Raw genomic sequence first — 72,089 nt, 5'->3', positions numbered from 1 at the left:
GTTAAAGTGATGTCCAAATCCATTAATACATTTTCAAATCAAATCAAATCAAATGTTATTTGCCACATGCGCCGAATACAACAGGTGTAGACATTATCTTGAAATGCTTACTTACAGCCCTTAACCAACAATGAATTTATTTTTTAATAAAAAAGTAAAATAAAACAACAACAACAAAAAAGTGTTGAGAAAAAAAGAGCAGAAGTAAAATAAAATAACTATAGCGAGGCTATATACAGGGGGGTACCGGTGTAGAGTCAATGTGCGAGGGCACCAGCTAGTTGTGGTAGTTGAGGTAGTTGAGGTAATATGTACATGTGGCTAGAGTTAAAGTGACTATGCATAAATAATTAACAGAGTAGCAGCAGCGTAAAAATATGGGGGGGGGGGGTGGGTAGGCAGTGCAAATAGTCCGGGTAGCCATGATTAGCTGTTCAGGAGTCTTATGGCTTGGGGGTAGAAGCTGTTGAGAAGCATTTTGGACCTAGACTCCGCTCTTGGCGCTCCGGTACCGCTTGCCGTGCGGTAGCAGAGAGAACAGTCTATGACTAGGGTGGCTGGAGTCTTTGACAATTTTGAGGGCCTTCCTCTGACACCGCCTGGTATAGAGGTCCTGGATGGCAGGAAGCTTGGCCGCAGTGATGTACTGGGCCGTATGCACTACCCTCTGTAGTGCCTTGCGGTCAGAGGCCGAGCAGTTGCCATACCAGGCGGTGATGCAACCAGTCAGGATGCTCTCGATGGTGCAGCTGTATAACTTTTTCAGGATCTGAGGACCCATGCCAAATCTTTTCAGTCTCCTGAGGGGGAATAGGCTTTGTTGTGCCCTGTCTTGGTGTGTTTGGACCATGATAGTTTGTTGGTGATGTGGACACCAAGGAACTTGAAGCGCTCAACCTGTTCCACTACAGCCCCGTCGATGAGAATGGGGGCGTGCTCAGTCCTCCTTTTTTTTCCTGTAGTCCACAATCATCTCCTTTGTCTTGGTCACGTTGAGGGAGAGGTTGTTATCCTGGCACCACACGGCCAGGTCTCTGACCTCCTCCCTATAGGCTGTCTCATCGTTGTCGGTGATCAGGCCTACCACTGTTGCGTCGTCGGCAAACTTAATGATGGTGTTGGAGTCGTGCCTGGCCATGCAGTCATGGGTGAACAGGGAGTACAGGAGGGGACTGAGCACGCACCCCTGAGGGGCCCCTGTGTTGAGGATCAGCGTGGCAGATGTGTTGTCTGGGGTGGCCGTCAGGAAGTCCAGGATCCAGTTGCAGAGGGAGGTGTTTAGTCCCAGGATCCTTAGCTTAGTGATGAGCTTTGAGGGCACTATGGTGTTGAACGCTGAGCTGTAGTCAATGAATAGCATTCTCACATAGGTGTTCCTCTTATCCAGGTGGGAAAGGGCAGTGTGGAGTGCAATAGAGATTGCATCATCTGTGGATCTGTTGGGGCTGTATGCAAATTGGAGTGGGTCTAGGGTTTCTGGGATAATGGGGTTGATGTGAGCCATGACCAGCCTTTCAAAGCACTTCATGACTACAGACCTCAGTGCTATGGGTCGGTGGGCACAGGGACTATGGTGGTCTGCTTGAAACATGTTGGTATTACAGACTCAGTCAGGGACATGTTGAAAATGTCAGTGAAGACACTTGCCAGTTGGTCAGCACATGCTCAGAGTACACGTCCTGATAATCCGTCTGGCCCTGCGGCCTTGTGAATGTTGACCTGCTTAAAACTCTTACTCACATTGGCTACGGAGAGCATGATCACATAGCCATCCGGAACAGCTGGTGCTCTCATGCATGCTTCAGTGTTGCTTGCCTCGAAGCGAGCATAGAAGTGGTTTAGCTCGTCTGGTAGGCTTGTGTCACTGGGCAGCTCGCGGCTGTGCTTCCCTCTGTAGTCTGTAATAGTTTGCAAGCCCTGCCACATCCGACGAGCGTCAGAGCCGGTGTAGTACGATTCAATCTTAGTCCTGTATTGACTCTTTGCCTGTTTGATGGTTCGTCGGAGGGCATAGCGGGATTTCTTATAAGCGTCCGGGTTAGAGTTCCGCTCCTTGAAAGCGGCAGCTCTACCCTTTAGCTCAGTGCGGATGTTGCCTGTAATCCATGGCTTCTGGTTGGGGTATGTACATACGGTCACTGTGGGGACGACGTCATCGATGCACTTATTGATGAAGCCAGTTGACTGATGTGGTGTACTCCTCAATGCTATCTGAAGAATCCCGGAACATGTTTCAGTCTGTGCTAGCAAAACAGTCCTATAGCTTAGCATCTACGTCATCTGACCACTTTTTTATTAACCAGTCATTGTTTCTAGCACTAAAGGTCGAGGGCAATTGTGTGGGTGTGTGTGTGTGTCCCTAAGTGCGTTTGTGTATGCGTCGAGTGTGTGCACCGTGTGCATGTGTGTGTGTGTGTGTGTGTGTGTGTGTGTGAGAGAGAGAGTGTTGTTTAGGCTATGCCAGGTCATCACATAATTCCATAATACGGACAACACCAGTGAAGTGGAAGTGCTCATTAACTTAAAGGGCTTAAATAGTGAGGTCCTTAGGCTGCGTTTACACAGGGATCCCCATTCTGATTCTTTTTGCATTAAGAATTGGGCTGCCTGTGTAAACGCAGCCTTAGTAGTGTCATCTATCGTCTGTATACACAGAATACATCAGAATACATCAGTCCTGCACTGACACCTAGTGGAGAAAAATCGTTATTGCATCACTCTGCTGCATGTCAGAAAGTTCGGGGTCAGGTCCTTAGTGTACAAGAGCAAGTAGTGCACTATGTTTTCCTTTTTTTATTTTTTGTTTTTCACTCTCAAAATTACAATTGGATTGGATGTTCTGAGTCCATGTCAATGGTCAAATAAATCACATCAGAAGGCCTTTTTGGGGTGGTCTGGAGGAAAACTAACAAATAGATTTTTGATTGTAATTCCCCTTTAACTGCACATCTTGTGAGGGAGGAATGTGCCATCTAATGTTGGTTCTGTTCGCTGCTGCTCATTTCATGACAAAGTTTGCAAACAACAAATAATAGATACAAATGATATACTTACTCATGATTAACTTCTGCCAGGTAAGCCTACTTTGCAGTTAACATTTCATTGAGAAGGTTTTGGGGAAAGTATTTCTGTCAACCCACAAGATGGTTATCACATCAACTGGCTACACACAGAGTGGTTGACAAATGCGCTCACCACACAGACAGACAGAGGCATTATTGCTGAAAATGAAGAGGCAGATATTGTGTTAGGTTGGCTTTTTAAGCCAATAGTGGCTAACCAGGGGTGGGATCATGTCAATGTTGCGTTGATTATAGTAGCTGGGAGCTTGCGGTGTTGGATACTTGTGAGATTTGTTTATGACAGTTTGTGATGGAACACATGAAAAATTGCATATACTTTCAGAATTGTTTGGCGAGCTACTCATAGGTGGGCTGCAAGCTACTGGTAGCTCGCCATCTACAGATCCTGTTGGAGACCCCTGCACTAGAAGATGCTGTGGAACCAACTCTCTCTATAGTCAGACAACAGCACCTGCAATACACTATACTTAAGTATAACACTAACCCTTTATTGTGTTCTTCATTGTTCCACCAAATAGAATTAGGAATGGATCCAATTTGAATCTAATTTAAACAGCAGCTGAGTAACATTAGCTACTGTACAGTATATTCTCAGAAGACATAATTTTGCTGTACCTTTTCAATATTTAATGATATTTCATAATATTGCCAGACCAGATAAGTTAACTACAGTATCTTTTCAACAGAACTTGTCAGTAATATGGCCATACCAGATGTAGATGATGAATCTTGGGGGCGAAAACCACCCTGCTAGATGATCTGTTCTGCAGACACAAACATACCCCAGGGGAGAATGCAGAGGGGTGCAGATAGAAATATACATGTCAGAGAGGACATGGCTCTCAATTCTTCATTAATTGATGTACATTCTGTTTAATCTTTATCTGTGATGTGCCTCATTTAAATTATAATACAATACAACTTTATTAATCTCCTGGGGGTAGTGTTCTGTTATTTCATCCTGGTCCTGTAAACTCACACAGGGTGTGCAGGCTTTTGTACCAGCCCTGCACTAACAAACCTGATTCAGACAGCCTCCACACCCTAGCACTTGGCTGGAACAAAAGTCTCCAGTGCACACCCTGTGGGTCCCCAGGACCAGAATTGAAGAATACGGCCTTAGAAATGTTTCTTTCAGGGTAGGAGCATCTGTAACAGCCACATAGCTATGCACAGATACTTGCAACAACATTGGCTGCATTTGCACAGGCAGCTTAATTCAGATATTTTTCAATTATTTGCACATGTGAACCTATCTGATCTTTTCCCTAATGTGTAAACAGCGAAAAACCCATGGAATCTGATCTTTTGACTTCCGATTTATACCACCACCATATGTGGATCTGAATCCTGATACAAACCTGATCCTCCATATGTGACCTCTGTCTGGACGCTCAGATCGTTTTTTTCTTGTTGCACATGACCTGCCATTACCATGACAACCACCCCAAAAGGAACAGTGACAGGAAGTGAGCGTTGCATCTGTGTGCTACTTCAGAGGCTACATCAGTGTGAATTCGCAAATCTGATAAAGCCCTAGGTCCCATTTTAAAACTGAGTGTGGACAGTCAGAAAAAAAGATTGGATATAGAAAGAAAATCAGATTTGGGTTCTTAGGGTGGCTGTGTAAACACAGACCGTGTGTCTATGCCTGAGTTGCAGTGGGTTTTTGAACCCAATCAACCCAATAAGATTTGTTAATGATTATTACAATGAGAACACATCCAACCTAGTGTACCAAAACACAACAATAACTAAATCAGATGTAGAACAAATCACCTGCAGAGAAAATACTAAAAACAAGGCACTATAAAAACATGGTTCACACGTGTTCCTCATATGCCGTCCTTTAATTGGAAATAAATAGTGCTATTGTAGATCCAAACTATGCATTGTTGTTTTTGAAAGTGTTGTTTTAATTGACGATTTGGAAAGAGAGAAGGATAAAAGCATAATTGGTCGAGGTTTACAATTGTTCTACCTGGCTCACTGGCTACATTGAACTGGTTTACCCTTCAATAGGTTCCCACAGTGCACACACTGGTTGAATCAACATTGTTTCCACGTCACTTCAATGAAATTACATTAAACCAACGTGGAATAGACGTTGAATTGACATCTGTGCCCAGTGGGTTGTTCCCTACATGTTCTCCAAAATTCCCATAAATGCTATATAATTCATTAGTTGGAGTCGATCCAACTAAGTTTGGCTTGTTAGGAGATGAAGTCTATATGCTATAAGTGGTTTCTATAGAATGGTATGTATCCTTAAAGAGGGTGCATTTGGGGGAAGGTGTGGGAGGGGGAGGGGGGGGGAGGGGGGGAAGGAAACTTGTAATGGCGGGTTGGAGGATAGGTGGCGGGTAGGGGTGGTTGGTGGATAGGGGTGAGGGAGGGTGAGTGGTGGGGAGGACAGCCAGGAGCGATCTCACTATCTTCCTGGCGGGTGGAAGCTGGAGGGGGCAGGGTTTGGATGGGAAGGAAAGGGGTTCTCATGGTCTTCCACAACGTTTTTATTTTTCACACATGCTATGATTAAATTGTACCATTTGTAACACAAAACAATGTACCAAACTCTGCCTTTGTATACTCTGATGTTTCTCATGATTGGTATCAATAAAACATTTAAACACAAAAGAGGGTGCATATGATTTACTGAGGTAAAGATACAGTATATCTTTCAAACATAAGCTGTCAGACTTTTATTATATTATTATATGCAACTTGTATATTTCTCCCTTGGCGAACATGGAATTGTGTGTCTGCCAAGACATTCCTCAATGTATAGGCTATTCTTTTTGGTTTTGCTGATGGAATTGAGAGATATTTGCCAGAGGGGGGACATTATCATCAAGCAAGTGGTATTTACAGTGGGAGAAAAAAGTATTTAGTCAGCCACCAATTGTGCAAGTTCTCCCACTTAAAAAGATGAGAGAGGCCTGTAATTTTCATCATAGGTACACGTCAACTATGACAGACGAATTGAGAGAAAAGAAATCCAGAAAATCACATTGTAGGATTTTTAATGAATTTATTAGCATATTATGGTGGAAAATAAGTATTTGGTCACCTACAAACAAACAAGATTTCTGGCTCTCACAGACCTGTAACTTCTTCTTTAAGAGGCTCCTCTGTCCGCCACTCGTTACCTGTATTAATGGCATCTGTTTGAACTTGTTATCAGTATAAAAGACACCTGTCCACAACCTCAAACAGTCACACTCCAAACTCCACTATGGCCAAGATCAAAGAGCTGTCAAAGGACACCAGAAACAAAATTGTAGACCTGCACCAGGCTGGGAAGACTGAATCTGCAATAGGTAAGCAGCTTGGTTTGAAGAAATCAACTGTGGGAGCAATTATTAGGAAATGGAAGACATACAAGACCACTGATAATCTCCCTCGATCTGGGGCTCCACACAAGATCTCACCCCGTGGGGTCAAAATGATCACAAGAACAGTGAGCAAAAATCCCAGAACCACACAGGGGGACCTAGTGAATGACCTGCAGAGAGCTGGGACCAAAGTAACAAAGCCTACCATCAGTAACACACTACGCCGACAGGGACTCAAATCCTGCAGTGCCACACGTGTCCCCCTGCTTAAGCCAGTACATGTCCAGGCCCGTCTGAAGTTTGCTAGAGTGCATTTGGATGATCCAGAAGAGGATTGGGAGAATGTCATATGGTCAGATGAAACCAAAATATAACTTTTTGGTAAAAACTCAACTCGTCGTGTTTGGAGGACAAAGAATGCTGAGTTGCATCCAAAGAACACCATACCTACTGTGAAGCATGGGGGTGGAAACATCATGCTTTGGGGCTGTTTTTCTGCAAAGGGACCAGGACGACTGATCCGTGTAAAGGAAAGAATGAATGGGGCCATGTATCGTGAGATTTTGAGTGAAAACCTCCTTCCATCAGCAAGGGCATTGAAGATGAAACGTGGCTGGGTCTTTCAGCATGACAATGATCCCAAACACACCGCCCGGGCAACGAAGGAGTGGCTTCGTGAGAAGCATTTCAAGGTCCTGGAGTGGCCTAGCCAGTCTCCAGATCTCAACCCCATAGAAAATCTTTCGAGGGAGTTGAAAGTCCGTGTTGCCCAGCGACAGCCCCAAAACATCACTGCTCTAGAGGAGATCTGCATGGAGGAATGGGCCAAAATACCAGCAACAGTGTGTGAAAACCTTGTGAAGACTTACAGAAAACGTTTGACCTGTGTCATTGCCAACAAAGGGTATATAACAAAGTATTGAGAAACTTTTGTTATTGACCAAATACTTATTTTCCACCATAATTTGCAAATAAATTCATTAAAAATCCTACAATGTGATTTTCAGGATTTTTTTTCCTCATTTTGTCTGTCATAGTTGACGTGTACCTATGACGTAAATTACAGGCCTCTCTCATCTTTTTAAGTGGGAGAACTTGCACAATTGGTGGCTGACTAAATACTTTTTTTCCCCACTGTATATTGTCATCTAGATCCAGGTGCTTCTGTAAACTGTGTTTTCAGTGCTACTGTAGCATCCCTATATGGCCCCACACAGATTGGTTGTGAAATTCGGATTTACATGCATTGTAATACCAACGCATATCCCAACGGTGGTGAGAGGTTGAGAGAAGACACTTTATTCTCAACATCCGTTGTAATAAGTCCACACACACACACACATAGTTTGTTAGGGCAACAGGTAGCCTAGTGCAGTGTTTCCCAACTCCGGTCCTCGAGTACCCTCAACAGTACATATTTTTTTTGTGGCCCCTGACAAGCACACCTGATTCTACTTGTCAACTAATCATCAAGCCCTTGACCAATTGAATCAGGTGTTTTTGTCGCTAAAACAAAAATGTGTGCTGTTGGGGGTATTCGAGAACCGGAGTTGGGAAACACTGGCCTAGCGGTTAGAGCGTTGGGCCAGTAACCGAAAGGTCGCTTGTTCAAATTCCTAAGCTGAAAAGGTGAAAATCTGTAGATGTGCCCTTGAGCAAGGAACTGAGCTCTGTACAGAAAGCTGCCGTCTGTCACTACAGAGTACCGACTCGCTCTTGAGGAAATGCTGGCTAATTACTGTGAGCTCCAAAAGTATGGGGACAGTGACACATTTTTTGTTGTTTGGGCTCTGTACTCCAGCACTTTGGATTTGAAATGATACAAAAAGTGCAGACTGCCAGACTGTCAGCTTTAATTTGAGGGTATTTTTATCCATATCGGGTGAACCGTTTATAAATTACACCACTTTTTGTACATAGTCCCCCCATTTTAGGGGACCAAAAGTATTGGGACAAATTCACTTACGTGTATTAAAGTAGTCAAAAGTTTAGTATTTGGTCCCATATTCCTAGCACACAATGATTACATCAAGTTTGTGACTCTACAAACTTGTTGGATGCATTTGTTATTTGTTTTGGTTGTGTTTCAGATTATTTTGTGCCCAATAGAAATGGATGGGAAATACTGTATTGTGTCCTTTTGGAGTCACTCTTATTGTAAATAAGAATAGAATATGTTTCTAAACACTTCTACATTCATGTGGATGCTACCATGATTACGGATAGTCCTGAATGAATCGTGAATAATGATGAGTGAAAAGGTTACAGAGGCACACTGTATATCACAACATATACAAGCTCAGTCAAGCGTGAATTTCACACACACGCACGCACACACAAAAATCAATAAGCAAATGTTAATGTTTCTTTGTGACATTTTGAAAAATAGTTTAATTTAGTTTCGCTAGAACCATTGCACAACTGTTTTTGAGCAAACACACTCATCAAAAACATTGGTTGCCCAGTTCTGTCAAAATTGTGGTAAATCCGAATTCCAACAGCAATGCGTACAGACTGGGTCTATGTAAGTCTACTACAGCCTTTGTAGAGAGGTCTGGACCTTTATGGCACAGAACATCAGGAAATATGCTTGTCCTGCAATGCTGCTGGTTCAATCCCATCTCTTTGAGTGGGCTGTGAATAGTGTGCAGAACAATTACAGAAGGAACCACAATACAGCTCAAATAATATCAATGTTTTACTATGTCAATGGTGAGAATGAAAGAAAGCAACAGGTAATATATCCTGCATTATCTTCCTGACAGATAGCTCTAAAGCTCACCTTCTACTTGTCCTTCTCTAAACAAACAAAAGCAGTTCCACGGTAGGCCTGAGGTCCCAAGTGGTTCAGCCTGTAATGGAGCACCATACCTGGGGTTATCTACTGCTTCCCTCCCTCCCTGGGCTCAGAGCTGAGATGGGAGAACCAGAGGCAGGCAGCAGTGGAGGAACACCCTTGTCGAACCCCAGGCCCAGAACAGGCTTCTGGCAGACCTTGAAAGGCATAACTCCTGAATGGGAGGGGACCTGAGGTTTACGGCTTAGCTGCTCTACCCAATTACACAGGAATTGGAGAGGCAAAACAAAACACGGTGGAGTTTTTACTATGCCACTGGGGGCTGTGTGTGTGTTTGAGGGGGGAGGGTGGGAGTCAAGGAAAGAGGGGAGAAAGAGGGGCGAAGGAGAGGAGCGAGGAGAGAGAGGGGGGCGACCAGGGTGGGCTGGGGACACGCTATTCCCCTCTCTCTTTCATCACTCCTGTCAGACAAACCACCCAGGTACAGCACTTTTACTAGATATAGATGCACGTATGGTCTCTGTTACTTTACAGTCTGCGTGGCTCATCGAGGTGGAGAAGAAACAACTAGAGAAATGCTGTACCAGGGTCTTACTGCTACCTCCTTTCACCTTTACAATGTATGCATGTGGCGGTATATACAGTACCTGTCAAAAGTTTGGACACCTACTCATTCAAGGGTTTTTCTTTATTTTCACTATTTTCTACATTGTAGAATAATAGTGAAGACATCAAAACTATGAAATAACACATATCGAATCATGTAGTAACCAAAAAAGTGTGAAACAAATAAAAATATATTTTATATTTGAGATTCTTCAAATAGCCACCCTTTGCCTTGATGACAGCTTTGCACACTCTTGGTATTCTCTCAACCAGCGTCACCTGGAATGCTTTTCCAACAGTCTTGAAGGAGTTCCCACATATGCTGAGCACTTGTTGGCTGCTTTTTCTTCACTCTGCCGTCCGACTCATTCCAAACCATCTCAATTGGGTTGAGGTCAGGGGATTGTGGAGGCCAGGTCATCTGATGCAGCACTCCATCACTCTCCTTCTTGGTAAAATAGCCCTTACACAGCCTGGAGGTGTGTTGGGTCATTGTCCTGTTGAAAAACAAATGATAGTCCCACTAAGCCCAAACCAGATGGGATGGCTTTTCGCTGTAGAATGCTGTTGTATTCATGCTGGTTAAGTGTGCCTTGAATTCTAAATAAATCACAGACAGTGTCACCAGCAAAGCACCCCCACACCATAACACCTCTTCCTCCATGCTTTACGGTGGGAACTACACATGCAGAGATCATCCATTCACCCACAACGCGTCTCACAAAGACACGGCGGTTGGAACCAAAAATCTCCAATTTGGACTCCAGACCAAAGGACACATTTCCACCGGTCTAATGTCTATTGCTCGTGTTTCTTGGCCCAAACAGGTCTCTTATTATTATTGGTGTCCTTTAGTAGTGGTTTCTTTGCAGCAATTCGACCATGAAGGCCTGATTCACACAGTCCCCTCTGAACAGTTGATGTTGAGATGTGTCTGTGACTTGAACTCTGTGAAGCATTTATTTGGGCTGCAATCTGAGGCTGGTAACTCCAATGAACTTATCCTCTGCAGCAGAGGTAACTCTGGGTCTTCCATTCCTGTGGCGGTCCTCATGAGAGCCAGTTTCATCATAGCGCTTGATGGTTTTTGCGACTGCACTTGAAGAAACGTTCAAAGTTCTTGAAATGTAGCTTATTGACTGACCTTCATGTCTTAAAGTAATGATGGACTGTCGTTTCTCTTTGCTTATTTGAGCTGTTCTTGCCATAATATGGGCTTGGTCTTTTACCAAATAGGGCTACCTTGTCACAACACAACTGATTGGCTCAAACGCATTAAGAAGGAAAGAAATTCCACAAATTAACTTTTAAGAAGGCACACCTGTTAATTGAAATGTATTCCAGGTGACTACCTCATGAAGCTGGTTGAGAGAATGCCAAGAGTATGCAAAGCTGTCATCAAGGCAAATGGTGGCCACTGAAGAATCTCAAACATAAAATATATTTTGATTTGTTTAATAATTTTTCTTTTACTACATGATTGTATATGTGTTATTTCATAGTTTTGATGTCTTCACTATTATTCTACAATGTAAAAAATAGTAAAAATAAAGAAAAACCCTTGAATGAGTAGGTGTGTCCAAAGTTTTGACTGGTAGTGTATATATACTGAACAAAAGTATAAACGCAACATGCAACAATTTAAACGATTTTACTGAGTCAAAGTTAATGGAATCAGTCAATTGAAATAAATTCATTAGGCCCTAATCTATGGATTTCACATGACTGGGCAGGGGCACAGCCTTGGGTGGGCCTGGGAGGGCATAGGCCCACCCACTGGGGAGCCAGGCCCAGCCAATCAGAATGAGTTTTTCCCCACAAAAGGGCTTTATTACAGACAGAAATGGCATTGTGTTGTGTGACAAAACTGCACATTTTAGAGTGGCCTTTTATTGTCCCCAGCACAAGGTCCACCTGTGTAATGATCATGCTGTTTAATCAGCTTCTTGATATGCCACACCTGTCAGGTGGATGGATTATCTTGGCAAAGGAGAAATGCTTACTAACAGGGATGTAAACAAATTTGTGCACAACATTTGAGAGAAATAAGCTTTTTGTGCATATGGACAATTTCGGGGATCTTTTATTTCAGCTCATGAAACATGGGACCAACACTTTACATGTTGCGTTTATATTTTTGTTCAGTGTAGTTATAGCTGAAATGTGTGACGGTATTTCCTCATACTCTCCTGTAATATTCCTCTTTACTTCCTGCGGTATATTCCAGTAATTTCTTTATTTTTATGAAACAGTTGTTGACAAACTAAAATATCAAAGTATATTTTATTATAAATTTACATTACAACTCAGGGATATGGATATCCCTGTTTGAACTTATACAAGATATCATAAAATATTACACAAAAGACAAACAAGGAACATATGTTCCAACAAGAAAACAAATGAAGATAATGTGCTTTGGGAATAAGTATAAAAGCAAGTCAACAGCAGAGCAAAAAGCTTATGGTACAATAAATAGCAACATATCAAAAGGAAGCATTAACATGCTTTATTGTTAATAGATCATTCTGATTTTTGGAAAATGTAGCAATCAACCATTGAGAGAATATATTACAACTTGTCCAAGTGCACTGACAAAACTTAATCATACAGTATATTACACAGACATACTGTCATCGGTTCTACCAGAGAGGTAAGGAAAAAGCTTTATCATCCACAGTGAAATATCAATAACATAAAAACAAACATAAAAAATAAAAAAATAAAAAAATCTTGAAGTAAATTATATACACAAACATCAGAACATTTTGTTTCTGTGCAGTGCTTCAAAAGAGCAAAGTCTGCTTGGTCGATTTCTAGATGCACAAGGAGAGGCAGAGGGGGAAAAGTCATGAGTCTAGAGGGAATTAGACAACTAGAGGGTTTGATGAATGTCTCCTCTGTCCTGATACATGGTTTTTCAATTAGAAGCCAACAGTCAGACCACAACAGAGAGCATTGGGCAAAATAGACAGGTTGGCAGGGTGCTTTAAGAACGTTTTGTTCAAGTGAAACTCTCCAAGCAAGGTACATTATGTACAGAGCTGTGTTACATTTTTCGGTTTTTATTTACTTTCTGCTTTGAACTTTGACATCTTCTGTTGAATGCATTGAATGCAATCTTTTGGGTAGGAAAAAGGATAAATAAAAAAAATTGTGTGCATGTGTGTGTGCAGACTGTCACCAAAGCGTCCCCATCCCTCTCCCCCTGGTCTACTGAATGGCGGGGAACTCTTTGAGAATGTCACAGGTGTTCTGAGTGATGACCTCTCTGAGCTTCCGTACCCGGCGTGAGCTCGACGCTCCCACGTAGCTGTCCGGCTGCAGCACGGCCATGCCGTCCCTCACGTCTCCCATGACGATGACCTGACCTTCGCTGATGTTGGGACATGGGCAGTTCCAGTCCATGTTGATGAAGGTCACCTCCAGAGGCTCCTTGCCGAAGAACCGGAGGCCCATCTTCTCATCCTTCAGGATCTCCTCCACTGTGACTAGGGCTTGGCCCGAGTCCCTCTCCTCCATCAGTCCAGACAACCTCCCCAGGATCACAAAGTCACTCTTACAGAAGCTGGTCACCATCTTGCCTCTGGGTTTGCAGGTTTTACAGTGGTGGTTCTTAGGGAAGGGGCACATCTCCTCACAGGCCTCTCTGGACTCAAAGTTGTTGTCGTTGCCACTGCAGCCTCCGTAGATGAAGGACTGGCACTGCCTCAGGCTGCTGCTGTAGGCCCAGCGGGGCTCATAGGCCTTACAGGGACCCTGCAGGCTGGGCAGGCCACAGGGGGCAGACACCTCCGGACCACAGCACAACATACACGCCTCATACGTCTCAAATGGTTTCCTGTTGCTGTTACAGCTGCCGTGTGTGAAGGAGAAGCAGCTGTTCCTTTTGGGCTCGTAGTACCAGCTCACCCTCTCCTTCCCGCCACACTCCTCCACCGTGTCAGGGGGCCTCTGGCACTCCTCGGCCGGGCAGCGGGTCATGTTCCTGGGCTCTTCTCTCCTCAGGGGATCCCTGGGCACCACAGTGAGGGCATGGTGGGCATAGGCCGAGCCAGAGGGGTTGTTTGCAGTACAGGTGTAGACACCAGAGTCCTGAGGCTGGGCGTTGTAGATCACCAGCTGGCCAATGTTGGTGACCACCACATTCCCCCTCACGTGATTGGGCCTCATTACAACCCTCTCCCTTCCGTCTCCCTCCACCTGCTGCTTTTGCCAGCTAATCTCAGGCCGCGGGCGCCCCGTGACGTCACACAGGAAGCTGGCTGTGTCTCCCACGATAACCAACTGTTGTGATGAGCTGCTGGCCATGACTGGTGGCTGGGGTTCTGTCGGGAGTGGGGGCTTCTCCTGGAGGGGGGCTGTGGTTGGCCGAAGGGTGGTCTCCAGGGGCAACGGGGGGCTGGTGTTGGGCCAGGTGAGGTGGAAGCGACAGGTGACCACAGAGAGGGAGATGCCCTTGGAGCAGGCCTCAGCATCCATGTAGCATTTGTTGTAGTAGGTCATGCCGTCGGAGGCGCAGGTGAAGTGAGGTTCTCTCTCACAGCGGTCCCTGCACTTACACACAGGCTGGCCTTCCCATATGTCACACTGAGAGCCCTGCTGGGTGCACATGAAGCTGGCACAGGAAGCTTCTTTGGGCATGCCCACTGGACCCTTTTTCCCATTAACGTCCATGTAGCGTGCCGCCACACAGCTCTGGTTCCCACATACGTTGGGACAACACTTCTCAAACGTCTCACACTCCTGTAGGGAGAGGGATTAAAAGGATTGGTTACTCTAGAATATTTCAACATGTTAGAGAAGCAATTGTAAAAATATTTTTATTAAAATAATAATAATAATAATAATAATAATGTTTATCTTCTCATTTAATAGAAAAGCAGGTGTTGAGTGACAAATTGCAATGTACTTTTTGAATTATATATCCTATAAAATTACAAATTACTCATATTCCATCATGAATTAATTATTTTTAAACCTATAATTTAATAACTTGAATTAAAACAATCATATATGTTATTTCTCACTGAGTAGAGTAGGAGGTGATGACAGGGAACACTCACCTGGTCAGATTCGCACTCCCGCATGCAGGTACTCATTGCGTCTACCCAAAGGTTGGGGTTCATCTCGTTGGGGCAGATGCCGGCATGGGAGTAGGCTACCCCGGCTACAGACATGGCCCTGACCCGCTGGTCCAGCCACAGAACCAGGCACTGCCCCACCAAGAACCAGATCCACCGGGGAAACAGCATCCACCACATCGCCAGCGTGTACCGGTTTCAACGAAAATGTAGAGAGAAAAATGGATGTAGCCTATTTATTGATCCAAAAATATTGATTTTTCAATGTCTGCGCCGATTATTGAGGTTTGAACTAAATACAAAGTTCAAAATATTTAAAATAAACGCGTCTCCAGTAGCCTACAAGTTCAATTGAGTGAAACCAATCGGTCGAGTTTCTGTTCGATCAGGTATCTGAAGTCTTGAGAGATGAAGATGCTCTATTTATACTTCAGAACTTTGCTCCAAAATATCCAATCGGCTTCTTCCCCGGCGATCTCCTGACCACATACCTCGCCCTTGCTCGCAAGTGACAGTTATGAATTGCTTGTGAGATGTTGAAAGAGTGGTAAAGCTGGGCTGGGACTGGCGGGGTACCTGTCTGTTAGAAGGCTTGAGCTGGTATCCCCATTTAACCCAGTACGCGCCTTGTATGCACCGGGATACAGACTTGCGCACTGGAGGACAAAAGACGCACGAGGCACTTGGAGAGACTGAAACTGTAGGCCTACTTCTATAATCTTAACAAAAATCCACTCTGTGAAAAATTCATTTTCTCAAATTTGTTGTTAAGTTTTGTGGACTATTTGTTCCTTGCGTGTGACAGCTTTTGATGAGTTTTGATAACAGTTAGCCTAGGTCTACATGGAACTACGGTTATCACCCTCTGACCGTTAATGCCAATACTTCTGAGAAAGTAAGTTATTTGAATAGTCAATTATTTTGTATACAATTATTAGGCGAACAAATTCTGTCAATGCGCAATTATGACCTTTGTGTAAATTATTTGGCTAACAAATACTGTCAATGCGCAATTATGACCTTTGTGTAAATTACCCATTTATATTCAGAACGAATGGAAAAACTTATTTAATGCATTTTAATGCATCGACTAGGCCTACTGTGATTTATTTTGGTGAGAGAAAAGGGACTACTAGTGCTTGTCATTTATTTATATGAGGAGCCTGAGTGCTTTTCACAGTCATCTCCAAGCCCAGTAGTATGAGGCTGGTGGACACCAGCACTCAAAGGTGTATGGATCAGTATAACACTAGGAGCTGGAATTAGCACTGCCACACACACACACACACACACACACACACACACACACACACACACACACACACACACACACACACACACACACACACACACACACACACACACACACACACACACAAACCTAAAATGTATTTCCATTCAAAATTTCCCTAACCCCTAAACCAACCCTAACCTTAACCCTAATTCTAACCCTAAAATAGACTTTATCCTTGTGGGGACCTGGGTAATGTCCCCATGAGGGATAATTTTCCTTACTTATAATTGTTACTATCCTTCTGGGGACTAATGGAGTTTTCTGGTGCCTTCAACGATAGTAATACAAGCCAGCTGGAGGAATACAGACAAAGTTCTGCTGAGGACACTGGATGGTGCCCATACTTGTTACTCATTGAGATTTTTTGACTCTCCTTTTGAAAGGGATTACATGTGCTTTGTCTGTCCTGTCTGTTGCTTTATTGATGGATTGTTTATGTTATCCAATCTATGACCTTATAAGGTAATATTGAATGTTGTGTAACTGATGTTTAGCCATGCAAATGATTATGTCCTCCTACAACCTTGAGATGTCTTAAGTGTCTTATATGCAAATAGAATGAATTATCATGATCATTTGAGGGGTTTAACTGGAGATGCGGCTGTGTAAGGTTAAATACTCTGTGGGTGATAGAAAAATACTATACTGGGCTCAAGTACTGTGTTGTGGGTTTACAGTGTCTGCACCAGATCGTACGTGACTCTCGTTGCCTAGCCATTTGAGATTAAACTCCCTCAAGAACATTTAGCTCCCTCCAACTTACAGTACACATACAATACATCCTACAAAACCTGCCTTTGTGCCGTGGATTAGTTGTGCTTCTAAATAACACCATACATCCCTGTTACAGCGGTTCGTGGAACATTACTTGTCCTCAAACACCTTTCTGAAAAACAGCTGACTGTACTTCTCAGAGAGAAAAGAGAAACTTCTGATCTGTGATGCTCAGAGTTGACACATGGACAGTGACAACACAATAACAACAGAGGTGTTACTATAATCCAATCAGGCAGTCTCGTGTCTGCACAATACAGATGATCATTCATACTGTCGGAGCGTAGGTAGTATAGCACTTTGGTAATGTGATTGCCATCAGGTGAGGCTGGAAATATGATGGACTACATGCTGAGTTGGATGAACGTCTTTCGCCAGGACAGCTTGATTTACGAACAGAATGAAGAGGTGATACGGGGACAATGTTTCTGTCTCTTTCAGGGGAGGAAGTCACAACACAGATGTAGATGAACCACAAACCAACAAATGCTTGTCACCAACAATGGCATTGACGTAAAATAAATGTTATAGGAATGCACATTCAATTCCCTTAAAAGTATTAACTATTCTGGCTGAATTCCTAAAAAGTCATGCTAATAAGGATACAGAGGCCACGAGTGCATTTTACTGCAACAAAAGTAGACCTTCCTGTGTATTTAATCAAGCCTTAGCTGCGTGCCAGTATGAAAAATTATAGTAGGTCTAACCATTGTAATCCTCTCAGACGGATTGTAGTGTTTACAATATGTTTTCAACCAACAAACAATTCACAAACACGGCTCCTTTCATATGTTATTAAAGCTTTACAGCTGTAACCATCCATCTTTTGTTTTTACAAATTCAGCAATTACCAATTATAATCTACAGTCTGATATTCTGAATATGAGAAATCTTGGCTGGTCACATATAATTTCAATGAGTTTGGCCACAGGTACTGTCTAGTCACTAGAGAACCTAACATCTAGCACTGCAGGTTCAAGTTCAGGCCAGAATGGCCTAAAGCAGTGATATGGCACATTTCTGAAGCAAGAGGGTGTGTGTGTGTGTGTATGTGTGTTTGGATGGGAGGGAATAGATGTGCAGAAACACCCACTTTCACCAGCCAAAGCAACTCAAAGTGTGATTAATGGATAAAGAGGAAGCAACAACATAGTACAATCTGTCACGTACCCCACATAGGAGAGATCTCTTACCTTACATGCCCTCCTCTACTCCATCTGTCATTGATAAATGCAATGTTTCATTTGGAGCCGAAATTAATAAACTCCTGTCATACAGGTGAGGATGGATGGATCTTGAGGCTACAAACAGGTATATAATAATAGGGTGATTATTTTTAAGACATGAAAAAGTCAACACAGGCAGCTTTAAATGGAATGAAACTCTACATAGAATAAAATCATTAGACATCGCGATAGCAGCTATAAGAGGTTATTTAAGGTGCTCAGAAAAAAACATACACTCACTTCCATTTGGACAGTGAGGCTAAACTTAGAAATGTGGCTCTATATTCCAGTATTTTGGATTTGAGATCAAATGTTTCATATGAGGTGACAGTACAGAATGTCACCTTTTATTTGAAGGTATTTTCATACATATCTGTTCTACCGTTTAGAAATGAAAACATTTCATGTGTCTAGTCACCCTATTTTGAAGAAGTCATAAGTATTTGAAAAAATTAACTTATAGTGTATTAAAGTAGTCAAAAGTGTAGTATTTGGTCCCATATTCCTTGCACGCAATGACTACATCAAGCTTGTGACCCTACAAACTTGTTGGATGCATTTGCAGTTTGTTTTGGATTATATTTGTGGTCCTCTGTAGCTCAATTGGTAGAGCATGGCGCTTGTAATGCCAGGGTAGTGGGTTCGAACCCCGGGACCACCCATACGTAAAAATGTATGCACACATGACTGTAAGTAGCTTTGGATAAAAGCGTCTGCTAAATGGCATATTATTCTATTTTGCCCAATAGGAATTGAATGTTGAATAATGTATTGTCATTTTGGAGTCACTTTTATTGTACAGTACCAGTCAAAGGTTTGGAAACACCTACTCATTCAAGGGTTTTTCTTTATTTTTACTATTTTCTACATTGTAGAATAGTAGTCAAGACATCAAAACTATGAAATAACCCATATGGAATCATGTAGTAACCAAAAAAGCACTTGTTTGCTGCTTTTCCTTCACTCTGCCGTCCGACTCATCCCAAACCATCTCAATTGGGTTGAGGTCGGGGGATTATGGAGGCCAGGTCATCTGATGCAGCACTCCATCACTCTCCTTCTTGGTAAAATAGCCCTTACACAGCCTGGAGGTGTGTTGGGTCATTGTCCTGTTGAAAAACAAATGATAGTCCCACTAAGCCCAAACCAGATGGGATGGCGTATCGCTGCAGAATGCTGTGGTAGCCATGCGGGTTAAGTGTGCCTTGAATTCTAAATAAATCACAGACAGTGTCACCAGCAAAGCACCCACACACCATAACACCTCCCCCTCCATGCTTTACGGTGGGAACTACATTTACATTTACATTTTAGTCATTTAGCAGACGCTCTTATCCAGAGCGACTTACAGTTAGTGAATACCTTTTTTTTTTCTTTTTCATACTGGTCCCCCGTGGGAATCGAACCCACAACCCTGGCGTTGCAAACGCCATGCTCTATCAACTGAGCTACATCCCTGCCGGCCATTCCCTCCCCTACCCTGGGTAACGCTAGGCCAATTGTGCGCTGCCCATGAGTCTCCCGGTCGCGGCCGGCTGCGACAGAGCCTGGAATCGAACCAGGATCTCTAGTGGCACAGCTAGCACTGCGATGCAGTGCCCTAGACCACTGCGTCACTCAGGAGATCTACACATGCAGATATCATCCGTTCACCCACACCGCGTCTCACAAAGACAGTGGTTGGAACCAAAAATCTCACATTTGGACTCCAGACCAAAGGACACATTTCCACCGGTCTAATGTCCATGGTTCGTGTTTCTTGGCCCAAGCAGGTCCCTTCTTATTATTGGTGTCCTTTAGTAGTGGTTTCTTTGCAGTAATTCGACCATGAAGGCCTGATTCACACAGTTGATGTTGATATGTGTCTATTTGCATTTATTTGGGCTGCAATTTCTGAGGCTGGTAACTCTAATTAACTTATCCTCTGCAGCAGAGGTAACTCTGGGTCTTCCATTCCTGTGGCGGGCCTCATGAGAGCCAGTTTCATAATAGCATTTATGGTTTTTGCGACTGCACTTGAAGAAACACAACCAAAATAAACTGCAAATACATCCAACAAGTTTGTAGAGTCACAAGCTTGATGAAGTCATTGCATGCTAGGAATATTGGACCAAAAACTACACTTTTGCCTATACACTATAGATAGGCATAGGTGAATTTGTCCAAATACTTAGCACTTTTTCAAATGGGGAGACAAGATGCATAAAGTGTTTTTATTTCAAAAATGGTAAAACAGATATGTTTGAAAATATGACATTCTGTACTGTTGCCTCATATGAAACATTGGATTTCAAATCCGAAATGCTGGAGTATAGAGCCAAATTAAACGTTTTAGCTTTACTGTCCAAATAAAGTGAGGGAAAAAAGTATTTGATCCCCTGCTGATTTTGTACATTTGTCCACTGACAAAGAAATGATCAGTCTATAATTTTAATGGTAGGTTTATTTGAACAGTGAGACAGAATAACAACAAAAAAATCCAGAAAAACGCATGTCAAAAATGTTATAAATTGATTTGCATTTTAATGAGGGAAATAAGTATTTGACCCCCTCTCAATCAGAAAGATTTTTGGCTCCCAGGTGTCTTTTATATAGGTAACGAGCTGAGATTAGGAGCACACTCTTAAAGGGAGTGCTCCTAATCTCAGCTTGTTACCTGTATAAAAGACACCTGTCCACAGAAGCAATCAATCAATCAGATTCCAAACTCTCCACCATGGCCAAGACCAAAGAGCTCTCCAAGGATGTCAGGGACAAGATTGTAGACCTACACAAGGCTGGAATGGGCTACAAGACCATCGCCAAGCAGCTTGGTGAGAAGGTGACAACAGTTGGTGCGATTATTCGCAAATGGAAGAAACACAAAATAACTGTCAATCTCCCTCGGCCTGGGGCTCCATGCAAGATCTCACCTCGTGGAGTTGCAATGATCATGAGAACGGTGAGGAATCAGCCCAGAACTACACGGGAGGATCTTGTCAATGATCTCAAGGCAGCTGGGACCATAGTCACCAAGAAAACAATTGGTAACACACTACGCCGTGAAGGACTGAAATCCTGCAGTGCCCGCAAGGTCCCCCTGCTCAAGAAAGCACATATACATGCCCGTCTGAAGTTTGCCAATGAACATCTGAATGATTCAGAGGAGAACTGGGTGAAAGTGTTGTGGTCAGATGAGACCAAAATGGAGCTCTTTGGCATCAAGGAGGAGGAATGCTGCCTATGACCCCAAGAACACCATCCCCACCATCAAACATGGAGGTGGAAACATTATGCTTTGGGGGTGTTTTTCTGCTAAGGGGACAGGACAACTTCACCGCATCAAAGGGACGATGGACGGGGCCATGTACCGTCAAATCTTGGGTGAGAACCTCCTTCCCTCAGCCAGCGCATTGAAAATGGGTCGTGGATGGGTATTCCAGCATGACAATGACCCAAAACACGGCCAAGGCAACAAAGGAGTGGCTCAAGAAGAAGCACATTAAGGTCCTGGAGTGGCCTAGCCAATCTCCAGACCTTAATTTCATAGAAAATCTGTGGAGGGATCTGAAGGTTCGAGTTGCCAAACGTCTGCCTCGAAACCTTAATGACTTGGAGAAGATCTGAAAAGAGGAGTGGGACAAAATCCCTCCTGAGATGTGTGCAAACCTGGTGGCCAACTACAAGAAACGTCTGACCTCTGATTGCCAACAAGGGTTTTGCCACCAAGTACTAAGTTATGTTTTGCAGCGGGGTCAAATACTTATTTCCCTCATTAAAATGCAAATCAATTTATAACATTTTTGACGTGTTTTTCTGGATTTTTTTGTTGTTGATTGATGAATGACAGATTGCCTAGACTAGAGCGTGCATATACCTGGTTTACTAAGTCTCTCAATAAAAGAAAATATCAAAATCCAGACACTGACTGCGTCCCTTGACAGCCGGGGTTCTACACAGTACACGTGTGATCTATACTTGGAACACCTGATTAAGTTATCACAGACAATGGTGCACAATTCACTCAATTGTCAAGCGTCTGATAAATACATTAATCCATCAACTTCCCCTGTGGCAATCCTATCAATATCAGATCCTGCTAAAGCAATATGTCTGCAACTGTCAGTGTCTTCACACCACCACCCCCACCTGAGAGGCATTCAGAAAGCAGCTCTTTGATCCAAAAGCAGCCCAGAAAATATATACCGTGCCAAAAGCTGACATATTGGCATTTCTCTGCTACCACAGACATCCTATATTGGGCAATACACTGACAAAGCAGAGAAATCAAGGCCTTAGAAAAACAAGCTTGGCTTTGTTCGATCCCAGATAAACTTCTTGCTTTGTCACCACTTCACTTGAGTTGTTTTCAATCTTGATCTCACTTCTGACTCTAGTGCCTGAGGTGTAAACTCTGTGGTGGGTAGTGGGGAGTGGAGCTCCAAACCAGCCTGTCTCTCATGTGGTTTTGCCCTATAGGCTGAGACGTTACTCAGCATCCTGATTCCTGGCACCCTGAGCTCATCCATCGTCAGCTAAACCAATCACCTGTCAGCGTTTGGTGGGGCTTTTCTGCCCTTAGGCACAGATCTAGGATCAGTTTACTCTCCCCAAATCTTTAGCATAACGATTAGGGGGGGGGGGAAGCTCTGGGAGCAACTTCATCCTGAGTGACCACATCAACCACTATCACACTGCAGCAGTCATGACTAAGCTTAATTATAAAAGAGTAAAAATAGCAGCTGAGTTCTCAGGATGATTGTGGGACAGATTCACTTTCATTGTGCAAATAGACTTAATGAAATGCTTAACATTTCAAATGACTGTTTGTGTTATTGGGTTATTTTCCCTGAAGGAAAGGTGCGATGTCAATCAGTGTCAGGGTGGCTTTAGTGTGCTTGTTTACCTCATTCAAGACAATACTGCTGCAGAGTCTTTAAAGGGTAAATGTGGTCCTTTGTGGCTCAGTTGGTAAGCACGTGGCACTAGCAACGCCAAGGGGGGAACACACTCAGACAACACCGGCTCCCATCACTACTGAAGCATGAGTCTGTGAGGAATGATGCAGCGTGATTAAAGAGCCCCCTCTAGTGCTTAGATGCAGTAACTTTAGCATGCATGTATTTACCTCACTGGTCACCAACCCTGGTTCCCTAGAGTTACAAGGGGAGAAGGCTTGGGTAATACCTTTTGATGCTCAAATTAAGCAAACTGTCAATTACGATGGTGGTTTTGGCACCACTACCTCACCTTTGAGTGACAACAGCCTCTAACTTTGCTTGTAACAAGGAGTCCATTGTTCCAGTCAGTGAGACATTCCATGCAGAAGGCTTATAGCTTCGCAAATATTTAAATGTTAATCTAAGTCAGGGTTATTCAACTGGCAGCCCGTGGGCCAGATCTGGCCCGTTTATTAATTTAGACTGGCCCTTTGATCAATTCTGAACATTCATAAAATATCTGGAAAAGCATCCCCACCTAAAGCACACTAAAGCACTATGGTGGTTGTCTATACTATAGCTTGGTGTTTTCCGGTTTCTAGCGCCCATGTGGCATGTTGATTCTTTTTTCTTCATATGAATTTGACTCTAGCATTTGAACGGTTAAAGCTACTAATTTTATTATGACCCTATTTCTGAAAGCTATGACTCTCAGGAACATGTATAAGCCTTCTGTTTCCCTCTCTGATGCTCACAAAGACTCGATAGAAGGGAGGATGACAAAAAATGCACCTAATGACCGGGGGAAATTAAATCAAAGCATACTTCCTTCAGACTGGAATTTGGCATTACCTGATTTGACATATTTTTGTTATTTATTGAGATGCTTCGTTTTCAGGTGATTTTAAAATGACCTAATTACTGTTAAGAAGCTTTTAATAGTTGTTGAAATAAAAATAAATAATAATGCAAGCGTTGCGCCTTTTCTTTTTCAATTATGATCAAACTAATTGGTTGCACCTCGACTCACATTGGTTGAATGCCCTCCACCTATTTCCTTAAAAACTTAAAGCAACATTTAATTTGAAGAAAAGTGCTTTATTGGTGTGTGTGTGTGTGTGTGTTACTTTCTTATACAGTTCAAAATAATAATAATATTAATAATAATAATAATCTCTGGCCCACGTAAGAATATAGTTGAATAGATCTAGGCCATATGTTCCATGTATGTACAGTGGGGAAAAAAGTATTTAGTCAGCCACCAATTGTGCAAGTTCTCCCACTTAAAAAGATGAGAGAGGCCTGTAATTTTCATCATAGGTACACGTCAACTATGACAGACAAAATGAGGAAAAAAAATCCAGAAAATCACATTGTAGGATTTTTTATGAATTTATTTGCAAATTATGGTGGAAAATAAGTATTTGGTCACCTACAAATAAGCAAGATTTCTGGCTCTCACAGACCTGTAACTTCTTCTTTAAGAGGCTCCTCTGTCCTCCACTCGTTACCTGTATTAATGGCACCTGTTTGAACTTGTTATCAGTATAAAAGACACCTGTCCACAACCTCAAACAGTCACACTCCAAACTCCACTATGGCCAAGAACAAAGAGCTGTCAAAGGACACCAGAAACAAAATTGTAGACCTGCACCAGGCTGGGAAGACTGAATCTGCAATAGGAAGCAGCTTGGTTTGAAGAAATCAACTGTGGGAGCAATTATTAGGAAATGGAAGACATACAAGACCACTGATAATCTCCCTCGATCTGGGGCTCCACGCAAGATCTCACCCCGTGGGGTCAAAATGATCACAAGAACGGTGAGCAAAAATCCCAGAACCACACGGGGGGATCTAGTGAATGACCTGCAGAGAGCTGGGACCAAAGTAACAAAGCCTACCATCAGTAACACACTACGCCGCCAGGGACTCAAATCCTGCAGTGCCAGACGTGTCCCCCTGCTTAAGCAAGTACATGTCCAGGCCCGTCTGAAGTTTGCTAGAGTGCATTTGGATGATCCAGAAGAGGATTGGGAGAATGTCATATGGTCAGATGAAACCAAAATAGAACTTTTTGGTAAAAACTCAACTCGTCGTGTTTGGAGGACAAAGAATGCTGAGTTGCATCCAAAGAACACCATACCTATTGTGACGCATGGGGGTGGAAACATCATGCTTTGGGGCTGTTTTTCTGCAAAGGGACCAGGACGACTGATCCGTGTAAAGGAAAGAATGAATGGGGCCATGTATCGTGAGATTTTGAGTGAAAACCTCCTTCCATCAACAAGGGCATTGAAGAAGAAACGTGGCTGGGTCTTTCAGCATGACAATGATCCCAAACACACCGCCCGGGCAACGAAGGAGTGGCTTCGTAAGAAGCATTTCAAGGTCCTGGAGTGGCCTAGCCAGTCTCCAGATCTCAACCCCATAGAAAATCTTTGGAGGGAGTTGAAAGTCCGTGTTGTCCAGCGACAGCCCCAAAACATCACTGCTCTAGAGGAGATCTGCATGGAAGAATGGGCCAAAATACCAGCAACAGTGTGTGAAAACCTTGTGAAGACTTACAGAAAACGTTTGACCTGTGTCATTGCCAACAAAGGGTATATAACAAAGTATTGAGAAACTTTTGTTATTGACCAAATACTTATTTTCCACCATAATTTGCAAATAAATTCATTAAAAATCCTATAATGTGATTTTCTGGATTTTCTTTCCTCATTTTGTCTGTCATAGTTGACGTGTACCTATGATGAAAATTACAGGCCTCTCTCATGTTTTTAAGTGGGAGAACTTGCACAATTGGTGGCTGACTAAAAACTTTTTTTCCCCCACTGTATGCTCTGTGTTGTGTTGACAGGCCATATGTATCAAACCTTAATCCACACCACATGAGTCCTGTTAATTCCTATATTTCAGCTAAACGTTCTACATACTTAATATTGGTTGCCTCCTACATTGTTAACAATGTTGAGGTTGTAGCGTAGGCTATACCAGAGTAGTTAACATGTATTATGATCATAAATGTATATAAAAATGAAATGCTTCACAAAAACATCTACAAGGCAGTCTTAATGTTTTTCTTTTTTTAATAAAGGCATTACCATCTCTCATATTTTGGTAGTACAGAATTCAAGTTTTTACAGATTTGGTTCACAAAGGAATCACACATTGAACGGAGCAAACTTCCCAATCAGACAACTTTTAATAATAAAAAGTATAGCTTAAATAATAAAAACGATACAGTACAAAAAATAGCTGAATTCATCCTGAAACTCACTCGTGGAAATTACAGTGACACAGTTTTTCTGTCTTTTATTTTTTAGAAAAAGTAACATTAAAAAAATCTAACGTTTTTTATCCTGGTTTTGCAGCAGACTGCAGAGTATAAAATGAGACATTCACTGGCACTCTGTGTTCTGACACAAGGCACTATAGGTTTTATGTAGGTAGAGGAGAGGCAGTGCTATTGTGCCAGTCCTGCATCTTTAGCCATACCATAGAAGATTCCTCTCTGGAATAAGAGGTTTGTAGGAGTGTCAAATTCAGCTATCTGTCCCTTGTCCAAGACCAGCACTCTGCAAAGAGGTGAAGAGGGATTAGTAGAATATTTCATAACTGTTTTAGGTTTCTGGAGAGAATATGACCTAACACAATAACATGTAATCTTAGATCAAAATAAGTATTTGTGTGTGTATGTCTGTCTGTTTATGCGTGTGCGCATGTGTAATGTATTGCACATTACCTAGTATAGTCCATGACGGTGTTGAGTCTGTGAGCAATGGTGAAGACGGTGCAGTCCTCAAACTGTGTCCTGATGGTTGACTGGATGAGGTCGTCGGTCTCTAGGTCGATGGCGGCTGTAGCTTCATCCAGGATCAGGATCCTCGTCTTCCTCAGTAGAGCCCTGGCTAAACACACCAGCTGCCTCTGGCCCACACTGAACACACACAAAGGCATTACATTATTTTTGAGAAGAGTAAAATATGAAAGGTATAAAAAGCTAAAAGAAAGATTCAGAGAAGGAATACGTTCTTAAGAGAAAATCCTAATAAAGACATGTTTGTATTCCACATGTTCTTAGTTTTGTTTTCGGTGTTTAATTCCCACCTGAATATACAGGTAAAGGCCTTGTACAGGTGCAAACATGTGTGAATGCAAATGGGTATCAAAGCATGCAGTTGTTAAGTGGTTACGATTAAGTTACCTGAGGTTCTCTCCTCCTTCTGAACACTCCAGCTGCAGTTTATTCGGCTGGTTGCTGACAAACTTGTTGAGGTGGGATAGTTCCAGAGCCTTCCATACCTCACCGTCACTGTACTTTTCAAAGGGGTCCAAGTTCATCCTAAGACTGCCAGAGAACAACACTGGCTCCTGGGGAGGGAGAGAGGGTAGTGAAGGTGGAGGTGAGGACAGTGTAGGGTGTGTGTGTGTGTGTGTGTGTGTGTGTGTGTGTGTGTGTGTGTGTGTGTATGTACCTGTGGTATAATGGTGAGTTTAGATCTCAGGTCATGCAGTCCTATCTCTGATATCTTGACCCCGTCGATGGTGATCTCTCCTCCAGCCGCCTCCAGAAGCCGAAACAGGCACAGTGTCATAGAGGACTTACCAGCCCCAGTACGACCCACGATACCTATCTGGAACACATACACAAGCCAACTGTTAAATGGCTAATAACTACTGCTCCCACTCACACCTATGCTGCTGCTATAATGACTATTGATTAGATGTATTACTACCACTACGCTGCTGTTCATTGATTATTGATTGCCATTACCATTAGTATCTATCTACAGTGGCTTGCGAAAGTTTTCAACCCCCCTTGGCATTTTTCCTATTTTGTTGCCTAACAACCTGGAATTAAAATGGATTTTTGGGTGGGTTTGTATCATTTGATTTACACAACATGCCTACCACTTTGAAGATGCAAAATATATTTTATTGTGAAACAAACAAGAAATAAGACAAAAAATCAGAAAACTTGAATGTGCATAACTATTCACCCCCCCCCCCCCCCAAAGTCAATACTTTGTAGAGCCACCTTTTGCAGCAATTACAGCTGCAAGTCTCTTGGGGTATGTCTCTATAAGCTTGGCACATCTAGCCACTATAATTTCTGCCCATTCTTCAAGGCAAAACTGTCCAGCTCCTTCAAGTTGGATGGGTTCCGCTGGTGTACAGCAATCTTCAAGTCGTACCACAGATTCTCAATTGGATTGAGGTCTGGGCTTTGACTAGGCCATTCAAATACATTTAAATGTTCCCCCTTAAACCACTCGAGTGTTGCTTTAGCACTATGCTTAGGGTCATTGTCCTGCTGGAAGGTGAACCTCCGTCCCAGTCTCAAATCTCTGGAAGACTGAAACAGGTTTCCATCAAGAATTCCCCTGTATTTAGCGCCAGCCATCATTCCTTCAATTCTGACCAGTTTCCCAGTCCCTGCTGATGAAAAACATCCCCACAGCATGATGCTGCCACCAACATGCTTCACTGTGGGGATGGTGTTCTCGGGGTGATGAGAGGTGTTGGGTTTGCGCCAGACATAGCCTTTTCCTTGATGGCCAAAAAGCTAAATTTTTGTCTCATCTGACCAGAGTACCTTCTTCCATATGTTTGGGGAGTCTCCCACATGGCTTTTGGCGAACACCAAACGCGTTTGCTTATTTTTTTCTTTAAGTAATGGCTTTTTTCTGGCCACTCTTCCGTAAAGCCCAGCTCTGTGGAGTGTACAGCTTAAAGTGGTCCTATGGACAGATACTCCAATCTCCGCTGTGGAGCTTTGCAGCTCCTTCAGGGTTATCTTTGGTCTCTTTGTTGCCTCTCTGATTAATGCCCTACTTGCCTGGTCCGTGAGTTTTGGTGGGCGGTGCTCTCTTGGCAGGTTTGTTGTGGTGCCATATTCTTTCCATTTTTTAAATAATGGATTTAAATGGTGCTCCATGGGATGTTCAAAGTGTCGGATATTTTTTTATAACCCAACCCTAATCTGTACTTCTCCACAACTTTGTCCCTGACCTGTTTGAAGAGCTTCTTGGTCTTCATGGTGCTGCTTGCTTGATGGTTCCCCTTGCGTAGTGGTGTTGCAGACTCTGGGGCCTTTCAGAACAGGTGTATATACAGTCGTGGTCAAAAGTTTTGAGAATGACAAGTATTGGTCTTCACAAAGTTCGCTGCTTCAGTGTTTTTTGTCAGATGTTACTATGGTATACTGAAATATAATTACAAGCATTCCATAAGTGTCAAATGCTTTTATTGACAATTACATTAAGTTTATGCAAAGAGTCAATATTTGCAGTGTTGACCCTTCTTTTTCAAGACCTCTGCAAGCCACCCTGGCATGCTGTCAATTAACTTCTGGGCCACATCCTGACTGATGGCAGGCCATTCTTGCATAATCAATGCTTGGAGTTTGTGGGTTTTTGTTTGTCCACCCGCCTCTTGAGGATTGACCACAAGTTCTCAATGGGATTAAGTTCTGGGGAGTTTCCTGGCCATGGACCCCAAATGTTGATGTTTTGTTCCCCGTGCCACTTAGTTATCACTTTTGCCTTATGGCAAGGTGCTCCATCATGCTGAAAAAGGCATTGTTCGTCACCAAACTGTTTTTGGATGGTTGGGAGAAGTTGCTCTCGGAGGATGTGTTGTAACCATTCTTTATTCATGTTTGTGTTCTTAGGCAAAATTGTGAGTGAGCCCACTCCCTTGGCTGAGAAGCAACCCCACACATGAATGGTCTCAGGATGCTTTACTGTTGGCATGACACAGGACTGATGGTAGCGCTCACCTTGTCTTCTCCGGACAAGGAGTTTTCCGGATGCCCCAAACAATCGGAAAGGAGATTCATCAGAGAAAATGACTTTACCCTAGTCATTTACATTTTAGTCATTTAGCAGACGCTCTTATCCAGAGCGACTTACAGGAGCAATTAGGGTTAAGTGCCTTGCTCAAGGGCACATCGGCAGATTTTTCACCTAGTCGGCTCGGGGATTAGAACCAGCGACCTTTCGGTTACGCTCTTAACCACCAAGCTACCTACCACCCTCCTTTTAAAGCTTCCAGTCTGTTATTCTAACTCAATCAGCATGACAGAGTGATCTCCAGCCTTGTCCTCGTCAACACTCTCACCTGTGTTAATGAGAGAATCACTGACATGATGTCAGCTGGTCCTTTTGTGGCAGGGCTGAAATGCAGTGGAAATGTTGTTTGGGGATTAAGTTCATTTTCATGGCAAAGAGGGACTTTGCAATTAATTGCAATTGATCTGATCACTCTTCATAACATTCTGGAGTATATGCAAATTGCCATCATAAAAACTGAGGCAGCAGACTTCGTGAAAATTAATATTTGTGTCATTCTCAAAACGTTTGACCATGACTGTATACTCAGATCATGTGACACTTAGATTGCACACAAGTGGATTTATTTAACTAATTATGTGACTTCTGAAGGTAATTGGTTGCAAAGGGGCTGAATACATATGCATGCACCACTTTTCCGTTATTAATTTTTTTAGAATTTTTTGAAACAAGTTATTTTTTTCATTTCACTTCACCAATTTGGACTATTTTGTGTATGTCCATTACATGAAATCCAAATAAAAATCTATTTAAATTACAGGTTGTAATGCAACAAAATAGGAAAAACGCCAAGGGGGATGAATACTTTAGCAAGGGACTGTATTTATCCTGCTACTGGTCAATGTTACACCTGTTTAAATGTATACAGTGCTTTCGTAAAGTATTATCAATCAATTTTTCAATCAATTTTATTTTATATAGCCCTTCTTACATCAGCTAATATCTCGAAGTGCTGTACAGAAACCCAGCCTAAAACCCCAAACAGCTAGTAATGCAGGTGTAGAAGCACGGTGGCTAGGAAAAACTCCCTAGAAAGGCAAAACCTAGGAAGAAACCTAGAGAGGAACCAGGCTATGAGGGGTGGCCAGTCCTCTTCTGGCTGTGCCGGGTGGAGATTATAACAGAACCATGCCAAGATGTTCAAAAATGTTCATAAGTGACAAGCATGGTCAAATAATAATCAGGAATAAATCTCAGTTGGCTTTTCATAGCCGATCATTAGAGTTTAAAACAGCAGGTCTGGGACAGGTAGGGGTTCCATAACCGCAGGCAGAACAGTTTAAACTGGAATAGCAGCAAGGCCAGGCGGACTGGGGATAGCAAGGAGTCACCACGGCCGGTAGTCCCGACGTATGGTCCTAGGGCTCAGGTCTCTCAGTTGGCTTTTCATAGCCGATCATTTAGAGTTGAAAACAGCAGGTCTGGGACAGGTAGGGGTTTCGTAGCCGCAGGCAGAACAGTTGAAACTGGAATAGCAGCAAGGCCAGGCGGACTGGGGGCAGCAGGGTGTCATCATGCCCGGTAGTCCTGACGTATGGTCCTAGGGCTCAGGTTCTCAGAGAGAAAGAGAGAACGAGAGAATTAGAGAGAGCATACTTAAATTCACACAGGACACTGGATAAGACAGGAGAAGTACTCCAGGTATAACCAACTAACCCCAGCCCCCCGACACATAAACTACTGCAGCATAAATACTGGAGGCTGAGACAGGAGCGGTCCGGAGACACTGTGGCCCCATCCGAAGAAACCCCCGGACAGGGCCAAACAGGAAGGATATAACCCCACCCACTCCGCCAAAGCACAGCCCCCGCACCACTAGAGGGATATCCCCAACCACCAACTTACAATCCTGAGACAAGGCCGAGTATAGCCCACAGAGGTCTCCACCACAGCACAAACCAAGGGGGGGGGGGTCGCCAACCCAGACAGGAAGATCACGTCAGTAACTCAACCCACTCAATTGACGTACCCCTCCCAGGGACGGCATGAAAGAGCACCAGCAGGCCAGTGACTCAGCCCCTGCAACAGGGTTAGAGGCAGAGAACCCCAGTGGAGAGGGGAACCGGCCTGGCAGAGACAGCAAGGGCTGTTCGTTGCTCCAGCCTTTCCGTTCACCTTCACACTCCTGGGCCAGACTACACTCAATCATATGACCTACTGAAGAGATAAGTCTTCAGTAAAGACTTAAAGGTTGAGACCGAGTCTGCGTCTCTCACATGGGTAGGCAGACTGTTCCATAAAAATGGAGATCTATAGGAGAAAGCCCTGCCTCCCGCTGTTTGCTTAGAAATTCTAGGGACAATTAGGAGGCCTGCGTCTTGTGACCGTAGCGTACGTATTGGTATGTACGGCAGGACCAACTCGGAAAGATAGGTAGGAGCAAGCCCATGTAACGCTTTATAGGTTAACAGTAAAACCTTGAAATCAGCCCTTGCCTTAACAGGAAGCCAGTGTAGGGAAGCTAGCACTGGAGTAATATGATCAAATTTCTTGGTTCTAGTCAGGATTCTAGCAGCCGTATTTAGCACTAACTGAAGTTTATTTAGTGCTTTATCCGGGTAGCCGGAAAATAGAGCATTGCAGTAGTCTAATCTAGAAGTAACAAATGCATGGATTAATTTTTCTGCATCATTTTTGGACAGAAAATTTCTGATTTTTGCAATGTTACGTAGATGGAAAAAAGCTGTCCTTGAAACAGTCTTGATATGTTCGTCAAAAGAGAGATCAGGGTCAAGAGTAACGCCTAGGTCCTTCACAGTTTTATTTGAGACGACTTTACAACCATCAAGATGAATTGTCAGATTTAACAGAAGATCTCTTTGTTTCTTGGGACCTAGAACAAGCATCTCTGTTTTGTCCGAGTTTAAAAGTAAAAAGTTTTCAGCCATCCACTTCCTTATGTCTGAAACACAGGCTTCTAGCGAGGGCAATTTTGGGGCTTCACCATGCTTCATTGAAATGTACAGCTGTGTGTCATCCGCATAGCAGTGAAAGTTAACATTATGTTTTCGAATAACATCCCCAAGAGGTAAAATATATAGTGAAAACAATAGTGGTCCTAAAACGGAACCTTGAGGAACACCGAAATGTACAGTTGATTTGTCGGAGGACAGACCATTCACAGAGACAAACTGATATCTTTCCGACAGGTAGGATCTAAACCAGGCCAGAACTTGTCCGTGTAGACCAATTTGGGTTTCCAGTCTCTCCAAAAGAATGTGGTGATCGATGGTGTCAAAGGCAGCACTAAGGTCTAGTAGCACGAGGACAGATGCAGAGCCTCGGTCTGACGCCATTAAAAGGTCATTTACCACCTTCACAAGTGCAGTCTCAGTGCTATGATGGGGTCTAAAACCAGACTGAAGCATTTCGTATACATTGTTTGTCTTCAGAAAGGCAGTGAGTTGCTGCGCAACAGCTTTTTCTAAAATTTTTGAGAGGAATGGAAGATTCGATATTGGCCGATAGTTTTTTATATTTTCCGGGTCAAGGTTTGGCTTTTTCAAGAGAGGCTTTATCACTGCCACTTTTAGTGAGTTTGGTACACATCCGGTGGATAGAGAGCTGTTTATTATGTTCAACATAGGAGGGCCAAGCACAGGAAGCAGCTCCTTCAGCAGTTTAGTAGGAATAGGATCCAGTATGCAGCTTGAAGGTTTAGAGGCCATGATTATTTTCATCATTGTGTCAAGAGATATAGTACTAAAACACTTAAGTGTCTCTCCCGATCCCAGGCCCTCGCAGAGCTGTGCAGATCCAGGACAGCTAAGCCCTGGAGGAATACGCAGATTCAAAGAGGAGTCCGTAATTTGCTTTCTAATGGTCATGATCTTTTCCTCAAAGAAGTTCATGAATTTATCACTGCTGAAGTGAAAACCATCCTCTCTTGGGGAATGCTGCTTTTTAGTTAGCTTTGCAACAGTATCAAAAAGAAATTTTGGATTGTTCTTATTTTCCTCGATTAATTTGGAAAAGTAGGATGATCGAGCAGCAGTGAGGGCTCTTCGGTACTGCACGGTACTGTCTTTCCAAGCTAGTCGGAAGACTTCCAGTTTGGTGTGGCGCCATTTCCGTTCCAATTTCCTGGAAGCTTGCTTCAAAGCTCGGGTATTTTCTGTATACCAGGGAGCTAGTTTCTTATGACAAATGTTTTTCGTTTTTAGGGGTGCAACTGCATCTAGGGTATTGTGCAAGGTTAAATTTAGTTCCTCAGTTAAGTGGTTAACTGATTTTTGTCCTCTGACGTCCTTGGGTAGGCAGAAGGGGTCTGGAAGGGCATCAATGAATTTTTGTGTTGTCTGAGAATTTATAGCACGACTTTTGATGCTCCTTGGTTGGGGTCTGAGCAGATTATTTGTTGCGATTGCAAACGTAATAAAATGGTGGTCCGATAGTCCAGGATTTTGTGGAAAAACATTAAGATCTACAACATTTATTCCATGGGACAAAACTAGGTCCAGAGTATGACTGTGGCAGTGAGTAGGTCCAGAGACATGTTGGACAAAACCCACTGAGTCGATAATGGCTCCGAAGGACTTTTGGAGTGGGTCTGTGGACTTCTCCATGTGAATATTAAAATCACCAAAAATTAGAATATGATCTGCTATGACTACAAGGTCTGATAGGAATTCAGGAAACTCAGAGAGGAACGCTGTATATGGCCCAGGAGGCCTGTAAACAGTAGCTATAAAAAGTGATTGAGTAGGCTGCATAGATTTCATGACTAGAAGCTCGAAAGATGAAAACGTCATTTTTTTTTTTGTAAATTGAAATTTGCTATCGTAAATGTTAGCAACACCTCCGCCTTTGCGGGATGCACGGGGAATATGGTCACTAGTGTAACCAGGAGGTGAGGCCTCATTTAACACAGCAAATTCATCAGGCTTAAGCCATGTTTCAGTCAGGCCAATCACATCAAGATTATGATCAGTGATTAGTTCATTGACTATGACTGCCTTTGAAGTGAGGGATCTAACATTAAGTAACCCTATTTTGAGATGTGAGGTATCACGATCTCTTTCAATAATGGCAGGAATGGAGGAGGTCTTTATCCTAATAAGATTGCTAGGGTGGACACCACCATGTTTAGTTTTGCCCAACCTAGGTCGAGGCACAGACACAGTCTCAATGGGTATGGCTGAGCTGACTACACTGACTATACTATTGGCAGACTCCACTAAGCTGGCAGGTTGGCTAACAGCCTGCTGCCTGGCCTGCACCCTATTTCACTGTGGGGCTAAAGGAGTTAGAGCCCTATCTATGTTGGTAGATAAGAGGAGAGCACCCCTCCAGCTAGGATGGAGTCCGTCACTCCTCAGCAGGTCAGGCTTGATCCTGTTTGTGGGTGAGTCCCAGAAAGAGGGCCAATTATCCACAAATGTTATCTTTTGGGAGGGGCAGAAAACAGTTTTCAACCAGCGATTAAGTGCTGAGACTCTGCTGTAGAGCTCGTCACTTCCCCTAACTGGGAGGGGGCCAGAGACAATTACTCGATGCCGACACATCTTTCTAGCTGATTTACACGCTGAAGCTATGTTGCACTTGGTGACCTCTGACTGTTTCATCCTAACATCGTTGGTGCCGACGTGGATAACAATATCTCTATACTCTCTACACTCGCCAGTTTTAGCTTTAGCCAGCACCATCTTTAGATTAGCCTTAACGTCGGTAGCCCTGCCCCCTGGTAAACAGTGTATGATCGCTGGGTGATTCGTTTTAAGTCTAATACTGCGGGTAATGGAGTCGCCAATGACTAGGGTTTTCAATTTGTCAGAGCTAATGGTGGGAGCCTTCGGCGTCTCAGACCCCGTAACGGGAGGAGTAGAGACTAGAGAAGACTCAGACTCAGACTCCGACTCGCTACATAATGGGGAAAACCGGTTGAAGGTTTCTGTCGGCTGAATGAGCGACACCGGTTGAGCATTCCAACAGTATTTCCCTCCAGAAGCCATGAGAAAGTTGTCCGGCTGCAGGGACTGTGCGGGGGGAGTTATACTAACGTTACTGTCTGTACTTACTGGTGGCACAGACGCTGTTTCTTCCTTTCCTACACTGATAATACTCTTGCCTAACGATTGCGTCTGAAGCTGGGCTTGTAGCACAGCTATTCTCGCCGTAAGGCGAGAATTCTCCTGTATATTATGAGTACAGCGACTGCAATTAAAAGACATCATGTTAATGTTACTACTTAGCTTCGGCTGTTGAAGATGTTGATGAGCCATGTCCAGATAAAGCGTCCGGAGTGAAAAAGTTGAATAAGGGAAAAAAAGTTGCGATGGAAAAACGGAAAATAACGTAAAGTTGGCAGCTAAATCGCACAGGAAAATGACTCTTCTGTCTCGGGATAAACGTCCGGGGTGAAAAAGTTTAACGAAAAAAGATGAGTGAGGACAAAACTAAAAAGTTGGTAAATTTGTTGAACACAGAGATTGATTAAACGTTTATTAAAAGTAAAACGTGAATAGTTTGGCAGGTAGCCAAGTAGCAACAAACAGCAGAGCAGCACGGAGACAATGCGGAAGCGAGACGGAAGCGAGACGGAAGTCACGTGTTACAGTCGTGCTACATTTACATCATTTAGCAAACGCTCTTATCCAGAGCGACTTACAGTTAGTGAGTGCATACATTATTTTTTTCATACTGGCCCCCCGTGGGAATCGAACCCACAACCCTGGCGTTGCAAACGCCATGCTCTACCAACTGAGCTACATCCCTGCCGGCTATTCCCTCCCCTACCCTGGACGACGCTGGGCCAATTGTGCCAGCATCATCCAGGGATGTAGCTCAGTTGGTAGAGCCATGGGTCTCCCGGTCGCGGCCTGCTACGACAGAGCCTGGATTCGAACCAGGATCTCTAGTGGCACAGCTAGCACTGCGATGCAGTGCCTTAGACCACTGCGCCACTCGGGAGGTATTGACCAATTTAATTTTTCCACAAATTCCATTACAGCCTTATTCTAAAATGGATTCTATAGTTTTTTTCCCTTATCAATCTACACAAAATACCCTATAATGACAAAGCAAAAACAGGGTTTTATAAATTTTTGCAAATTTATTAAAAATTAAAAAAATGGAAATATCACATTTATATAAGTATTCAGCCCTTTTACTCAGTACTTTTTCCTTTGGGGTAGATCAGCTTTAATATTGCAGATAGATTGTAACTTCCATCAATGTAATTGTCTGCATCACTTCCAATCCCCTATATGTTGTTTTTTCTCGCAATAAATAAATAAATAAAATATATATCTATATATAAATAAATAACATATATATATATATATATATATATATATATATATATATATATATATATATATATATATATATATATATATACACACACACACACACACACACACACATATATAAATACATATACAGTTGAAGTCGGAAGTTTACATACACTTAGGTTGGAGTCATTAAAACTTGTATTTCAACCACTCTACAAATGTCTTGTTAACAAGCTATGGTTTTGGCAAGTCGGTTAGGACTTTACTTTGTGCATGACACAAGTAATTTTTCCAACAATTGTTTACAGACAGATTATTTCACTTATAATTTACTGTATCACAATTCCAGAAGTTTACATACACTAAGTTGACTGTGACTTTAAACAATACGTTGGGTCAATTTTGGCCCATTCTTCCTGACAGAGCTGGTGTAACTGAGTCAGGTCTGTAGGCCTCCTTGCTTGCACACGCTTTTTCAGTTCTGCCCACACATTTTCTATAGGATTGAGGTCAGGGCTTTGTGATGGCCACTCCAATACCTTTACTTTGTTGTCCTTAAGCCATTTTGCCACAACTTTGGAAGTATTCTTGGGGTCATTGTCCATTTGGAAGACCCATTTGCGACCAAGCTTTAACTTCCTGACTGATGTCTTGAGATGTTGCTTCAATATATCCACATAATTTTCCTTCCTCATGATGCCATCTATTTTGTGCACCAGTCCCTCCTGCAGCAAAGCACCCCCACAGCATGATGCTGCCACCCCCGTGCTTCACGGTTGGGATGGTGTTCTTCGGCTTGCAAGCTTTCCCCTTTTTCCTCCAAAAATAACAATGGTCATTATGGCCAAACAGTTTTTCTGAGGTCTTGGCTGATTTCTTTTGACTTTCCCATGATGTCAAGCAAAGAGGCACTGAGTTTGAAGGTAGGCCTTGAAATACATCCACAGGTACACCTCCAATTGACTCAAATGATGTCAATTAGCCTAACAGAAGCTTCTAAAGCCATGACATCATTTTCTGGAATTCTCCAAACTGTTTAAAGGCACAGTCAACTTAGTGTATGTAAACTTCTGACCCTCTGGAATTGTGATACAGTGCATTATAAGTGAAATAATCTGTCTGTAAACAATTGTTGGAAAAATTACTTGTGTCATGCACAAAGTAGATGTCCTAACCGACTTGCCAAAATTATAGTTTGTTAACAAGAAATGTGTGGACTGGTTGAAAAACGAGTTTTAATGACTCCAACCTAAGTGTATGTAAACTTCCGACTTCAACTGTACATACATATACATATCCTTTAAGAAAATATATTTCCCTTTATTACTTTCCAACCCCACCACCCCTTCCCTAATTGGAGTAAACTAGTGAACAACATCGCTTAGGCCTCTACTTCCAGCTTATACAGTGAGGGAAAAAAGTATTTGATCCCCTGCTGATTTTGTACGTTTGCCCACTGACAAAGACATGATCAGTCTATAATTTTAATGGTAGGTTTATTTGAACAGTGAGAGACAGAATAACAACAAAAAATCCAGAAAAACGCATGTAAAAAATGTTATAAATTGATTTGCATTTTAAATGAGGGAAATAAGTATTTGACCCCTCTGCAAAACATGACTTAGTACTTGGTGGCAAAACCCTTGTTGGCAATCACAGAGGTCAGACGTTTCTTGTAGTTGGCCACCAGGTTTGCACACATCTCAGGAGGGATTTTGTCCCACTCATCTTTGCAGATCTTCTCCAAATCATTAAGGTTTCGAGGCTGACGTTTGGCAACTCGAACCTTCAGCTCCCTCCAGAGATTTACTATGGGATTAAGGTCTGGAGACTGGCTAGGCCACTCCAGGACCTTAATGTTCTTCTTCTTGAGCCACTCCTTTGTTGCCTTGGCCGTGTGTTTTGGGTCATTGTCATGCTGGATATCCATCCACGACCCATTTTCAATGCCCTGGCTGAGGGAAGGAGGTTCTCACCCAAGATTTGACGGTACATGGCCCTGTCCATCGTCCCTTTGATGTGGTGAAGTTGTCCTGTCCCCTTAGCAGAAAAACACCCCAAAGCATAATGTTTCCACCTCCATGTTTGACGGTGGGGATGGTGTTCTTGGGGTCATAGGCAGCATTCCTCCTCCTCCAAACACGGCAAGTTGAGTTGATGCCAAAGAGCTCCATTTTGGTCTCATCTGACTACAACACTTTCACCCAGTTCTCCTCTGAATCATTCAGATGTTCATTGGCAAACTTCAGACGGGCGTGTATATGTGCTTTCTTGAGCAGGGGGATCTTGCGGGCGCTGCAGGATTTCAGTCCTTCACGGCGTTATGTGTTACCAATTGTTTTCTTGGTGACTATGGTCCCAGCTGCCTTGAGATCATTGACAAGATCCTCCCGTGTAGTTCTGGGCTGATTCCTCACCGTTCTCATGATCATTGCAACTCCACGAGGTGAGATTAAGAGTGTGCTCCTAATCTCAGCTCGTTACCTGTATAAAAGACACCTGGGAGCCACAAATCTTTCTGATTGAGAGGGGGTCGAATACTTATTTCCCTCATTAAAATGCAAATCAATTTATAACATTTTTGACATGTATTTTTCTGGATTTTTTTGTTGTTATTCTGTCTCTCACTGTTCAAATAAAACTACCATTAAAATTATAGACTGATCATTTCTTTGTCAGTGGGCAAACGTGCAAAATCAGCAGGGGATCAAATACTTTTTTCCCTCACTGTACATACTATATACATTTTATGGACACAGTTTTTGTTTGTTTTTACTCCTGAACTTCCTCTACCCTCAACCTCTCCGATCATTTTCATGATGTCCATCCGGTTTGCTTCTATATGCCATATCTTTCTAACTGTGCTCTTTCCCAAAAGCTCTCAACCTATTACCTCTATACTTATTATGGACACAGTATGCTTTACATGAGTTATCTTGTTGTTATTAGTTGTCGTTAGTTGTTATTAGTCCCATCCTTCAGCTCCATTCAACACCTCCCATCTATCGCTTAACACCATCCATATTGGATTTCTATTTGCCATATATTTTTCAACTGTACTGTGATGTTTCACAAAAGTTCTGAACCCTTCTAGTTTCATTGTTTCTACAGATTGTAAATTGAAAATAAACATTTTTGCTAAAATTATTATTATAATGTATTATTGATCGATTGACTATGACTTTTCAGATCACCCAGTAGTGCTATCTGCAGGGTTAGCTCCCGGTAAATATTGCAATCCTTCAGCCATTCCTGGACCTGTGACCAAAAGCTACAAATGGACAGTACCAAAACAAATGATCTAATGATTCTATCTCTTCGCAGCAAAATCTGCAGAGCTGGGAAGATGATATGGGGGATACAAATAACATTGTATTGGTAGCAAGAATTTTGTTTAATAATTTTTATTGAAAAATTCAAAGTTTTGAAACCGGCGTCGTTTTGTATATCAGTTCATAAACACTATGCCTTGGAATCGGTACGTCAAAAATCTCTTCAACTATTTTGCAATCTATATGGGATGTCTGTCAATCCTTTGGTCCTTAAATGAAACTGGTATACTTTTTTATTTGTCACAATTTTCTTTAACCGATTATGTTCTTTAATTCAGTACTTTGTTGAAGCACCTTTGGCGGTGATTACAGCATCGAATCTTCTTGGGTATGACGCTACAAGCTAGGCACACCTGTACTTGGGGGGGGGGGGGGGGGGGGTTTCTCCCATTTTTCTCTGCAGATCCTCTCAAGCTCTGTCAGATTGGATGGGGAGCGTTGCTGCACAGCTATTTTCAGGTCTCTCCAGAGATGTTCGATCTGGTTAAATTCCTGGCTCTTGCTGGGCCACTCATGGACATTCAGAGACTTGTCCCGAAGCCACTCCTGCGTTGTCTTGGCTGTGTGCTTAGGGTCGCTGTCCTGTTGGAAGGTGAACCTTTGAACCAGTCTGAGGTCCTGAGCGCTCTAGAGCAGGTTTTCATAAAGGACCTCTCTGTACTTTGCTCTGTTCATCTTTCCCTCAATCCTGACTAGTCTCCCAGTCCCTGCTGCTAAAAAACATCCCCACAGCATGATGCTGCCACCACCATGCTTCACCGTAGGTATGGTGCCAGGTTTCCTCCAGACGTGACGCTTGGCATTCAGGCCAAAGAGTTCAATCTTGGTTTCATCAGACCAGAGAATCTTGTTTCTCATGGTCTGAGAGTCCTTTAGGTGTCTTTTGGCGAACTCCAAGCTGGCTGTCATGTGCCTTTTACTGAGGAGTGGCTTCCATCTGGCCACTCTACCATAAAGGCCTGGAGTGCTGCAGAGATGGCTGTCCTTCTGGAAGGTTCTCCTATCGCCACAGAGGAACTCTGGAGCTCTGTCAGAGTGACCATCAGGTTCTTGGTCACCTCCCTGACCAAGGCCGTTCTCCCCCGATTGCTCAATTTGGCCAGGCGGCCAGCTCTAGGAAAGGTCTTGGTGGTTCCAAACTTCTTCCATTTAAGAATGATGGAGGCCACTGTGTTCTTGGGAACATTCAATGCTGCAGACATTTTTTGGTACCCTTCCCCAGATCTGTGCCTTGACACATTCCTGTCTCGGAGCTCTACGGACAATTCCTTCGACCTCATGGCTTGGTTTTTGCTCTGACATGCATTGTCAACTGTGGGACTTTATATAGACAGGTGTGTGCGCCTTTCCAAATCATGTCCAATCAATTGAATTTACCACAAGTGGACTCCAATCAAGTTGTAGAAACATCAAGGATGATCAATGGAAACAGGATGCACCTGAGCTCAATTTCGAGTCTCATAGCAAAGGGTCTGAATACTTATGTCAATAAGGTATTTCTGTTTTGTATTTTCAATAAATTAGCAAACATTTCTAAAAACCTGTTTTCGCTTTGTCATTATGGGGTATTGTGTTTAGATTGATGAGGAAAAACATGTATTTAATTTTAGAATAAGGCTGTAACTTAATTTTTTTGGGAAAAAGTCAAGGGGTCTGAATACTTTCTGAATGCACTGTATATTACCACTAGTATACTACTACAAGTATTTCTATATTCCGCCTAACACGCCTACACTGACACTCTTGCACACACACTCACACTAACACCCACACACTCACACTAACACCCACACACTTACACTTGCACACCCACACTCAACACCACATACTCACCCACCCACCGCTTATGCTGCAGCCATACTGTTTACTATTATTATTTATCATAATACCATTCACTTTGTCCTAATCCCGCCTACATGTACAGTGGGGAGAACAAGTATTTGATACACTGCCGATTTTGCAGGTTTTCCTACTTACAAAGCATGTAGAGGTCTGTAATTTTTATCATAGGTACACTTCAACTGTGAGAGACGGAATCTAAAACAAAAATCCAGAAAATCACATTGTATGATTTTTAAGTAATTAATTTGCATTTTATTGCATGACATAAGTATTTGATACATCAGAAAAGCAGAACTTAATATTTGGTACAGAAACCTTTGTTTGCAATTACAGAGATCATATGTTTCCTGTAGGTCTTGACCAGGTTTGCACACACTGCAGCGGGGATTTTGGCCCACTCCTCCATACAGACCTTCTCCAGATCCTTCAGGTTTCGGGGCTGTCACTGGGCAATACGGACTTTCAGCTCCCTCCAAAGATTTTCTATTGGGTTCAGGTCTGGAGACTGGCTAGGCCACTCCAGGACCTTGAGATGCTTCTTACAGAGCCACTCCTTAGTTGCCCTGGCTGTGTGTTTTGGGTCGTTGTCATGCTGGAAGACCCAGCCACGACCCATCTTCAATGTTCTTACTGAGGGAAGGAGGTTGTTGGCCAGGATCTCGCGATACATGGCCCCATCCATCCTCCCCTCAATACGGTGCAGTCGTCCTGTCCCCTTTGCAGAAAAGCATCCCCAAAGAATGATGTTTCCACCTCCATGCTTCACAGTTGGGATGGTGTTCTTGGGGTTGTACTCATCCTTCTTCTTTCTCCAAACACGGCGAGTGGAGTTTAGACCAAAAAGCTCAATTTTTGTCTCATCAGACCACATGCCCTTCCCCCATTCCTCCTCTGGATCATCCAGATGGTCATTGGCAAACTTCAGACGGGCCTGGACATGCGCTTGCTTGAGCAGGAGGACCTTGCGTGCGCTGCAGGATTTTAATCCATTACGGCGTAGTGTGTTACTAATGCTTTTCTTTGAGACTGTGGTCCCAGCTCTCTTCAGGTCATTGACCAGGTCCTGCCGTGTAGTTCTGGGCTGATCCCTCACCTTCCTCATGATCATTGATGCCCCACGAGGTGAGATCTTGCATGGAGCCCCAGACCGAGGGTGATTGACCGTCATCTTGAACTTCTTCCATTTTCTAATAATTGCGCCAACAGTTGTTGCCTTCTCATCAAGCTGCTTGCCTATTGTCCTGTAGCCCATCCCAGCCTTGTGCAGGTCTACAATTTGATCCCTGATGTCCTTACACAGCTCTCTGGTCTTGGCCATTGTGGAGAGGTTGGAGTCTGTTTGATTGAGTGTGTGGACAGGTGTCTTTTATACAGGTAACGAGTTCAAACAGGTGCAGTTAATACAGGTAATGAGTGGAGAACCAGAGGGCTTCTTAAAGAAAAACTAACAGGTCTGTGAGAGCCAGAATTCTTACTGGTTGGTAGGTGTTCAAATACTTATGTCATGCAATAAAATGCAAATTAATTACTTAAAAATCATACAATGTGATTTTCTGGATTTTTGTTTTAGATTCCGTCTCTCACAGTTGAAATGTACCTATGATAAAAATTACAGACCTCTACATGCTTTGTAAGTAGGAAAACCTGCAAAATCGGCAGTGTATCAAATACTTGTTCTCCCCACTGTATGTACTGTATACCTCAAATACTCCAGTATCCCTGCACATTGTACATTTGGTACTGGCACTGACCCTGTATATAGCTTCCACTCTTATTTATTCTGTTTTCTTTATTATATGTATTTTGTATTTTTGAAATTATAATATTTTGATATTTATTACTGCACTGTTGGGTAGAGCTCACAAGATAAGCATTTCTCTGTACTTGTGCATGTGACAAAACTTCAGAGAAACTGCACGCTGGAGAAGCACACACTCAGTGTAGTTCATTGAAGTTCACCAGTCCCAATTCAAATACTTCTTCCAGATATCTGGATATCTGCATGCTCGATACACACATTAAGTTCTGTTCACTTTATCAGAGCTGGCACTAATCTGTGTATGAAATGTGATGGCAGGAGTACAGCATTCTTTCATGGGGGTACATTCTATAAAATAGTCTGTTAAACAAGCATTTAACTTGTTCTGATTGGCATATGAAGCAATGTTTTTCACCCCAAAATGAACCTTTGCCAGGTGTTTTCATGGTGTCAAGTTTCTCCATTTATTTGCGACTGAAATTAAGGCCTTATTGCAGCATCTATACGCAACATGTTTAATGTACATGTTTTCCTCATCAGTCTACAGAATCTACATTTACATTTACGTCATTTAGCTGACGCTCTTATCCAGAGCGACTTACAGTTAGTGCATACATTATTATTTTCATACTGGCCCCCCGTGGGAAACGAACCCACAACCCTGGCGTTGCAAACGCCATGCTCTATCAACTGAGCTACCTCCCTGCCTGCCATTCCCTCCCCTACCCTGGACGACGCTGGGCCAATTGTGCGCCGCCCCATTGGTCTCCCGGTTGCAGCCGGCTACAGCCTATATGTTTATTGTGCTCACCTTCTCTCCTCCTTTGACACTGAGGGTGAGGTTCTTCAGGACCAGCTCCAGTCCTTCTCTGTACCTCACGCTGTAGTCACTGAACTCTACGTTCCCCTGGGACGGCCAATCAGACGAAGGCTTCTTGTCCTCCACCTCCCATGGAGCCTAGCAACATACACATACAAAATTATACACAATACGCTTTATACACATTTGCAATTCGGTCCACATTTGCAGAAGTTGAGGACAGCCATATTTCAGAAACAAACACGCATGCACACTATAAACTCAATCACATGATCAGTAAAGAGGGTGGCATACTTGTTGGGGGTAATAAACAAAGTGGTCTGAAATGTATAGCATACTAGTGCCCAGCCGCCCAACATCAAAGGTAGGCCCTACATGGCACATAGATCTAGTTATACTTTTATTAGTCTTTTATGGTTATGATTGTGAGTTTGACTTGGCAGCCAAACAGCCCAAAGAATGTGTGTAAATTCCAGATGATTTTTTATGGATTATTTTCCTGGCAAACAGCACGAACAATGTTTCTCTATTAAGAGCAAATAAAAACACACTTCGAATGCCAATTTATAAAAAAAACTAAAAACATTTACAGAACTCAGGTGGTCAGTAAGTAACAAACAGCGGGCAACAACAATATTTCCACTGTCGCTTTCTCTTGTACTTTTGAGCGATTAGACCTGGTTCATTTCCATATGTAATGTACTATCCTAGTAAGCATTGTGTGTATGTATTTCTTTGTACCTCAGTCTTGGTCTCAGAGTACTCCATGACTCTCTCCACGGCTACAATGTTGCTCTCCAGATCTGACGTCATCCTCACCATCCAGTTCAGAGACATGGTCACCTGTTACAAGGACAACACAGTAGCATGAGTGATGGTTATGGGAGAAAACACATGCATGTCATTAAGCTATCAGCCTGAAGTGTCCCCACTTGCGCTGCCGAATAACTTAACCTAGTGTAGCAGAAGGGGATCTTTGAAACTCACACCTCAGCCTGAAGTGTCCCCACTTGCGTTGCTGAATAGCTAACTTTTTGGTGGGGCGACTGGGTAAGACGTTTCAGGAAGGCGGTCACGTGTGTTTGCAAGGCAGAGGTCCTGGGTTCGAGCCTCGGTATGAGCTGAATCAGGAAGAAGCAGTACTCGCCAAGCAAGCAGTGTGACGTCCTTTACACTAGCACTACTGAATAACAGTGGCAGGCAATGGACAACATTTGCAACAGACAGTTAAACGGACAGTAGATGTTGATAGGGGACATGTTGTACTGTACCAGTAGAGCGTAGGACACAGAGAGTCCCACCAGTCCAGGGTTGAGCTTGTCCTTCCCGATCACAGCAAACAGAGCAGCAAACAGCACGATGCAGTTCCCAATGAACTCTATACGCACCCCTAACCACCTACACACACACAGACACAGACACACACATCGTGAACACAACACACAGTTTGAGCAGCGCTGACGCACAGTGTGTTTCTACACAGTAGTTACACTGAACCTGCCTATGTAACTACACTGAACAAAAATATAAAACGTAACATGTAAAGTGTTGGTCCCATGTTTTATGAGCTGAAATAAAAGATCCCCAAAATATTCCATAGGCACAAAAAGCTTATTTCTCTCAAATTGTTTACATCCCTGTTAGTTAGAATTTCTCATTTGCCAAGATAATCCATCCACCTGGCATATCAAGAAGCTGATTAAACAGCATGAGCATTACACAGGTGTACCTTGTGCTGGGGACAATAAAAGGCCACTCTAAAATGTGCAGTTTTGTCACACAACACAATGCCACAGATGTCTCAAGTTGAGGGAGCGTACAATTGGCATGCTGACTGCAGGAATGTCCACTACAGCTGTTGCCAGAGAATTGAATGTTAATGTCTCTACCATAAACCGCCTCCAACATCGTTTTAGAGAATTTGGCAGTATGTCCAACCGGCCTCACAACAACAGACCACGTGTAACCACACCAGTCCAGGACCTCCACATCCGGCTTCTTCACCTGCGGGATCATCTGAGACCAGCCACACGGACAGCTGATGAAACTGAGGAGTATTTATCTCTGTAATAAAGCCCTTTTGTGGGGAAAAAACTCATTCTGATTGGCTGGGCCTGGCTCCCCAGTGGATGGGCCTATGCCCTCCCAGGCCCACCCATGGCTGCGCCCCTGCCCAGTCAAGTGAAATCCATAGATTAGGGCCTAATGAATTTATTTCAATTGACTGATTTCCTTCTATGAACTGTAACTCAGTAAAATCGTTGAAATTGTTGCATGTTGTGTTTATATTTTTGTTCAGTGTACATTACCATGCAAATACATAGATTAGATACAGTATTTTGAGCACTTATTGTAAAGTGGGACACTCATGTCTTATGTACTTTGCGATGGAATGTGTAATTGTGCCTGTTGAGCATGCTTTCAACATGAGCACCAGTCAGTGGCTATGTTCCAATCCTCAAAATCCAATGGACAGACAAATACCGTACACTGAATGAATCCGTCATTTTGAAAAGAGAATCCTAGGGCCCTTGGGATCATTACCCAGAACCTTCAGATCAGCAGTAGCCAAAAAAGGGAGCGAGGAAAGGAAGCAAATGAAGACTTTTACATTGGAGTTATTTAGCAGACGCTCAAGGGCACATCGGCATATTTTCCACCTAGTCGGCTCGGGGATTCGAACCAGCGACCTTTCGGTTACTGACCCAATGCTCTTAAGGCTAGGCAACCTGCCGCCCCAAAGTCAATTGGAACACAGCCACTGTCTTCCAGAGTCCATAGTGAAAGTACAGTAACAGATAGACACCACCTACCTGTTGGACACTATACCAGGGTAGTAACTCTTTTGGTTCTCATCCACCTTCATATCACTCATTAGTACAAAGGCATTGTGTCTGCCATAGGCTCTGATAACACTAGAGCCAGTGACGGTCTCAGAGAAATGGGAGTATATAGGAGACCTGCTGACCGACTCCAGACGCTTTAACTGCCGAGACGTGGCCACATAAAATCTCTACAGCCGTGGGGAAGAGAGACAAACACAGCATTATATAGTAACTGAACACTGGGATACAAGCTGTAACAGTGAGCAACTAGGAAGCGCACACTGCAGTAACACTATAGTAAGGTCAGGGTTCACAAAACATCTGCAGAGTTCCTTTGATAGATTAATAGAGTAATAGATTCATTTGATAGTGATAGATATCATATTTAATATTCATATTTAGCTACCGTTTACATGAATTATCATAATGCCATTTCTTGAACTCTGCGGATGCTCTTTCCACCTGGCCCAAAAAGCATTCTACGAAATAAGGTATATTTAATTTGATTATCAAATCAATTTATAAATCATCCAGTACTAAACACATTTGATTAAAATTTAAAAAATCAACACTTCAATTTCCATTAGTGCTCAAATGCCATCATAATATTGTAGTGTATGGTTTGGCTTTTAAATGTTAACACTGTAAAACATTATTAAGGTAAAACTCATACATGTAGAATAATTAAAGTCCCAGTGAGTAAGAAATTCCCCTTTTCAATGACACATGGAGAAGGTAAATAAAAGACCATGCAGATAAAAATCAAAAAGGAGAAGGAATATATGCAGATGTTAGATGATGGCAACCCAGTTTACAGCATTGAAGTTCCAGTTAGCAGGCATCTCACAGAAGCACATGTGAACACACAGAAACCCGCTTATATTCACCCTAAAGAACTACAGTTTCAAATGTATCACCGGCAGAAATATATAGAGCCCGACCAATATGTTTTTCTTGGTCCGATACCAATTCCGATTTATTAGGGGACAAAACTTAACAATATACAGTGGATTAAGTTTCTATAGCCAAGATACGCTGATAAGCTCCAGGGAGTTGGCATTGGCAATGGCAATGGCTACAGCCTGCCATGAAGTAGACTAACACACACACACTGGGATTTTTCTGCCATTGAAATCCTTGGGCAGTGTTTTTTCAGGTCACCTAAATCCAAACAGTGAAATTCATTTTTGGGATGGAAAAATGCTTTCAGTGTAAACTTAAATGACAAAAACCAGATTAAAGGTATGTAGAAATGGACCTATATATTTTTTTATTATATAATCTTTGAGAACTAACAATTGTCAATTCCAAAACAATGAATTTAGTAGTATATCTAGAACACAGCAATTAGCCATGGCTAAATGCAAAGAATTGCGGAAAATTAGCTTTAAAACTGCAACATTTTCTCTCAGCTGTATGGCATAATGTGTACAATTGCAGGAAATTGGCTTAAAAATGCAAAAATGTCTCTACACTGCCAAGATGGGGACCTCTAAAATGTTCTCTAAAATTCAGCCGCACCTGTGGGCCGACCGCGCACCTTGCCATGCCCACCACCTAAGCCCCTTTTCGATCCAGAAAAAACCCTGCACACACAAATTAAATTGTATTTGTCACATGCTTCGCAAACAACAGGTGTAGACTAACAGTGAAATGCTTACTTACGGGTCCTTTTCCAACAATGCAGAGTTAAAGATAAAGATAAAAAATATACAGTACCAGTCAAAAGTTTGGACACACCTACTCATGCCAGGGTTTTTCTTTCTTCATTTTTTACTATTTTCTACATTGTAGAATACTATTGAAGACATCAAAACTATGAAATAACACATATGGAATCATGTAGTAACCAAGAAAGTGTTCAACAAATCAAAATATATTTTATATTTGAGATTCTTCAAATAGCCACCCTTTGCCTTGATGACAGCTTTACACACTCTTGGCATTCTCTTAACCAGCTTCACCTAGAATGCTTTTCCAACAGTCTTGAAGGAGTTTCCACATATGCTGAGCACTTGATGGCTGCTTTTCCTTCACTCTGCGGTCCGACTCATCCCAAACCATCTCAATTGGGTTGAGGTCGGTGGATTGTGGAGGCCAGGTCACCTGATGCAGCACTCCATCATTCTCCTTCTTGGTCAAATAGCCCTTACACAGCCTGGAGGTGTGTTGGTTCATTGTCCTGTTGAAAATCAAATGATAGTCCCACTAAGCCCAAACCAGATGGGATGGCGTATCGCTGTAGAACGCTGTGGTAGCCATGCTGGTTAAGTGTGCCTTGAATTCAAAAAAATATATATCACAGACAGTGTCACCAGCAAAGCACCCCCACACCATAACACCTCCTCCTCCATGCTTTACGGTGGGAACTACACATACGGAGAGCATCTGTTCACCCACACCACGTCTCACAAAGACACGGCGGTTGGAATAAACAATCTCCAATTTGGACTCCAGACCAAAGGACAAATGTCCATTGCTCGTGTTTCTTGGCCCAAGCAAGTCTCTTCTTCATATTGGTGTCCTTTAGTAGTGGTTTCTTTGTAGCAATTCGACCATGAAGGCCTGATTCACACTGTCTCCTCTGAACAGTTGATATTGAGATGTGTCTGTGACTTGAACTCTGTGAAGCATTTATTTGGGCTGCAATTTCTGAGGCTGGTAACTCTAATGAACTTATCCTCTGCAGCAGAGGTAACTCTGGGTCTTCCATTCCTGTGGCGGTCCTCATGAGAGCCAGTTTCATCATTGCGCTTGATGGTTTTTGCGACTGCATTTGAAGAAACTTTCAAAGTTCTTGAAATGTTCTGTATTGACTGACCATCATGTCTTAAAGTAATAATGGACTGCCATTTCTCTTTGCTTATTTGAGCTGTTCTTGACATAATATGGACTTGGTGTTTTACCAAATAGGGCTATCTTCTGTATACCCCCCCCTACCTTGTCACAACAAAACTGATTGGCTCAAACGCATTAAGGAAAGAAATTCCACAAATTAACTTTTAAGAAGGCACACCTGTTAATTGAAATGCATTCCAGGTGACTACTTCATGAAGCTGGTTGAGAGAATGCCAAGAGTGTGCAAAGCTGTCATCAAGGCAAAGGGTAGCTATTTCAAGAATCTCAAATATAAAATATATTTTGATTTGTTTAACACTTTTTTGGTTACTACATGTGTTATTTCATAGTTTTGATGTCTTCGCTATTATTCTACAATGTAAAAAATAGTACAAATAAAGAAAAACCCTTGAATGAGTAGGTGTGTCCAAACTTTTGACTGGTAGTGTGTATATATATATAATAAATAGTGACACGAGAATATAATACACAGTGAAAAACTAATAACAATAATGAGTCAAAATAACATGGCTATATAAAGGGAGTATCAGTACGTAGCTATGTACATATACAGTGGGGAGAACAAGTATTTGATACACTGCCGATTTAGCAGGTTTTCCTACTTACAAAGCATGTAGAGGTCTGTACATTTTATCATAGGTACACTTCAACTGTGAGAGACGGAATCTAAAACAAAAATCCAGAAAATCACATTGTATGATTTTTAAGTAATTAATTTGCATTTTATTGCATGACATAAGTATTTGAGCACCTACCAACCAGTAAGAATTCCAGCTCTCACAGACCTGTTAGTTTTTCTTTAAGAAGCCCTCCTGTTCTCCACTCATTACCTGTATTAACTCCACCTGTTTGAACTCGTTACCTGTATAAAAGACACCTGTCCACACACTCAATCAAACAGACTCCAACCTCTCCACAATGGCCAAGACCAGAGAGCTGTGTAAGGACATCAGGGATCAAATTGTAGACCTGCACAAGGCTGGGATGGGCTACAGGACAATAGGCAAGCAGCTTGGTGAGAAGGCAACAACTGTTGGCGCAATTATTAGAAAATGGAAGAGGCTCAAGATGACGGTCAATCACCCTCGGTCTGGGGCTCCATGCAAGATCTCACCTCGTGGGGCATCAATGATCATGAGGAAGGTGAGGGAGCAGCCCAGAACTACACGGCAGGACCTGGTCAATGACCTGAAGAGAGCTGGGACCACAGTCTCAAAGAAAACCATTAGTAACACACTACGCCATCATGGATTAAAATCCTGCAGTGCACGCAAGGTCCCCCTTCTCAAGCCAGCGCATGTCCAGGCCCGTCTGAAGTTTGCCAATGACCATCTGGATGATCCAGAGGAGGAATGGGAGAAGGTCATGTGGTCTGATGAGACAAAAATTGAGCTTTTTGGTCTAAACTCCACTCGCCGTGTTTGGAGGAAGAAGAGGGATGAGTACAACCCCAAGAACACCATCCCAACCGTGAAGCATGGAGGTGGAAACATCATTCTTTCATTCTTCTTTTCTGCAAAGGGGACAGGACATTTTCTGGATTTTTGTTTTAGATTCTGTCTCTCACAGTTGAAGTGTACCTATAATAAAAAAATTACAGACCTCTACATGCTTTGTAAGTAGGAAAACCTGCAAAATCGGCAGTGTATCAAATACTTGTTCTCCCCACTGTATCTGCCGATATACTGTTTTACAGCGATCCAAAAGAGCCATTGTCCAATAACTATGCTTCAAATGTTGATTTCATATATCGTGACAAGAATGTATACAAATATTCTCATTCTGAGAATGGCCGCAAGTGTTCAGAAAAGCATGAGATTCCCATTATTTTATCCTATTTACTGAATATCGGTTAATGTTTGAATTATCATCTGATACCAATATAGCGGTAAAAGGCCAATATCGGCCGATAATATTGTTGAACTGATATATCAATCGGGCTCTAGAAATATATCAGTTTTCCAACTTCAGGAAACTGCTAGGTACTGTACAATCGTTAAAGGAAATTGCCAAGCACAAAACCAAGCACAAGCCCCAATAGCCCTCAGCGAAACATCCAAACCCAGATACTACAAACTACACAATTTTCTAGTCAGGATCATGTCATCTCTTTAGATCTTTTCAATCAATCTGATCGGAAGGGTGAAAGGAGGTGATTGCTTGGAGCCAGGACATGGTGCATTTCAAACTGATCAAAATCAGATCAAGACCAGTCATGTCAATTGATCATTATCATTAACCAGCAATCTGAAGCAGCCTTGTGGCTCCTATCAAATGTCGTAATTTTGTGGCTCAAATCTCCAGACACACACAAAAGAAAACACATTACAAAGCCATAGGAACCTTAATGAGCCAAACCATCTTAGCGTGTTAGTAGTAGATAAAATGATTGCCAAACCGTTATTCAAAACAAATGGATGCTAAATGGATGTTGGATGATTTGAAGTTTAACTGATTAGGATGAGTTATAAACAGCGGAATGAACATTCTGTAACCATGATGACACGATAATACCTATTCCTATTCCCCCACACACACACACACTACAGTATTCACTACAGATACCGAACAGCTGCTCACCATCTACCCCCAGTTGTTTACCTGCACTGATTCAGTCAAATTCAAAATTCAGTGCATCAAATTATCATAGTGAAGCCAAGTCAATAGAATATCAACAATAGTGTTTCTAATGACATTTGCTGAGGTTCCAGATCCATATACCTTGGGGTGGTGTTTAGTAGAACAGCCGTTCCACACAAACCAAACAACTAGAGATTGGAGCCTTAGCCTACAGACTGAACCTCCACTCACTAGTCTTCTACTGTATCTACCCACCAACCAAACCACACTGCCACTACAACACTAAGACAACTAGACAATGAGAATGATGGTCACATCTACCACAGCAAACTGCACACACAACAACAGCAATCTACCAGCCACACACACACAACACACTCTCAGTCACGCTGTATTAGAGTTATTAATGAGTTGTGTCCTATTTACCTGGACCCACCAATAGAACACCATTAACGGCACTATGACTAGAAGGAACAGAGGGGTGAGGGCAGAGCATACGATCAGCACATTCACTGTGTACCAGAAAGTGCGCATCCATATATCAATATTGTCTGGGATGTGCGAGTCTATAATATCCACGTCTTTGCTGAAGCGGTTTAGGACGCGCCCCGTGGGGGTGCTCTCGAAGAAGCCCTGGGGTGCCCTCAGCACCCTCTGGAGCATGTAGAGGTGCATGAGTTTGGCTGCCCGCAGCATGCTGTAGGCCTTGGACAGCAGACAGTTGGCCAGCAACAGCACACCTGGGAGAGGGGGAGGGGCACAGGTGACAACCACACTACTGTTAAATGGATCTCTATCTCTCTCTCTCTCTCCCACCCTCCCTCCCTCCCTCCCTCCCTCCCTCCCGCCCACTGGTATAGAAGCCTTTGGCATTATAGAGTAAATTGGCACAAAATGACCCTAATATTCACATCCTGGGTCAAACGCTAAAGGCACTGCATGGAAACCCTGAATACCAATACCCTGTAGAGTTGGACAAGAAACAAAAGAACCTCAAACTCTCTAATGTGCGGCTGGATAACTGTAGCATCATCCTACTTGCCTTTCCATTCATTCACTGCTAGAGGGCAGCAGCACACCAGAGTTCTCATGTTTCCTGTAAGCACAAATCTAAAACCCTCGCCTTTAGATCAGGTCTGGGGGCAACTTCATCCTACGCCACTCTAGTCTAAATCAATGTTCTCCAGCTACACTACATTCTCCAGTGTGTCCCTGAGAAGGATGTTGGGTTGTAAAGAACACACAGTAGTGTTCTGAGCTCTCAGCTTGACCGCCTCAGAGGGCCAGAGTCAACAAACACAACTCAGCTCAGCTGAACTGAAGCCTCCTTCACTACTGTGTGTACACAGCACCGGCTGTGGGTGAACCAACCCTGCTGTGTGTGTGTGTGTGTGTGTGTGGAGGGGGGGGTTGGGGGGGGCAGGGCAGGAAGTGCTATAGGGCCGCTGAGAGGGAGAGAGAGGAAGTTAATGCATGGTTAGGGGAGAGGAGAGGAGACAGGGAGGAGGAGGAGAGCAAATGCTCAACGGATAACAGGAACACAAAAAGCTGCAGAGAAACAGAAAGCCAAAGGTCACAGAAACTGCTCCAACAATCAGGGTGCTGCATGCTGCATTCAGGAGCATAAGCAACCCACTTTGGCACAAATTGAAATGAAAGGTATTACTTGACACCATAAACTCCTGCCCTAGAGAGTAGAGCAACCAACCATTAGCTCTTCAGAACAGAACCAATACCTGGACAAAGACGTATATGAAAGCCAGCGGGGCTATGACCACAGCGAAGATGGGGGTGCTGGCCACTATGACTATCATGGTGGAGAGAGAGGAGAAGAACGTCCCGAGGAACATGAGAACGGTAGAGGGCAGTGCCTCGTCGATGACGTAGATGTCCTTAGAGAAGCGGTTGATGACCCTGCCTATGGGGGTGGTGTCAAAGAAAGACTGGGGGGTGTGAAACTTGTTGTCTAGGAGGGCATAGTGGAGCTTCCTGGCTGCTCCGATGTTCCCCATGGCCAGGGTGTAGGAGGAGACCATGACCAGTAGCCCTGAAATGGAGGGAGGAGGAAGAGAGGGAGGGAGCGGGGAGATGAGGGTTGAGGAGACAGTGGGTTCTATATGTGTCCCCTCTCCTGAATGTTGAGACCCTTTTCAATACAATTCAAATCAAGCTCCCAGTGTTACTGAAAAGGACCTGAGGTGTTGAGGCCAAGGTCCTCACACAAAACCAACCACTCATAGTTAGCTTCATACAGTAATAAAGTAAAACATACAATGTTCATATACACAGCAAAACCTACAACAACAAAACCTCTCTTTGGCACAAATGACCCAAACACCACAGACAAATTGTATTATTGAATATTGAACTGTAAAGGTACTTTCAGTCATCTTAAGGTGGATAGGTATCCTTATCCTAAGGTAATGAACAGCAGGTCTCCTCACCTTGTGCCATGCCCAAAGCAGCATACACCCCCACCCTCATACTGACATTCTCCTGGGTCACGTTCTGAGCTGCGTCATTGGTCCACTGGCTCAGCCAGACATTGGCTCCAATGGCGGCAGCACTCTGGCAGCCATACAGGAAACAGATGAAGAGGGACAGCAGAGGCCCTACTGCCTTGGCATACTCCCAGAACACCTTGATCTTCACCTGAGGACAGGGAGGAGAGGGAGGTTAGAGGTCAGGGGTTAGAGATCAGAGTCTCTACAGCTTTGGAATACTCCCAGAACCCCTTAATCTTCACCTGAAGAGAGGGAGGAGACAGAGGTTAAAGGTCAGGAGTAAGAGGTTAGACGTCAGAGACCGTACTGTCTCGGAATACACCCAGAACAACTTCACCTGGGGGTAGGAGAGAGTAGAAGTCTACATCTTCAATCAAATTTACTAAACTATGTATCCCAATAGCTCTACTCACCCTGCCTGTCTCAGCGGTCTCTGCCTGGATGAGTTTCTCCACCTTCGGTAGTTTCTTCTCTGGGTCAGACTCAGCATGCTTCCTCTCGCTGCACAGACGCTTCCGGACAGACCTGCTCTTCGGGTTCTCCAGGTCCCCTGAGATGATGCTGATCTGCCTGCAGGGAGGGAGGAAGTGATTGATCGGTCAATCAATCGTTGTGTATATCATACTTTTCAAAAATACATTAGTCCAAAGCCCCATAAAATATGGCATTTATCTATTAAAGAGGGGGTAAAACATACCTTAGTCCCTTCAGAATTTTGCGACTCTGAGATCGCAGAATCTTTTGCAAAATCAACAATCCCTTCATATTAAGCGAGGGCTTGCAATTTTAAACAAACACTGCATTTTTACCAAATAAAATGGTTCAATCAAACAACACTTTAACAAACTTTTCCCCTGTCAGCTTGGGTGACCACATGTCCCGGATTGTGCGGGACAGTACTGCATTTTGGCCCTTTGTACCGCAACCAAACAATCATGTTCTGCATTTTATCAACAAATTAAAACACCACTAATTTACAAAAAAAGGTTGATTTGGCCTTTATTTTATTCAGACTTCCCATTCATTTGATGAGAATTGACATTCCAACCTCTCACTTTTGCAGTCACATTGTGCTTATGACAAGATATATACCATAAGGATGTGGTGGTGGTGATGTTAAACACACTCCAATCTGTGTTGAGATCTGATATTCTGCGCAGTGCAAGACGAGACGCCAATGTCATATTGTCAACCAATCACATTTGTCAAATCTTTTCAGGCTAAATTCCAGCTGAACTTGGAGAGGACAGTTATAACAACTTACAAAAAGTGTGCTTCTAACAAAGAGCTACAAAATAAGTAAATAGCTGTATTAGACAGAAAGATATAAGTTAACTTGTGAGGCTCTCCATGCTCATTAGTTGCTCATTCAACATATTTGCTGCTACTTCACTCAATCCCATTTTAAAAGTCTCCCTTCCTAATTGTTGTACATTCCCTGAGACCAACCAGAAACCTTTCCTTGGCCAAATATTCCCCGATTTTCATAACAACCACACGTGGTCTATCGTTTCTGCATCACCACATTATGCGCGAGGCAAACGAGGTGTGCTTCAATTCACTCGCTTGGTGCAGCGGGAGGGGGATTTTTGCCCGGGGGAGGTGCCCCCGTTGACCCGCATTTGGGTATTTTAAATGACCCTACTGACACATTTTATAAAAACATCGCAAATTGGCATGCAAAATGTCCGAATTGCCGCAACAAAATCAAGCATTTTGGCCCGCAACTATCACAAAAAAACACATAAGTATCCTGGAGGGACTGCCTTATGAACTGTTACAGAGACTTATAAGTACCTTATGAACTGTCTCTTTGCCTCATTGACCACTGGTTCATTGTCCACCATGTCTGTATGGTTGCTAAGGGCGTCGTCAGGGAAGTCTTCTTCTTCGTCAATCAAAGCCTCTGTGGGTGTTGAGTCACAGTGTTACCGTGGTAATTATGGAGCAGGTGTACACACTCCTAGAGATGTAGGGCATACTGGGTATGTAGGGTTTTGTTCCAACCCTACTCTAACAAACCTGAATCAGCTAATCAGCCAGTAGCTTGCACACCCAGTAGCCTTCAAGGACACATGTTGGCAGGCACTGGTGTAGGGGGATTAGTGGAACCCCAAGGGCATTAACATCAATAGTATCTGCCCTTCTGCTTTAGCCCTCAAATTCAAATCTGGACCTCGAAGCCAGTTCCACTGCTTTTGTTCATTCTTCCCCTCTAATCAGGGACCAATTTAAACCTGGGACCCCTTACAGAACACTGGGGGGGGGGGGGGGGGGGGTGTATGTGGTTTTTCTGTAAGGGACACCAAGTGGGTGCAATTAATTAGCAGGAAGTGGAACAGAAAACCAGCAGTGCTACGGACCTCGTAGGGTAAGATTTAAATACCCCTGTGCTATACTAGCAGGTAGTTCTACCTGTTGCCTCGTCCTCCTCGATGATGTCCTCCAGGGAATAGTTCCTGAGGAACTCAGCGAATGCTCCGTTCTGTTTGAGCAGCTCCTGGTACGAGCCCATCTCTGACACCCTGCCCTCCACCATCACCACTATGTTATCCACCTGCGGCAGGAAGCTGATGCCGTGCGTCACCAGGATACGTGTCTTGAGGGAAACGAAAAGAGGATCTGTCATGAAGGCTGGGAATTGCCAGGGATCTCACAATACTTTATTATCACGATACTTAGGTGCCGATATGTATTGTGATTCTATACGTTTCACTATTCTATATGTATTGCAAATAGATACTGCGATTTTATTGCAATTCGATGTTCTAAAATAACTGCTTCTGGGTTAAGCGGGCATTGTGTCAAGAAGCAGTGCGGCTCTCGACTTTTTCCCCCATCCCTTACTGTCATGTTAGTTCACTTATTCTTAGTGTATTTCTCTCTGCTATCACTCAGAATGTGTCTCTCTTCTTCTGTAGTGTATGGAGAACAGAGCAGAGTGACTACTCTCCTCACCTTGCCCTGCAGTGCCCCCTCTGGGCCAATGACGTGGTCGAAGATGTGTTTGGCCACGTGGGCGTCCACGGCAGAGAGAGGGTCGTCCAGCAAGTAGACATCGGCCTCGTTGTACAGAGCTCTGGCCAGACTCACCCTCTGTCTCTGACCACCCGATAGGTTGATACCCTGAGAGAGAGAGAATGGGGACAGAGAGGGGGAGGGGGTGGGGGGGGGGGGAGAGAGAGAGAGAGAGAGAGGGGGGAGAGAGATCAATGGAAGCATTCTACAGACACAAGCAAATCACTGATCTCAAAAGAAGTTGCTTTGTTTGAGACTCGAAGACTCATCTTAGCTCCTAGAGCTGATACCTTTAGTTGTGGGCTAACATGACCGTTAGCCTCAAAAAACAACCCAGGTTAGATTCTATTCCATCTCCCTACCTTCTCTCCGATCTCGGTCAGGTCTCCTCCAGGTAGTACTTCCAGGTCCGGGGTCAAGGCGCAGGCCTCCAGACAACAGTGGTACTTCTGCTCGTTGTAGGCTTTGCCAAATAGGATGTTGTCTCTCAGAGTGGCATTCTGGATCCAGGCTTGCTGGGGGACGTAGGCCACCGAACCCTGAAACGAGAGAAGGAGGGAGAGAACTCAGTACAGCTGAAAACTACAACTAGACCCAAACAATCAATCAATAAAGCAATCGACCCACTAATCAATTACTCAATCAAGCAAATGACCCACTAATCAATCAATCAATCAACCTTCAGTTAGCATAATTGAATTCAGTGGAAATACCCGTATGGAGATGTCTCCCTCCATTTTCTCCATCTCTCCCAGTAGAGCTGACACCAGAGAAGACTTTCCACAGCCTACATGTCCTACCACAGCTAGCAGTGAGCCCTGGGGCACCATCAGGTTTATACTGGGACACACACACACACACACACATACAGTCAGTGCATTCTTTCCCTTGAATAGTTATTGTCCTTTGCATGATGCAACTTGCCAACTTACTTGTGTAGAGCAGGATGATCTTGTTTTGCCCAGGTGAACGTCCCATTGACAACAGTCACTGAGCTATCTGAAGGGGAGAATGCAGTGCACTTACAAAAACAGGAACCATGACACAGCATTACCAAACTGGTAAGTCAAAATCACTCAGCGACACAAACTGGCTCAGAGCCAAAAACAGAGGGAGTTACAAAAGGAAAAGCGATGACTGTGGAATCCAGCCATCTAAATCCCTTAAGTCACCTCAATTTACAGTCTAAAATGTTAATATTACAAAAGCCAAGAGTAATAACGATGCAAAACTGAAATGGATTACAAAATCCCTCATAGTTCCTTATTGAAAACCCAACCGCCTACAATAATGGCAGGCAGTGGCGCCATGGTAACGGCCCATGTAAGGATGACTCAGCAGTAACCATAGAATTAGGAATTAGAATAGTAATTTAATAGGATCTCTTTGGCAGAAACATAGACCATTAGAATGCCTCAGAGGCCCCATCCCATTAGCCTTCTTCTATACCATCCCTTCATGTCAGTGAAAACCTAAGGGGTAACGGAAGGGCCTAGGGGGTGAAATGGAACCAGCCCAGCCAAGTTCAGGGTGGTTCCTTCTTCAGCTGGTTCAATGTTTACCTGTGGCAGTGTTATTCCGGTCCACAGACTCTGGGTCCAGCTCATCATGACTCAGGAAATCCTGGATACGCTTCAGGGACACGCTGGCCTTGGAGTAGCAACAGAGTCAACACATGCACACACACACACACAACGCAAAAGCATGCACAACATCCACAGGAGGAATGAGAGAAGGTATAAGAGGAGGAGTGAGAGAAAGAGGAATGAGAGAAGTAGGAGAAAGAGAAAATATTGCGAGGAGTGATACAAGGAGAGAAAAGAAGGAGTAAGAGAATGATAGAGGAGGAGAAGAGCCTACCTGCACGATACTGCTGATGACTTGGGGCAACATATTGAGAGGGAATCGTAAGATGTTGAACAGAGACAAAGATACAAAGGCTTTCTCCGCGTCTAAAATGTTATTTTTATCCACAGTCACATATACTGCAAACGTTGTCAAGGCAACCTGAGGAGACATAAAAAAAAAAAGCATGGAAATAGATCGTCTGGACAGTTCATTGATCTGCAGCTTTCAGTTGCACTATCTCCATCTAAAATACCTAGCTAATAGTCTTACAAAGAAATACATCAAAGCGTTAACCTTCCTTCAAAGTGATATAGCGCGTAAAACAAGGATAATATAGGTGTGTGTGTGTGTGCGTGCCATAGTGTGTCCCGTACTAGGAATGGTGCACTGGTCCATGCCATGGTAGACACGGCACTGAGGTAGGCCGTCTTGCGGAGCATATTGAGCTCTTTCTGTCTGATCTCCAGAACCTTGTCTTTAAAGGAGTTCTCCCATGCGTACAACTTCAACACTTTGATCCCGTTCAGAATCTCGTTCATCAGTTTGATGCGAGCGTCCTTGTACTGCATCTGCTCCACCTTAGAGACAAAAGGAGAGGGGTGGAGAGAGGGAGGGGAGGAGACAGACAGAGGATATGTCAAAACAATGCTACTTTAGAGATGAAGACCACTTGGCTGTCGAAACGTTGGTAAATAAATGATTGCATCGGAGCAACTAGTGTGCAGCGTTTCCTTTTCTTTTAAAATACTGTATTTTAACACTCGTTAAAAGAGGCTTAGAGATAGCTGCTCAAAGACAAAAAAAGCACAAACATCTCCAAGCAAACTGACACACCACAAACAGAGTTTTTGAAGCACAGAGGCGCAAAAAAGGTACAGAACACTTCACTCATCTTTCCACCCACAAGCCAACTTGTTTAAAGAGCAGCATGCTCACTATAGTACAAACTCACAGGAGATCTTTACATTGCTTTGGAGTTTGATCATGAGCATTTATGTGGTAAACAGTTGCACACATTTCTACTTTGACACACTTGGATAAGAAGCTGTTCGTTCAATCATCATCAACACCATCCTTCTCATCGTGATCATCACCATCACCACTACTTCAACTCCATGTCACCAACAATAAGCCCTCATAGAATAGCAGAGGGAGGTGTGTATACCTGGTAGGCTCGTGTCTTCACAGCGATGGCAGCATTTAAGGGGATCAGCAGGATCATCACAGCAACACCAGCCAGCACTGACGGACCCAGGTTCTACAATACAGAGATAAGGCATGACCAATCAACACAGACACTGACCAAGGTTCTAGAATAGACAGACAAGGTATTAGCAATCAAAACAAAAACAAGGCATGATCAATCAACACAACAGAGATGGACCCCAGACAGACCACGTATGACTAATCAACACAGAGAGCAGGGGTGTAATCATTAGTTGGATTAAGTTGCAAAACGTTTAGTCTGTTGCAAAATGTTTTGCATCGGAAAAACGTTTACCGCTGACTCTAGGAACCAAACGGGAGCAAAAGGAATGAAACGAAACAGGGAGGGACCTAGAAACTCTTGTTTCCGTTGCTAAATGTTTTCCGTTTGGAGTAGACGGTTTCCGTTGCCAAACATTTTCTGTTGTAAACGGAATCCCACTAATGAATACGCTCAAGGCACAATCATTCTGGATCTCATCTCATTAGATATATTCCCCATACAGTGCACTACTTTTGCTATGGTGGAATAATAAACCCACCTCCATGGTAAGAACCCACCTGCCACAGGAAGTATAGTGCCAGTATGATCTGAAGTGGGGCGGACCACAGCATGTTGAGAAAGGTGGTGAGATCCATGAAGCGCTGAGCGTCGACTGACATCAGGTTGACTATCTCTCCCACTGTAGATGTACGCTTGGCCGCGTTAGTGATGATCAGAGACTAGGGAGAGAAAGAAAGGACAGAAGAGAAAGACAGAAAGACTCAGTATTTTCATGTGTGTGTGTGTGTGTGTGTGTGTGTGTGTGTGTGTGCATGCTTCGGCTTGTGTACCTTCCTGTAGATGGCTCCTATGATGGAGGTACGAAGCCTCATGCCAGTGACGAAGCAGTACTGGAAGTGTTGGTGCAGGATGAGAGTCTGGAGGAAGGCGGTGAAGAACATGAGGAAGGCCAGGGCATAACCCCACCAGGTGGGAGCTCCCTTCTGCTTTGTGAACACGATCAATAACCTGGAGGGAGGAGAGAGGAAGAGGGGGGGGGCGGGACAGGAGGAGAGAAAAAGATAGGAAAAGAAAAGGAGAGATGGAGAGAGAGTGATGGGGCAGGGGCAGGGGGCAGGGGGCAGGGAGAGCAAAGGGAAAGAAGTGGAAGTTTATTATTCCTGTCAAGAAAATGTCTTGCAGCTCAATTGGTAGAGCATGGCGCATGTAACGCCAGGGTAGTGGGACCACCCATACGTAAAAATTTATGCACACATGACTGTAAGTAGCTTTGGATAAAAGCGTCTGCTAAATGGCATATTATTATTATTATTATTATTATAACATACTCAATATATACAGATAATATGTGATCCGAAAGAGCAAGCTCTAGGGTAAGCTCTTACATTTGAGTCATTTAGCAGACGCTCTTATCGAGAGTGCAGCTTTTCCTTTCCTTTTAAAATACTGTATTTTAACACTAGTTAAAAAAGGCTTTGATAGCTGCTCAAAGACAAAAAAGCACAAACATCTCAGAGCAAACTGACACACCACAAACAAGAACAATGTTGTCCTGTCACCTTGTAAAGCTACAAGGAAACAAATTCTCAAATTCTAAAATATATCTCTGTATTCAGATCTTTATCTTTATTCAGACCACATTCAGCATGTTCATCTGCATTTGACATATACGCTTCATAAGGGTTTATAATGCTGCGCAGTGCTCCATTTACTTGAGGAGCTGTGGGTTAACAAAGGTGATGAGGTCCTGTAGGAGTTTAAAGGCAGATCCGATGAGGAAGTAGGGTCCAAAGGCCTTGATGAGGGAGCGGAGGAAGGAGGGCTTCTTGGGGTCTTTCTGTTTGGACAGCAACACCTCCACCTCCTCAGGACTGCTCTCCCCCCCTACGTGGTTGGACTCTCCCACTGGCGGAGGCTTGGAGTACAGAGCCTGGGTGGACTGGTCCTTAGCACTGTGGAGAGAAGGGGTGGAAATAGGTTCCAAGTAGAAGAAGCATTCATCAAAATCAGCTTCTACCCTTGAACATGAAGTTAGCAGATATACTGTATATTTACGCATTATTTTCTCACACAATCTGAATGTGGAGGGGTTGGATTCCAACAGTCAATGAAACACAACCCTCCCTCACACCTCCAAACAGGTTTGAGCAATTACAGGCTTAGGTCTCTCTTTCATATCACTTTACTGGTTCTTCTGTTTACTGAAGGAAAACCAGACAGAACTTGGCAGAGAAACTGAAGATTAGTGAAAGAGAGAGAGAGAGAGCACGAGAGCGAGCGAGAGCCAGAGAGAATGTTTGGAACAATGATGGAGGTTAGAGTTCAGCATTCAGCAGACACTCCCAAGCTGGTGTCAAGTGTGTTTGGACAAGAGTTATATTGACTTTTTTGTCATTTCCCAGACGCTCTTACAGTTAGTGCATTCATCTTAAGGTAGCTAGGTACAACAACCACATCTCAGTTTTTGAAACTTAAACTTTCCTCAATAAAGCAGCTCTCTGCAAAGTCAGTGCAGGTAAGAAACAACAAAAGCACAACGTACTATGGGGCTCATGGCTATGTAGTCTGGTAGACATATGTCCAGCTTAATAAGCTGAAGCAGAAAGCAGTTTCAGCTAATTGTTTTTTGCTCTTGAAAGCTTGTTTGACAAGTTTAAGCAGAAAGCTTTCTAGTTAAAGGTTTTTGTGGTAGCCACCTGCTTTGATAAGATAAAGTGGAAGACAAGACATTTTCAAAAGAGAAACTTTATATAAATCCAATCAATTATTCATATCGTAGGATTGGGATGAATTGTAAAAAATGGTTGTCTTTTATCAGAGAAAAAGCAGGTACTTTCTATTCAGAGCAGAAAGCAGGCTTAATCTGGCTACCAGCCAGGCAATAACAGACAGATTTTCACTCCGCTGCTTTCCAGTCACATTCCAGTCTTCTTCATTCACTGCAGCAGCCTGTTGGAATGCTCTGTATGATGTAAACAACGTACCAATGTTCCATCTGTGTGTTTTGTTACGATTTCTCTCTAACTGATCTTACTGATCTGTGGTGCGATTTCTATCTTTGATAGTAGCATGTTTGATTTACACTGACTCAACATATGAGGGCGGCTGGTAGCTTAGTGGGTAAGAGCGTTGTGCCAGTAACCGAAAGGTCGCTGGTTCTAATCCCCGAGCCGATTAGGTGAAAAATCTGTCGGTGCCCTTGAGCAAGGCACTTAACCCTAATTTGCTCCTGTAAGTCGCTCTGGATAAGAGCGTCTGCTAAATGACTAATTATTCATTTATTTTATTTATATTAGGTGCTGCACAATCCAGTGGTTTCTATCCTAACATGTGTTTGAACAGATATGAGAGATACTGGCTGGCGCCACATGAAAAACACTTTATCTTTCTCACACACGTGCACATGCACAAACACAAGCATGCACACTCAAGCCAAGCCTATGAAGACAACTTCCTCCCTCAGCTCTCCACAGTTCTGGGAAAGATGTGAAAGGGCAAACTACTGTTGACTTAGGCTGTGTCATTTGGCTGTGTAATCTTAAACAAGAGCATGAGAAACCCTTCTCTACACATTCGTACTACTGGGTCAATGTTGTTGTAACAAGTAAAATAAGGAAATAAGGGTACTGATTTTCAAACTGTGTATAACAAAACATTGTATTGTTATGTTTTTACTAAGAAGTAGTGAAATTATTGGAAGCCTTTGAGATAAGAATCACCAAATAGAATGTGTCCATTGCAGGAAAGATTGAGGAAATTTGGATGCTGGTCTCAACTCTAAATTTCTTAGAAATATACACTGAACAAGAATATAAATGCAACATGTAAAGTGTTGGTCCCATGTTAATGAGCTGAAATAAAAGATCCCAGAAATGTTCCATACACACAAAAAGCTTATTTCTCTCAAATGGCCACTGGCATGCTGGAGAAGTGTGCTCTTCACGTATGAATCCCGGTTTTTAACTGTACCGGGCAGATGGCATTGTGTGGGCAAGCGGTTTGCTGATGTCAATGTTGTGAACAGAGTGCCCCTTGGTGGCGGTGGGGTTATGGTATGGGCAGGCATAAGCTACGGACAACGAAAACAACTGCATTTTATCGATGGCAATTTGAATGCACAGAGATCCCGTGACTAGATCCTGAGGCCCATTGTCGTGCCATTCATCATGATAATGCACGGACCCATGTTGCAAGGATCTGTACACAATTCCTGGAATTTGAAAATGTCCCAGTTCTTCCATGGCCTGCATTCTCACCAGATATGTCACCCGTTGAGCCTGTTTGGGATGCTCTGGATCGAACGTGTACGACAGCGTGTTCCAGTTCCGCCAATATCCATCAGCTTCGCAGAGCCACTGAAGAGGAGTGGGACAACATTCCACAGGTCACCATCAACAGCCTGATCAACTCTATGTGAAGGAGATGTGTTGCGCTGCATGAGGCAAATTGTGGTCACACAAGATACTGACTGGTTTTCTGATCCACGCCCCTACCTTTTTTAAAAGGTGTCTGTGAACAACAGATGCATATCTATATTCCCAGTCCTGTGAAATCCATAGATTAGGGCTTAATTTATTTATTTAAATTGACTGATTTCCTTATATGAACTGTAACTTTGAAATTGTTGCATGTTTATATTTTTGTTCAGTATAATAATACTTTTTCAGTTTCCTATACTACCTCCCACCCTCCCTCTATCTCCATCCCTCCCTACCTGTGAGCCTTGGCCTGCTCCACCTCCCACTCCCGCAGTAGCTTGGGGACGACCACCTCTGAACTGTCCCCCTTGTTTAGTGACCACAGGTCTTTGGCTTCCAGAGGGTTCTTATAGCCCTTGATGGCCATGCTGGGACAGAGAGGGACACAACACATTAGTGGAACTTCATGAAGAGCAGGTTCCTGGAAATGGCTTTATCCGTGTCCAGGAAACCAGGGCACAGAGAGAAGACTTGTTTGCAGTTCCATTGATTATTGATCAAATCTACTGATTGCTTGTGGGAATAAAATACTTGAACATGAAGTAGAAACAAGCCATACAAATGTATAGGATAGACACAATGACGACACCAAGACATAGTTTTTGTACAGTATGTGTTGTATGGGGGAAATCGTGTTACCTAGTGAACCACCAAAAGGTCATAGTGGAGAGGAAACCAGCAGTCGATTGAGGACAAGGATTCTGAGGAGAAAATGGCAGAGTAAGAAGAGGCTACTGTGTGTGTGTCTGTGTGTGTATGTGTGTGTGTGTGTGTGTGTTGACTCACGGGGTCTGTGTCTATGTTGGAGAAAAGTGGGGGTTTCTCATTGAAGCAAGAGAAGATAAGCTCGGCAACGATCAGACTGAAGTAGAAATAAAATGTGGTGAAACGCAGCTTGTCTGAAATCTCACTCTGAAACACAAGAACGCAGAAAGACTTTATTGACCCGTTGGAGGACATTTTGTTATGAAAGCCATTTCTTAAGGAAGCTGACAGACAATACACTAACTGTCTTAGTCTCCTAAAATGCTCTCTTAGATATCTATGATCAGTCCCCCCAAACCCTGCTGAGCTAAAAACTACTAAGTCATCCAAAATCATTCCTTTGTCTCCCTGACCATAAGCCATTCAGTCAAATGAAATATATAAACACAACTAGGGGCTATTTGGTAGGATCAATGGGATTATAAATAGCCAGAGCGAGAGCACAGGACTGATATTGGCCTGGTTTGACCCCACTGTTAGGGCATTAGATTATGTTAGAGTATTAGACAGCCCTCAGTAGGTTAGGTTAGATAAGACGGCTAAGGCCCTGCAGGTCGCTAGGACAACAGATCGATCTCTCTCTCGCTCTCTCTCTTTCTCTCTCTCACACTCTCTCAATTCAATTCAATTCAAGGGCTTTATTGGCATGGGAAACGTATGTTAACATTGCCAAAGCAAGTGAAGTAGATAGTAAACAAAAGTGAAATAAACAATAAATATTAACAGTAAACATTACACTCAGAAGTTTCAAAATAATAAAGACATTTCAAATGTCATATAATGTATATATACAGTGTTGTAACAATGTGCAAATAGTTAAAGTACAAATGGGAAAATAAATAAACATAAATAGGGGTTGTATTTACAATGGTGTTTGTTCTTCACTGGTTGCCCTTTTCTTGTGGCAACAGGTCACAAATCTTGCAGCTGTGATGGCACACTGTGGTTTTTCACCCAGTAGATAAGGGAGTTTATCAAAATTGGGTTTGTTTTCCAATTCTTTGTGGATCTCTCTCTCTCTCTCTCTCTCTCTCTCTCTCTCTTCTCTCTCTCTCTCTCTCTCTCTCTCTCTCTCTCTCTCTCTCTCTCTCTCTCTCTCTCTCTCTCTCTCTCTCTCTCTCTCTCTCTCTCTCTCTCTCTCTCTCCCTCCCTCTCTCTCCCTCTCTCTCTCTCTCTCTCCCTCCCTCTCCCTCTCCCTCTCCCTCTCCCTCCCTCCCTCCCTCCCTCCCTCCCTCCCTCCCTCCCTGCGTAACCCCCCAAAAAACCAACCGTAAGTTCTTTAGCCAGGGAAGGAAGGGGGATGGGGAGAGGGAGGGAAGGAGGAAGAGGGGGGCGATAAACATGTTTTGAGAGAGGGAAAAGAGGAAGGAGAGAGCTGGAGGGAGATGATGCAGACTATACATTTTAAACATCTCCTTCACTTCCTATTCAGTACACGTTAGGGGAAACCCTGATCTTACCTGATATTTGGCCTGTAGGATCTTGGAGCGGAAAGGCACTATGGCACACAGCACTGACAGGAACCAGAATATAAAGAGAATTCCTGAAGACTGGACCCCTCTCAACCTCTCAAACTGTATCAGAAACGTAGCTAGCAACTGAGAGAGAGAGGAGGGAGAAAGGGAGAGTGAGGGAGTGAGGCGTTGAAATAACACGATTTAGATAAGCACAGAAACACACAGGGCATGTAAGATGAACATGCATCTCAGCTCTGCTCTCTCCTTCGCTCACTCATGCATAGGGCATGAGAGAGAGAGAGAGAGAGAGAGAGAGAGAGAGAGAGAGAGAGAGAGAGAGAGAGAGAGAGAGAGAGAGAGAGAGAGAGAGAGAGAGAGAGAGAGAGAGAGAAATGTGAGATATAAAAACAACAACTTGTGAACCAGCATAGCAACTGCTCCACAACGATGCCTGTGAATAACAGCACGTTCACTAGGCTTATTCTACACCTTAGAGAGCGCAACATACTGTAAAGGCTACTGGAATACAATGACAATCTAATCATCTACAACAACAATCAAGCTGGTCTCCCAGACTAGACGTAACATAGTAAACGAAAGTCCAGGACACTCAAATTAGTATGATATGTTACCTTTGATATGGTTACATAAAAGGGAAGGTTACTTAAGGAAAAAACGAAAGGAGGGTGGTTGGTCGTTATGGATGGATGAGCGTATAACCCCAATGTCTAGCAACCCAAAGGTTGCGTGTTTGAATCTCATCACGGACAACTTTAGTATTTTAGCAACTTTGCAACTACTTACTGCTTTTTAGCTACTTTACAACTACTAAGCATTTTTTTGCTTCCCCTTAACCCTAACCCTTTAACAACTCCTAAACCTAACTTAGCTAACGTTAGCCAACTAGCTAACGTTAGCCAACTAGCAACCTAGCTAATGCTAGCCACAACAAATTAGAATTCGTAACATATAAGTATTGCAAATTCGCAACATATTGTACGAATTGCAATTCGTAACATGTCATACGAATTGAAATCGTGCTTCCACCCATCCAGGACATCTACTCAAAATGGTGCCTGAGGAAGGCACGCAGCATCATCAAGGACCCCACACACCCCAGCCACGAGCTGTTCTCTCCCTTAGCATCGGGCAGACGGCATCAGACCATGAGGTCTGATACCAAAAGGCTCAGAGACTGTTTCTATCTATAAGCCATCAGACTGCTGAACACTTGAACTGGACTGACCACCTGCTCTGAATCTCCGCACCTTAGCACACATCACAACTGCTGCTACCAGACTCTTATTATACTGCTCAGTTTAAACACTTGCTCCCCATCCCCCCCTTCCCCAAAACACATGTAAATATTGTACTATAAATTGTGCCTTCCTGTATTATACTTATACTAAAATTGTTATTCTATTCTACTGCCATTTACTTCATGTTCGTATTCTTATTTTTTTCAATTTCTTATGGTTGTTGCATTGTCGGGAAGGAACCTGCAAGTAAGCATTTCATTGGACAATGTTTACCATGCATATCCCGTACGACTAATAAAACTTGAAACTTAAATTGTAAATCGTAACATATCATACGAAATGGATGATGGACATCCACAAATGAATACATACCATACCATACCAAACCAAACAACATATTATACTAATTTGAGTGTTCCAGATTTACGTTTACTATGTTCCGTCTACCCCTGAGTCCAGGTTGCAACAATACATACATGATTGATTGACTATGACAAGTTATGGATTCAAAATACTGGTCACTAAGCAACAAGGTATATAAGGTATTTTTCAGGAAGTGAGTTGAACGGTGTACTGTATGACTGTACTGTATGTTTACAACGCCACATCCCTGTTTGTTGTGTACAAGTACCATCGTCATGCCGACCACCAGTGGAGTGACGAAGTAGATGGGTGGCTGTGTGTCCCCCTGCTGCAGCTCATGGAAGGTGCCGAAAAGATCTGTCCAACACACGATCCACAACGCCAACCCAACCAAAGACCTAGAGGAGGAAAGGGGAGGGGGGAGAAAGAGAGAGAGAAATAGACCCAAAACTGAGCAGGAGTCTGGTACGTTTCCCAGTACTGGTCATTAGCCTGTCTGATAAATATTTCCACTATTCCCCTATCGTGCATCAACTAACTCATCTAATAAGGGCCTCAGGCAACAGACAGTATTGCATCGAGAGAGAAAGACAGAGAGATGGAGACAGAGAGATGGAGAGAAAGACAACCGGACAGACAGTGTATGCATGTCCACCTACAGCAGTCCAGTGCGTGGTGTGGTCCCTCACCGTTTTGACTCTGTTGAGGATGGACATCATGATGTAACCCTTGTTGTTCCTCTGGAGGTAGAAGAGGTATGGAGGGCAAGCAAGCCACAGGTACACACAAGGCAGCCATGACAGCACTGACAGCTGGAAACACTCCGGCAGGTCTGGGCTGTCTGTGTGGAGCGTCTGATTGGCTACCTGGAATCAAATAAGACGGAGACCAATGGGATGAGACCAATACCCTTTAAATGTCAAATCATCAAACACTTATCCAGTGGGGCATGACATTAGCTGTCTTAGGGGTCGAGAGAGGGACACGCACACGCTTGTGAAAAATGTGATAGGTTGTTGCTGTACTTAGCCTAGTTACGTACAAGGGACAGTGTTCATACTGTAAACTTCCATGCAAATGTAGAGGGGAAAACCACAACTTGGCGGCTAGGTTGAATCACGGACACTAAGAACTGAGTAGTTCTTAGAAGCATCTTGTGATACTGAAACAAACTGCATTACTCTCAAACATCCTATTTCATAATAAGAATAGTTTATTACATTTTTAAAGCACTTTTCATTATACAAGAATAATCTCAAAGTGCATAAAATATCAAATAGAAAAATAGTTTAAAAACTAAACAAATACACTGAGTGTATAAATCATTAAGAACACCTGCTCTTTCCATGACATAGCTTTCACCTGGATTCACCTGGTCGGTCTATGATCCCTTATTGATGTCACTTGTTAAATCCACTTCAATCAGTGTAGATGAAGGTTAACAAAGGATTTTTAAGCCTTTAAATAATTGAGACATGGATTGTGTATGTGTGCCATCCAGAGGGTGAATGGGCAAGACAAAAGATTTAAGAGCCTTTGAACGGGGTATGGTAGCAGATGCCAGGCGCACTGGTGTCAAGAACTGCAACACCGCTGTGTTTTTCATGCTCAACAGTTTCCCGTGTGTATCAAGAATGGTCCACCACCCAAAGGCCATCCAGCCAACTTGACACAACTGTGGGAAGCATTGGAGTCAACATGTGCCAGCATCCCTGTGGAACGCTTTCGACACCTTGTAGAGTCCATGCCCGACGAATTGAGGCTGTTCTGAGGGCAAAAAGGGGGGTGCAACTCAATATTAGGAAGGTGTTCCTAACGTTTGGTATACTCACTGTATATGCCATTTAGCATATATTTATAGCTTATGGTCATAGTTAACTCCATTCTATTTCAATAAAGCGAAGTTAAAGGTCCAATACAGCTCAATATCAAAATAGCTTCTTAGCAAAGAGCCATTTCTCAAGCA

The 72,089-nt window shown here is 43.2% G+C and overlaps 2 protein-coding genes across 2 annotated transcripts; both read right to left on the bottom strand.

The window, feature by feature from the left end:
* Window positions 1-13,034: 13,034 nt before the first annotated feature.
* On the bottom strand, window positions 13,035-15,085 carry LOC311100436 (WAP, Kazal, immunoglobulin, Kunitz and NTR domain-containing protein 2-like; the record flags this gene model as incomplete). The annotated part of the gene is made up of 2 exons (XM_084141353.1): window positions 13,035-14,567; window positions 14,888-15,085. 2 exons carry the CDS (start codon window positions 15,083-15,085, stop codon window positions 13,035-13,037), a joined length of 1,731 nt encoding a protein of 576 aa, XP_083997479.1.
* An 11,120-nt stretch (window positions 15,086-26,205) lies between these two features.
* Window positions 26,206-70,458, bottom strand: LOC311101213 (ATP-binding cassette sub-family C member 3-like). Its single transcript, XM_084142321.1, has 29 exons — window positions 70,392-70,458; window positions 68,505-68,642; window positions 67,066-67,191; window positions 66,919-66,980; window positions 66,516-66,647; window positions 63,514-63,753; window positions 62,632-62,809; window positions 62,359-62,520; window positions 61,757-61,849; window positions 60,966-61,169; window positions 60,604-60,750; window positions 60,306-60,393; window positions 59,676-59,742; window positions 59,457-59,583; window positions 59,106-59,282; window positions 58,684-58,851; window positions 58,141-58,324; window positions 57,523-57,631; window positions 56,139-56,295; window positions 55,666-55,873; window positions 54,958-55,268; window positions 47,771-47,970; window positions 46,229-46,355; window positions 45,699-45,800; window positions 44,949-45,095; window positions 27,594-27,752; window positions 27,323-27,489; window positions 26,861-27,055; window positions 26,206-26,693 (listed from the first exon to the last, which is right to left on the bottom strand). Exons 1-29 carry the CDS (start codon window positions 70,398-70,400, stop codon window positions 26,582-26,584), a joined length of 4,296 nt encoding a protein of 1,431 aa, XP_083998447.1. The 5' UTR covers window positions 70,401-70,458; the 3' UTR covers window positions 26,206-26,581.
* Between the last annotated feature and the right edge of the window lie 1,631 nt (window positions 70,459-72,089).

Source organism: Coregonus lavaretus (assembly GCF_964263955.1).
Source record: "Coregonus lavaretus genome assembly, chromosome: 25".
Taxonomy (NCBI): Eukaryota; Metazoa; Chordata; class Actinopteri; order Salmoniformes; family Salmonidae; genus Coregonus; species Coregonus lavaretus.
The sequence above is the reverse complement of the archived record's forward strand: the minus strand, read 5'-3'. Positions and strand labels throughout refer to the sequence as shown.

What these genes read in the sequence shown, in the direction of transcription:
- LOC311101213 (XM_084142321.1), bottom strand. An exon ending in ACCTTTTGGTGGTTCACTAG is followed by an intron (nt 66,648 to 66,918) that starts GTAACACGATTT and finishes TCTCTGTCCCAG; the next exon opens with CATGGCCATCAAGGGCTATA. An exon ending in TGACCGAGATCGGAGAGAAG is followed by an intron (nt 58,852 to 59,105) that starts GTAGGGAGATGG and finishes TCTCTCTCTCAG; the next exon opens with GGTATCAACCTATCGGGTGG.